The 60,948-nt window shown below is 49.8% G+C and overlaps 3 protein-coding genes across 3 annotated transcripts; 1 reads left to right on the top strand and 2 right to left on the bottom strand.

The window, feature by feature from the left end:
• The first annotated feature begins 17,517 nt into the window (after nt 1-17,517).
• NAGS (N-acetylglutamate synthase) lies at nt 17,518-22,733 on the top strand. The gene is made up of 7 exons (XM_080825935.1): nt 17,518-18,070; nt 18,649-18,923; nt 19,039-19,252; nt 19,505-19,685; nt 20,041-20,212; nt 20,311-20,493; nt 21,113-22,733. Exons 1-7 carry the CDS (start codon nt 17,645-17,647, stop codon nt 21,264-21,266), a joined length of 1,605 nt encoding a protein of 534 aa, XP_080682061.1. The 5' UTR covers nt 17,518-17,644; the 3' UTR covers nt 21,267-22,733.
• TMEM101 (transmembrane protein 101) lies at nt 22,709-26,087 on the bottom strand. The gene is made up of 4 exons (XM_080825936.1): nt 25,934-26,087; nt 25,451-25,631; nt 24,517-24,663; nt 22,709-23,729 (listed from the first exon to the last, which is right to left on the bottom strand). Exons 1-4 carry the CDS (start codon nt 26,068-26,070, stop codon nt 23,421-23,423), a joined length of 774 nt encoding a protein of 257 aa, XP_080682062.1. The 5' UTR covers nt 26,071-26,087; the 3' UTR covers nt 22,709-23,420.
• Nucleotides 26,088-37,948: 11,861 nt separating this feature from the next.
• On the bottom strand, nt 37,949-60,037 carry LSM12 (LSM12 homolog). Its single transcript, XM_080827490.1, has 5 exons — nt 59,837-60,037; nt 57,876-58,009; nt 41,923-42,032; nt 40,408-40,534; nt 37,949-39,627 (listed from the first exon to the last, which is right to left on the bottom strand). The coding sequence occupies exons 1-5, from the start codon at nt 59,958-59,960 to the stop codon at nt 39,535-39,537; spliced, it is 588 nt and encodes a 195-aa protein (XP_080683616.1). The 5' UTR covers nt 59,961-60,037; the 3' UTR covers nt 37,949-39,534.
• Nucleotides 60,038-60,948: the final 911 nt, after the last annotated feature.

Here is a 60,948-nt window from a genome sequence, read left to right on the forward strand (position 1 = left end):
CACACGCTGGCGGCTGGCGGGTGACCGCCACCGTCGCACGCCGCCCCACCCTCCCGGGGGTCCTGCGCCGGCTGCCAGCCCGAGGCGAGCGGCAGGTGTTTGCACAGCTAAGTGGCGTCTGTGTACAAAGCCTGCGAGCGGCCGCGCCGCGCTTATCTCACGCAAACACATTATCTCCCGCAACGCCAGCCGCGTGCAGTGCCGGAACCCCTCGCCCCGCCGCTCTCATCCGGCCGGCGCTGATAAGAACCGGAGGCAGCGGAGAGCACCGCCACTTCCCGGCACCCTGCCCGCCTCCGATCGCCCCGCGGATCCGGAGATATGATGGGGTCGCTGTTAGGAGGGCCCCAACCGGGGGAGGCCGGAGACTCCCCAGCACACTGCGCCAAGTGCTACCTGCCCCCGCCCCCGCCCATCGCCCCTGGTCCCTCCTCTCCAGGGCCCGGCCTCAACCACCAGCCCTGGCTGCCCCGAGCTCATCTGTCTGCCCCGGCCTCCTTCCCCTGGTGGCGGCGACACAGCCAGGGACCCACGTCTTGACCTCGATTCCCAATGGGTGGGAGCAGGAGACTGGTCAGGAATTCCTAAACACTACCACTACTGGTACTACTCGTATCTGATTCGACCGAGGCTTAACTGGGGTGCAGGGCTGCCCGAGAATCATCTGATTCCATTTTCGCCCCAATTTTCCAACCACTGGGTGAGAGAGGCACCGTGGCTATCCCATTTCGGGGAGGTGGAAACTGCTTATTTAGGTGGAAACCTCAGCATATGGATTTGAACCTGGCGCCCTTCTGAACCCAGAGCCTGTAGGGACCTCCTGCCGAGAAGCCAGCGGATTAGTCCAGCCTCCTCTTTCCAGAGGAGGACACTGAGGCACAGCGGAGGAAACAGCTGGCATCTGGCTGTCAGGCACAGGGTCGGAGCTGAGGTCACTGAAATCGATTACCGAAGTCTAGACCGGGACTTGGTCAGATCGTTAAATCTCGATTTTGCTCTTAATTAAATCCAGTCTGGTTGCATGAGGTCCCGTGATGCTGGGAGTGACTTTGTTCCTCCTTCAAACTTGTAGGAAAGTGGTGATAGGACTTTTATGATGAAAAAAGAAAAGGCCCTTCTAAGTACAAAAACAAATGAAATAAATATATTAAAAATTGTGTAAGTTGGACTACATCAAAACATAACACTTCTCTATATAATTTAAAATAAAAAAACTAAAGTAAAAGGCAGGACTCAAACTCAAGAAAACATGTTTATCACATATACGACCAAAGAAGCATTAAGGTCTGGAATATATGAGGAGTACCTACAAATCAATTAAAAAAAAAAAAAATGACCCAGACCCCCGTTTCAAAAACAGAGCAAGGATAATACACAAGTAACTAATCAATGTGAAAAATATGTATTCTATCTCACTATTAATCAAAGAAATACAAATTAAAAGAAAGAGATACTTTTTTTCCAATTAAAAAATTGGGGGACGAAGTTTTTTCTATTTTTTTTTTTTTCCAGCGCTAACACTCACAGCCGCCCAGACTGTGACCAGCCCCATGTTGAACACTAGAGATGAGACTGTAAGAGAATTTTCAGAAGGCTGGCTTAGAGTGAGGAGTGTCTACCTTTTTATTTTTTTTTAAGATTTTATTTACTTATTTGACACAGAGACAGAGATCACAAGCAGGCAGAAAGGCAGGCAGAGACAGAGGGGGAAGTAGGCTCCCCACCGAACAGAGATCCCGACGCAGGGCTCGATCCCAGGACTCTGGGATCATGACCTGAGCCGAAGGCAGAGGCTTTAACCCACTGAGCCACCCAGGCACCCCAGGTGTCTACCTTTTATCCAGGTTCCCATTTCTGTGCAGGTAACCAGTAGCTATATCCAGCGGTAAGTATGAGGATACTCAGCAAAGCAGCAATTAATGAAACACACACAAAAAGGCAAACAACACAAAATTCCCAAATATCCAACAATGGGTAAATCAGAGTACAAATGAAAGATGTACTATGTTAATGGAGCCATTGAAAATCACATTTTAGAAAATTGTTGAATGACATGGAAATATTGAGGACATACGCTTAATAGGTGAGGAAAGCTGAGTACATCAAAATAGCGCATACAGAACGGCTCCAAGTCTATGAAAATAGACATGTCTATGTCTCTACATGGAAGGAAATCCCTCGACGATATTCTGTACATAAAAATGTCAAGGATTGGGGCGCCTGGGTGGCTCAGTGGGTTAAGCCTCTGCCTTCAGCTCAGGTCTGATCTCAGGGTCCTGGGATCAAGCCCCGCATCAGGCTCTCTGCTCAGCGGGAGCCTTCTTCCCCCTCTCTCTGCCTGCCTCTCTGCCTACTTGTGATCTCTCTCTCTGTCAAATAAATAAATAAAATCTTAAAAAAAAAAATCCTCTGCCTTGGGCTCAGATCATGATCCTAGAGTCCCGGATTGAGCCCTGCAGTCCTCTCCCTGCTCAGCAGGGAGTCTCCTTCTGTCTTCCCTCCCCGCTCCCCACACTCCTGCTCTCTCGCTCACTCTTTCTCTCTCTTTCTCAAATAAATAAACAACATCTTTTTTAAAATGTCAGGGAGGAGTGCCTGGGTGGCTCAATGGGTTAAGCCTCTGCCTTCGGCTCCGGTCATGATCCCAGGGTCCTGGGATTGAGCCCCACATCAGGCTCCCCGCTCAGCAGGGAGCCTGCTTCTCCCTCTCTCTCTGCCTGCTTCTCTGCCTACTTGTGATCTCTCTCTCTGTGTGTGTGTCAAATAAATAAATAAACAAAATCTTTTTTAAAAATGTCAGAGATAGTCCATCTTGGGATGGAACTACAGGTGATTTTTTTCTTTATGTTTGTAAGTAATTGTTATAGTTTGCAATGGATATTACTTTTATAATCAGAAAAGTTTTAACTGGGAAATTAAAAACAAGAATAATTAAAATAGTTAAACACAAAATTTTGAATCCATAAAACACTGTTTCTCTTCATTTTCTCAGCACTCTAGCCCCAGCCAAGGAACCAGATTTTTGACATTTGCTCAGGGGTGGGAGAGCCCACTTTCTCCTCCTGGGATCCCCGGACTTCCTGAGCCCTGGCCCTTGGCTGGCCTGGCTGGAGCATGGGTATCTCACCTGCTGCCACCCCTTCTTTCCTGCCCACCCCCCTGCAGGCTGGGAGTTTGTCCTGTCCACCAGCTCCCTGTCCCCTCTCCCCCTCTCTTGTCAGAAGGCCCCAGGACTCCAACTTCCTGTCTTCCGCAGTCACTTCCCTGCCCTAGAGCCAAAGTCCTGCCGCCTCTCCCCACTTCCTCATCCTCCAGCCAGGAATGAGGCCCAAGGAAGGACCAGACCCCAGAAGGGCTGTGGTCCTAGCAGGGAAAAAAGGAGAAGCCAGGCTCAGTGCCTGGGAAAAGGGAGACCCAAGATTAGCCAGGAGTAGACAACAGGGTGGGTGGGCCCCTTGGCCCATTAAGAGAGGTGCATGTCCAGGTCTTTTTCTCCTGAAGACAAGACACATACCCAAGTGTATGTCCAAGAGGGGAGGCATTTAGGGTGTCTGCGGAGGAGGCTAGGTGGCCCCATTGCTCCCCATGGTTCCCCTCAAGACTGGGCTTCTTGCAGCCTAAAGGAAATGATCCTTTGAGGACTGTGGCCCCAGACAGGCTTAAACTGGAATCCCAGTTCTACAGCCCATTGATTTTGTCTTTCTGAGCCTCAGTTTCCCTCATCTGTGAATGGGACTAATACCATTCCCATAGCAAGGCCATAGCAAGGACTACAGAAACTGGAGAAAAACCACTGAGAAGGTGTCCGTTAAACCATACCTGGGGCTGGTATGCCTGCCCCGGGACTCAGAGCCATGGGCCGCTGTCGGGGGAGCCCGCACGTCCCTGCCCCTCCACCCAGTCACCCCTTCACATGTGGGTGGATTCTCGTGCCCAGCTGCCACCAACTATTTCTGGAATCCTGGCTCCACATGTGTCCATGCATGCCGGGCCCCCCGCTGAGCGTGTTACACTGATGCCCCAACGCAATCCTGTAAGGTCCGTGTTATTAGCTCCATTTTACTGATAAACTGAGGCTCAGAGAAGTTAAGCAACTTGCCCCAGGTCCCACAGCAGGTGAATGGACACCAGAACAAAAGCTCAGGCCAATGGGGCCCTGATCCGCACTCTTTCCTCTATCTCAGGCTGCCCTCGTGAAGCCGGACAGCGACACATGCCTCGGGCCTCTGTGTCCACTCCTCTGGTGTTCAGCACATACGTGGGTGACTCCGGCCCTGAAGCCACGGCTCTATCACCAGTATTCCCAGACTGGGCAGAGTCCTCCCCTCCTCTGCCCTTATTAATTTTACCAGGAGCCTCCTGAGAAAACCAGGCCTCCCTCTCCCCCACCCTTCTGCTCTCTGGCTTAATTACTTCTCCTCCTGGCTGTAATGAATGTCTCTGAGCCCCTGAGACAGGAAACTTCATCAGGAACCGCTGCCTTCATGACTCAGCCTTGCCTCCCCCAGCCCCGTCCCTCTGGACCCAGACAGAGGCCCAGTCTCTGCCTCATCTCCAGCCCAGCCCCAGCTTCAGCTAAGAGGGCATCCGTGGGTGGGAGACTCCTCGGCCCCTCAGCCCCCCTGCCCCCTATAGAATGCAGGAATGCAGACCCCAAAAAAACAGACCATAAGGGATCTGCCCCAGATTGGGAGGATCCCGATCCTCCCTGGTCCAACAATCTGCATGCGGGCATTGGACCAGACGGCTCAGAACGCAGCTCATCCTGGCTTCCTACATGCCCACACCCCCTGGGGGTCAGCACAAAGAGGCTATTCTTTCCTCTTATTCATTCACCCCATACTCCAGGAGCACCTGCTCCGGGCACAGGGAGCGAGATCTGCCTTCTAGGGATCTACGGTCCAGCAAGAACACACCCCGAAACAAGCAGATAAATAAAAAGCAGATAAATAAAATTACCCGTGACTCTTGAAGAACACGGGTTTGAACTACGTGGATTCACTGACACGCAGGTCTTTTCAGTAAATACAATACGGTGCTGTAAATATATTTTCTCTCTTTTATGATTTTCTTAATAACATGTTCTCTCTAGCTTACTTTATCGTAAGAACACAGCATACAGGACATCTAAGAGAAAATACATTTATTTTTATCGGCTGTTCGTGTTCTCTGTAAGGCTTCTGGTCAACAGTAGGGTATTGGGAGTTAAGCTGTGGGGAAGTCAAAAGTTCCACACAGATTTTTGACATCCCTAACCCCCACATTGTACAAGGGTCGACTGTATTTATAAGGAGGGGGAAAGCGGGAGCTGAGATAGAGTGATAGCTTGGGGAGTGGCGATGGCATATACACTTCCATCCTGTCCTATTCAATCTCTATGTTGGAAGTCCTTACAGCAGTCTGCCCTCCATCTTCATGCGTCAAGTTCAGCAGGGTCTTACCGGATCATCACCTCCCCTCACCCAGGGCTTCTGCCATATACCCACCCTACCCATCACCTCAAACAACCAGGGAGGAAAGAGGGTCCAGAGCCAGCACGCAGGAGGGAGAACAGCAGAATGAATACAGTATTCTTGGCAGCTGCCTGACATCCCCTTTCTGCCTCTCCGCCCTCCCACTGGGGTCCCTTGTCCTCCTCCTCCCCAACCCCGGGACCCCGCACCCATCCCCGAAGTCATTTCTTTTTTTTTTTTTTAAGATTTTATTTATTTATTTGACAGATCACAAGTAGGCAGAGAGGCAGGCAGAGAAGGCGGGGGAAGCAGGCTCCCTGCTGAGCAAAGAGCCTGATGCGGGGTTTGATTCCAGGACCCTGGGATCACGACCTGAACTGAAGGCAGAGGCTTTAACCCACTGAGCCACCCAGGCACTCCCCCGAAGTCATTTCTGGGTAGAATAAGGAGTTACATGTGAAAATACATTGAACTGGGGTGCCTGGGTGGCTCAGTGGGTTAAGCCTCTGCCTTCAGCTCAGGTCATGGTCTCAGGGTCCTGGGATCGATCCCCGATCCCCACATCAGGCTCCCTGCTCAGGGGGGAGCCTGCTTCCCCCTCTCTCTCTGCCTGCCTCTCTGCCTGCTTGTGATCTCAGTCTGTCAAATAAATAAATAAAATCTTTTAAAAAAATATATTGAACCATAGAAAATCAGAAAGGCGGCACAACCAGACCTGTCGAGGGAAGAGGCCTTTGTGAGTAGAAGGGACTGGACGAGAACACAGGAGAAAGGTCAACAGCTTTGCCCACAGAAGCGTTAAACGCAGGTGCGTGTCATAAAAGCAGAACTGAAATGACGCATGAACCCCTCTTTTTTGCCAGGCTCTCGCCTAATCTGTCCTAGATGGAGCCTGCCAGGAACCTTCCCTCCCTTCATCCCCTCCACTTTCCCCGGTGGGGGTTGGCTGTCACCCCTAAATGCTTCCTGGCCCCCCACTGCTCCAACTTCCAGCAGATGAGACTGTGTGTGAATGTCACTTTGGATCCTCGTGGTGCGTGGGCACCTTGACATCTTATTGTTTCTATAATCCCTGTGCCCAGCACACAGAAATAATTTACATGGGGTAAAAATCCATTAAGTTTTTTAGTGGCTATCTGCTCTATTTTCTTCTTCCCTAGGTTTTTTTTTTTAATTGCAGTAAAATATGCATAACATAAAACCCCCCAAATATACACGTAACATAAAATCTACCCTCCTAACTTTTTAAAAAAGATATTATTTATTTGACGGAGAGAAAGAGAGAGAGCAGGCAGGCAGAGAAAGAGGGGGAAGCAGGCTCCCAGGACTCTGAGATCATGACCTGAGCTGAAGGCAGAGGCTTAACCCACTGAGCCACCCAGGTGCCCCATACGCTCCTAACTTTTTGAGGAAATGTCATACTGTTTCCATAGCAGCTACACCATTTGGCATTGCTGCCAACAGCTCACAGGGATTCCAATTTCTCTGCCTCCTTGCCAGTCCTCATTACTTTCTGGCGTTTTTGACGGTGTGTGAGGTGGCATCTTACTGTTGTGGGGATTTGGTTTTGTTTTTTTTTTAATAATTTCTACACCCAATGTTGGGCTCGAACTCATGACCCCAAGATCAAGAGTCGCTCACTCCACCAACTGAGCCAGTGAGGTGCCCCCTACTGCCGTGTTTTAGCTTGCATTTCCCAATAACTAGTTTTAAATGAGTCAATAGACTAAAAAAAAAAAAAAAAATCCATACAACAGATATGACAAAAGATAATATCTTTTTTTTTAAGATAATATCTTTTATATGTAAAATGAACATACAGATCTCTACGTCTCTACATAAAACATTAGGATCCAAAAAGACAAAGGGACATGAAGAGACATCTTCCAAAAGAGGGAAGGTAACATAAGAACAAATGGCATCACTGGTCACCAAAAAAGACAAAACAGAACACCATGTTTTGCCTGGGAAGATTTCAAAACCTAAAAAAAATATAAATAAAATGATAACACTCACTGCTGGCAAGAGTGCTGGCAAACAGACATACTCGTCCATTCTCGGCTGATGAGTGGGCATTGGTACAGCCCTTTTGAAAAGCAACTTCCAAAGACTCGGGAGCATTTATGCACTTTAACCTAGGAGTTCAGTTTCTGGGTACTCACTGAAATAAAATCATTTCAGCAATATATGCATAAAATGTGTACCAAAGCTTATTTATAATAGTGAAAACTTGAAAGTAGCATAAATATCTGATACTAGCATATTCAGTAATAAATTTTAAAGTATCCCCATAGTGTAACATTATGCAGTCACCCAAAAGTTGATCATGAGGTTGATGAGATGAGAAGCTGTTTGGGACTTTAAGTGGGAAAAGCAGAATACAAAATGTAACCTGCCCTAACAGCTCAACCCAGAAAAAAAAAAAAAGGGGGTAGGAAGTATATATAAAAATATACAGCAGGGGGCGCCTGTCTGGTTCAGTCGGTGGAGCCCTCTCGGTCTTGATCTCTGGCTTGTGAGTTTCAGCTCCACCTTGGGTATGGAGATTATTTAAAAATAAAATCTTAAGGGGCACCTGGGTGGCTCAGTGCGTTAAAGCCTCTGCCTTTGGTTCAGGTCATGATCCCAGGGTCCTGGGATTGAGCCCCGGGAGCCTGCTTCCTCCTCTCTCTCTACCTGCCTCTCTGCCTACTTGTGACCTCTGCCTGTCAAATAAATAAACAAAATCTTTAAAAATAAATAAATAAATAAAATCCTAAAAATAAAATACAGCAGGCTCATAGAAGCTTTCTCTGGCGGATGAGCCTGTGGGTAATTATTTTCTGCCTTATGCTTTGTCTCCTCACATCATATACTCTCCCCAAACTGAAAATGGAATCACAACCTTCCATAAACTTCAATCAGATATTCCCTCTTCTGAATATTTGTCTTTAAAAAAAAAATCATTCAACAGTATGAAGGAACATGTTATGCGTGAAATGCTAATTATATTTATAATCATGTATACGTTGGATGCAAATTGAATGTTTAATAATAGAAATTAATTAAGTAGATGAGGGAATTTTACGCTTGTTGAAATTTTAGTCACTAAAAGGCACAGTTAGGAAGTGTGACAGGTTGGATTGTGTCCCCCCAAATTATATGCTGAAGTCCTAACCCCCAGTACCTCAGGATAGGACCTTATTTGGAAGGAGGATGTTGCGGTCTTAATTCATGAAGATGAGGTCATACTGGAGAAGGGTGACGCTTAATCCAATATGTCTGGTGTGTCCTTTTTTTTTTTTAAGATTTTATTTACTTATTTGACAGGCAGAGATTACAAGTAGGCAGAGAGGCAGGCAGAGAGAGAGAGAGGAGGAAGCAGGCTCCCTGCTGAGCAGAGAGCCCGATGTGGGGCTCGATCCCAGGACCCTGGGATCATGACCTGAGCCGAAGGCAGAGGCTTTAACCCACTGAGCCACCCAGGCGCCCCTGGTGTGTCCTTCTAAGAAGAGGAGACACGCACAGGGAGAAGGTAGCCATGTGACCCCGAAGACAGAGATTGGAGTGGGGCATCTTCAAGCCAAAGAAAGCCAAGGATTGCCAGCAAACACCAGAAGCTACAAGAGCCAAGGAAGGATTCTCCCCTACAGGTTTCGGGTGGCCCTGCTGATGTCTTCATCCTGGACTTCTAGCCTCCCCACCTGAGACCATATATTCCTGCTATTTTCAGCCACCCAGTCTGTGGTCCTTTGTTAGGGCAACCCTAGGAAGCAAATATAGGGACCTAATATGAAAAATGTTCCTGACATCCTAAGTGAAACTCAGGGAAATATTTACAGGCACACCATAACACAGCCATCCTTGTTTGTTTCATGTGTAAGAGCTTGGAAGGAAAGACCAAATGCAAAAGCAACTGTCTTAGTAGGCTAGGTAGGTTTTATTTATCTAGTTTTCAGTAATTTTCCTAAATTACTTTTATAATGAGGGGAAAAAAAGGTGTTCGGTGTTTTGAGGTTTGTGCTGTTGTTCTTTTATTAAGTACACCCTAAACGGAACCACCAGCTCCTCCTTCCACTCGCACTGTCAGACCCCTGGTCTCTGCCTGGGCTCCACCACCTCCCCCCACCAACCCTTAACTTCTAGGAGCCCAGCAGACACTGGGCCACTCCTCAAAATCTTACAGGGGCTCCCCGGTCTCCTTTAGCTGCACCCACGCCACTGGCCTCACTACGCTTGGCTTTGCCCTTCTCCGCCCCTGCCCTTGCCCTGGCACACTAACACTGGTGCCTTCCCCGGGGTTTCTCAGTCCGACCTGCAACGACCAGTGAATCGGTAATCGGGAGGGAAGCCAGCTTCCTCCCCACCGAGAAGACGAAAAGGAGGGTTCCCGCAGGCAGAGGGAAAGTCTTGCTCAAAGCCAGCCCGAGGCCACTCTCTGAGGCCGGGACTCGAAACCACGGCGTCCGACTCCAGATCAAGGCAAGGGCTGAGCCCTGTGTCCCCGGATCCACTCGTCCAGCACCCTGGCGGTCCACAGTGGGCGCTCCCTTCGTGTGTCCCGACGGAGGACGCCTGAGCCCCACCTTCCCAATTTTGCCCCCAATAAAACCTCCCACTCCCCTCAACGCCTTTGCCCCTGACTCCCCCTTTGGCTGCATCCTCACTCCCTCACCTCCCCACCCCGGGGCTGGTCGACTTGCAGGAAGGTTGGGGGTGTCGGGATGGGAGAGCGGCGTCCGAAGATGGGGTGGCTCTGGAAGAGCGTTGGCTGGGGTGGGGGTTAGCCAGAGCCCGGGGGGAGGGGCGGCAAGCCTGGGCCCAAAGGCACCAAGAGTCGGCCCCCAGACTCGCTGCCCGGGACCGGTTCTCACTCGGCTCCTGGAGCGGATCGCTGTAACTTCGCTGGGAGCTCACCGGGTCCTCGAATCGCCGGGCCGAGCCGACACCTCCCTCTCGTGGCAATAGTGTGTAATTACAATCTGCGGGGTTCCTTCTCCCCGGAGGACAGGTCGCGTAGGGCCGTGAGTTTCCTAAGTCCAGCAGGCGGGCTGTTCAACCTTAGGACAGTTTCCTAAGCCCTGATACTCCACAATTCTCTGCCTACACATCAACTTCGCCTTGGGACACGCACGTATTAGGATGGACCATATGAAACTTCCATTTCTTGGCTTCTAACTTATAAAAGCACAAAAACATACAAAAGATATACATGAGCTCCGCTCCACAACTCACCCTTCATACATGCCAGAACCCTCAAACACACACACACACACACACACACACACTCACCTCTGCACATTCCTCTTTCCTCTCTGGAACACACAGATGGGTAACCCCCTGGGAGCCCTCAGCCATGGGTCAGAGAAGTACCACCCAGCTCTATGCCCCCTAACCTTACCCATGAGTCCCACACAACACCCCGCGAAGCCATAAACACAACAGCCCCAAGTTCAGCTCCATGCCAGGGCCTTCACGTCTTCCTCCATCTCCTCCTTGACCTCAGACTCTTGAGGGACCTCCCCATATCGAATGCCACCTCTCTTGACTTCCTGAGAACAGCTCACATCTCTGCCCCAGTACTTTCCAGATGTTGACGCCCAAAGAATCCCCTGGGGGCCTCATTAAAATGCAGATGTTAATTCAGTAGACCTAGAGCAGGACCCCAGATTCCCCATTTCCAACCAGCCCCCAGGTGATGTGAAGAACCACATTTCGAATAAGGAGGCTCTGCTTCTTCAGCCACAAGTCCCCCGGAGTTCCCGGAGCTCCAGTGGGCTCATCCCAGGCCCCTCCCCAACTGTCTGCCACCTGGCTTTCCCACCCTACACCCTTCCCCCCCCACACACACACACACTGGAATGGGAAAGTCACCGATAAGTTAAATCATTGGCCTGTTCCCAGGCTTTGATGCATCTATGCTGCGGGCTGTCCCTTTCTCCTTGAACGGTCTCCACCTATGGATTCCAGGTGACTCCTGGTGGTCCCCTTCTACCTCTCCACTGTGCTCTCTGCTTTCTGCAGCTCCCCGCCTCCACACTGCCAGCAGCTGGTGGCCACAGCTAGGGCCTCTCCCATCCCTGATCTCTCTCCCGAGCTCCAGAACCCTTTTCGACCTGTCCATTAGGCTCTACTTGTGCCCTGGAAGTATCTTATCTCCACTTGTCTAACATCTGTCTCCTAGCATCTCTGTAATAATCATCACGCTGACTTCGTGTGCTTAGAACCTATCTGACCAAGAGCCTGCCATCATGATCTTCAAGACAGTAGCCTTTTCTGGGGCGCCTGGGTGGCTTAGTGGGTTAAGCCTCTGCCTTCGGCTCAGGTCATGATCTCAGGGTCCTGGGATCCAGCCCTGCATCATGCTCTCTGCTCAGCAGGGAGCCTGCTTCCCCCCATCTCTCTCTGCCTATTTGTGATCTCTCTCTCTGTGTCAAATAAATAAGTTAAATTAAATTAAAAAGACAGTAGCCTTTTCCTAAATACCCCCAGTCCCCAGAGATTGTAGACTGTAGAAAGACTCTAACCATCATAGGGTTATGGACGGATTCTTCCCTCTGTGTGTGTGTGTGTGTGTGTTTTCTTCTCTCACCTCCGAGAGAAGGTCTCTGGCCAATGCTAACAGGGCTCCAACATCTCCCTTACACGGAGGGGATAGCTTCCTCCTTTTTGCACACCCCCAGGGCAGGAGCCAGAAGAAGCAGATAGTAGGGAGCCCCCTGCTGGACAAGAGGCTCATGGCACACTTGGAACCAAAATTCTTCAATCCATAAATTATGTATTTGTGGAGTTATTTAATATTTCACATTTTTGTGCCTTGAAGGAAAAGTACTCATAGAAGAAGAAAGCTTGCTTTTATGGAGAGTTTACGTGTCAGGCTGCTAACTTGCACCTATGGGGATTCCCTGAATTTTCTCATTTGTCCAATCATACACAGTGGAGGATAGTGTAATGAATCCCCTGTGCCCACTGTCCAGCTTCAACACATACCACCTCCCGACTCAGAGTGAGCCTTACTGCCTCTGTTCCCCCACGCCGCCCTGTCCCCTCCAGGGTTTTGTTTTTTGTTTCTTTTTTTTACTTTTTTCCTCTCTTACCTTTTGATCCTCTGCCTTGTGTCTTTTTCCTCCCCACTCCAGGGTTATTTTGAAGCAAATGCCAGACATCTTATCATTTCATCTATAAATATTCAGGATGTACACTAAAACATAACACACAATCATAGCACACCTAAAAACTAATATATCAAATATCCTTTGTGATCAAATTTTTCCAATTGTCTCATTTCTTATGGCTTGTTTGATTCAGAATTCAAATAAGAATTAAAAGAGACTTTTAAAATACATCTTTTGGGGGGTGCTTGTATGAAGCGTCTGCCTTTGGCTCAGGTTATGATCAAAGGGTCTGGGATCGACTCCCACATCGCAGAGAGCTTCTTCCTCTTATCCCTCCCCCCTGCTCGTGATCTCTCGCTCTCTAAAATAAATAAATAAAACCTTTAAAAATAAATTTTAAAAATTTAAAAATACATCTTTTGGGGGGCGCACCTGGCTGGTTCAGTCAGTTAAGCTGCCAACTCTTTTTTTTTTTTTTTTTTGAGAGAGAGAAAGATCATGAGCAGTAGGGAGGGATAGAAGGAGAAGCAGAATCCCTGGTGAGCAGGGAGCCCAATGCTGGAGTCAATCCCAGGACCCTGGGATCATAACCTGAGCTAAAGGCAGATGCTTAGCCAACTGAGCCACCCAGGCACCCAAACCACCAACTCTTGATTTCGGCTCAGGTCATGATCAGGGTCGTGGGACTGAGCCCCGTAACAGGCTCCACACTCAGTGTGGAGTCTGCTTGAGATTCTCTCTCTCCCTCTCCCTCTCCCCCAGCTTGCACTCACTCTCTCTAAAATCAATAAGCCAATCAATCAATCAGTCCTTTCTGGGGGGAGCCCTGGCTGTCTCAGGCAGTAGAGCATATGACTCTTGATCTCAGGGTTGTATAGAAATTACTTAAAATAGAATCCATAAAAAAAAAAACCACACCTTTTCATCTACTCTGCCCTCCTCTCTCTTACTCTTTTCCTTGTAATTTACCTGTTGAGGAAACCAGGTTGTCTGTCCTACGGTTTCCCACAGTGTGGATTTGGCTGACTGCGTGCCCATGGAGAGCTTTCCGTCTTCACTACTACGCATGAGATTAAGTTTTATTCTCTTTCCCCCCTTTTTACAGGGGAGACAACAGGGGCCCAGAGAAGTTAAGTGCCTTGGCCAAACCCTGGCCACCAAGGAAGTGGCAGCACCAGGCCTGCTGATCTCCAGCCACGGAAACAGGACTGCATCCTCAGAGCGCCCCGTTCACGACCAGGCACATAATACGTGCTCACAAAACTGTGGTTGATCAAGGCCTCTGTTCTCTCCCACTGGGCTCTGCCTCCCCACGGACGGAGAGGGCCACCGTGGGGCTGTCAGGTAGTCCTTGGGCCAGTCCCACAGCACAGGGTCCACAGAGCCAGGCTTCCCTTTCCACAGGGTCCTACCTCTTTCCTTCTGTCTTCTCCTTCCTTCCTTCCTTCCTTCAATGTTTACTGGCCACTTCGTCCATGGCAGATCCCATCACGGTGTGTGAATGAGTATGGCTCTGTGCCTCTGTCTGTGGGTAGACGAGTGTGACCTCAGGGGGGGTGTCTGCCTCTAACTCCTCTGTATGCAGTGTGTGCGTGTGTGTGTGAGTGTGCGTGTGCCCGCACACACACAAAAGTCCGCATACATTCATGCCTCCAGATCTAGGTGTCCCCGTAGTTGTCACTGATAACAGCTGGGTGTATCTTTGTGTGTTCTCAGCCCCTGCCTGCGTGTACGTGTCTGTGTTCCTATGAGTGACACGGTGGCTGCGCATGTAAATTGGCATAATTCTGCATGTGAATGCGTGTCTGGGTGGACCCATGTCTCTCTGTTCACCTGTTGTGCCTGTACATGTGCATCTCGCTATGTGTACACCTGTGTGACAACGAGTGGTGTGGGTCTCCACCGTTCTGTGGATCTCCATACACTTGTGTGTCTAGACATCTGTGTTTCTGTGTGCAGCCCAGTGGATGGTGTGGGATGTTACATTTGCATACTGTGTGTGTGTGTGTATCTCCCCTCAAGTGCTGTGACTGGAATCATCAGCTGTCATCCCGGCCCCTCAACTGCCTGGATTCCTGTCACTTCCACGCCTGCCTTCCTGAGGGGCAGCCAAGGAGGGCTCTAGTAGGAGGGACGGCTTGCCCTTCAAACCAGCTCCCATGCTCAAGGCTGCAGCCCGTGCTGAGGGGAAGTGTCTGGAGGGGTTGGCAGGTTGTGTCTGTTCCCAGCATCTCCATGACCCAGGGCCTGGTGAGAAGACAGGAGCCTGATTCTGGGCACAATGACAACAAGCTTTGCTCTGAAAAGCAAAACGACGGCCTGCTTCAGGGGGAATGAGGAAAATTCACGCTGGAACCCAGACCCACAGGGATCCTGTCGGCCTTCAATTCAGAGGGGTGGGGTCAGGTGGGGGTGTTGACCTCATTACACCCACACTCATCTCCTCCACAAAGCAGGGCCAGTTCTCCAACCAGAGGCTGGCCTTCCCCCAGAGAGAGAGGCAGTGAGAACACAGTGCCCCCAGGGTCACTGGGCCTAGAGTTAATCATCTACTCAGTGTATCCCTGGGCCCATTGGCTGCCTGGGGACACAGCCCTCTGGGCTAAAGCCCAAGGCAGTGGGAAGCAGTTCCCCAGTCCCTGTCTGCCCCACCAGCCCACGGGAAAGGGGGCTGATGCTGTTGGCTGCTGAAATGGGTGGGCCCCTGGTCGGAGGGAGACATCCACCCTGCCTTCAGGGAGCTCCCGTCTGAAGGGAGAAGTCAGCCTTGCCCTCGTGGAGGCCCTGAGTTGGGAGGAGGGGTAAAGGGCCTGGAAGAGGCATACGTTTGGGAGAGGAGGGAAGAGAGGACAGAGCTGGGGCAGAGAGACCAGGAAAGGAGGAAACCTGAATGGGGCAGGGCCAGGGAGGGTGGGAGCGCTGATGAGGGGCTTGGAAAGTGATTAGTCCCCCCAGGAGCTAGGACCACCTCCTCTGGGGGATTCTGGGAAGTGTAGGGAAGTAGGGGGTGGGCAGGAGTAAATCGCAAAGAGACAGAAGACCCTAGAGGTGCCCCCACAGAGTAGGGGGTGCAGACCTTCCATGCTTCTCTCTCTAAGGGAACCCAGGATTTCTAAGTAGGAAAATGGAAAAGTCATTGGACAAGGTCACAAAGGTCAGCTCCCCCCTCCCCCTGCCAGGAGTCTCCTGCCCAGGATAGTGCCTGCGTGTGCTGTGTGTGCGCACGTGTGGGTGCAGGCATGAGGGTGTTGGTGGGGGATCCTGGGACAGGGTGGACGTGTTCCCCCAGCATCCTCTGAGATACTCAGGAGAGAAGCAGCTCAAGCCACCACTGGCCGTTCAGGCAGAGCCCCCAGAGTCCTGACGCCCAGCACAGGGAGCACAGAACTGCATAGAAGGAAGAAGAGAGCAGTAGTGAGAACTTAGGTTGCCTAGCATCTGGCAGAGACACTAACAGCAGTGTGACCTTGGCCAAGTCACTGCTCCTTCACACTTGCTTTCCTCCTCTACAAGGACAGCGTGTGGGACTCCAGCACCCGGTACAGTACAGGAGCGCAGGATGCGTACAACGGATAGTGTGGGGGGTGCTTCTGGCAGTAGGCGGATACAGTATCAAGTCACAGTGAATCACATCCTGTGAAAGTTTTCAGGTCCTTTTCAAATCTTGTTTAAGAGCACGCAGCTGGAGCAGAATTGCTTTGCTTCGAAGAACAGCCCCACTGTTGAGGAGAGGAACGACCTTGGCCCTCCCATTGTTCTGTGCCTTGATTTCCTCACCTGTAAAGTGGGCAGAATAATAATACCCATCCTGGCGTCATTGTGAGGATGAAATGAATTATTATATGTGAAATGCTTTGCACAGTGCCTGGCATTCCACATGTCAGCAGAAAGCCTCCCAGGCTGCAGGGCGCTTCTGACCCTGGGCACTTGCTGGCCTTCTGTGTTACCAAGAGAGCAGGCAACACTAGCCAGCTGGAATTGAATAACATTTCGTTCTGGCTTTATTCTTAAGGCTTTCTTCTGATGATAGCAAGGGATACTGGTTTTCTAGTTATAATCTTGACAGGGATAAATTTTAAATTTAAAAAGTTTCATATGGGGCGCCTGGGTGGCTCAGTGGGTTAAGGCCTCTGCCTTCGGCTCAGGTCATGATCCCGGGGTCCTGCATTGAGCCCAGCATTGGGCTCTCTACTCAGTGGGGAGCCTGCTTCCCACCCCACCCCACCCCCGCCTGCCTCTCTGCCTACTTGTGATCTCTGTCAAATAAATGAATAAAATCTTAAAAAAATAATAAAATAAAATAAAAAATTTCCTACTAATAAGGGGTGACTTCCCTTTCGGTTCCCTTTCCCATTGGATCTGAACGCTGTTCTTCGTGAAAAAGGGCTTATGTTTGGGAAAAGGAGGAAAAAGAACACCGAAGCTGGCCTCCCAGTGCTTACAGTCTCAAGCATATAGCTGACGGCCTGGTTTCAAACAAGGTAATGAAATAAAATAAAAATAAAAAGTAAAATAAAATAAATAAGGGGTGATTTAAGAATATGACAAAATTCTTCCAAGTGGTACCCACTGTCTGGAGCCTGGCAAACCCTGGTAACCTCATGACCCCAATCTTCTTTGACCTCAGATGATAGGACAGAGGCATCCCTGCCCTCAGCAGAGCTGGCACACCTGCACCCTCCTTCCACTCCTCCCCACCTCTCCTTACAGTCTCCCCTCTTGCCCTCCTCACACTCCCGTTTAATCATCCAGAACCCCGCAGACCGCCAAAGCCACCCTGGGTCTCCTAAGCCCTTCCTGGAACCGGCCTTGGCAGCAGATGAAAGACACCTCGCCACCCCTTATCGCTGCCGCGTGACCCGCGCTAGTGGGTTCCGTTTCTCTCCCCCCCCCAGGGGCGGGGGATACTGGTGGCTCCGCCCTCTGACCCATGGCCTGCCTGACCCTCCTCAAATGCACCCAGAGAAGACTCTGCGCCCCCAGTCCGCGCCCCGCCCCGGCTGGTCCAGCCCTGCCTTGCAGCAGGTTAAGAGCCCCCCAGAGCCGGGAGCTGTGGACAGAAGCGCACTCGTGGGGGGACCAGCCAGTCTGGTTGTCATGGCGACGGCGCGGTTGGCCTGGGCCCTACGGGCCACCTCTGTGGGAGGAAGGCTGCGCGGTCCCCGAGGCCCTGGGGGTGCCCGGAGACTGAGCGGCAGCGCACGACGGCGGGCGGCCAGCGGCGCCAGCCCGGGTCGCCGGCTCAGCACCGCCTGGGCGCCGGCCCAGCCCTCACGAGAAGGGCCCGAGGGCGCCGAGGACGACCTCCGCTCGCCTGCCGCGGAAGAACAGGAGTGGACGCCGCCCCCGGCGCCCCCGGCCCCTCCCGACCCCCCGGGGCCCCCGGCCGGCCGCTCGCTGGTGCAGAGGGACATCCAGGCCTTTCTGAACCAGTGCGGAGCCAGCCCCGGGGAGGCGCGCCACTGGCTCACGCAGTTCCAGACCTGCTACCACTCCGCAGACAAGCCCTTCGCAGTCATCGAGGTGAGCGGAGTCCGGCGCCGGCCGTGCCACAGCGAGGGGATGGATGGGGGCTGTCTGGCGACGTGTCGCCAGGCATGGCGGGACCCGCTGCGGACTCTGCACAGCGGAAGCGCGAAGGGGTGAGACGGTGCCCGGACGAGTGCCGGGGCCGGGTGAAGCTGCGCGCTGCTCCCATAGTCTCACGCCCAGCCCAAGCGAGGAGACTGGGGGACCCTAATCCCCCAAGTGTGATGCGCTGGAGAAGTCTCCCCACCACACACACACACCGTGGGCGCGGTTATGGGTTCAGATGGCAAGTGGGGAACTTGGACAGGAGCTGCCTGAGTTACCCCTCCCCCCCAAGAACTCATAGAGTCCAAGGTCGCGGGGAGGCACAGAGGGAGGAACACCAATGCGAGATAAGGGGATGGCAAGACCCAACGGGGCAAAGGGCGGAGCAGGTGGGCGCCGGTAGCCAGGAATGGGGCCTGACTGCTCCCTGGGCAGGGCAGGCGGCACCGACAGGGCTGGGGGGGGCGTGGTCAGGCTGCCGGCGTCAGGGCCAGTGTTGCCCCTTCTGAAAGCTCCCTCCCCCACAGGTGGACGAGGAGGTACTCAAGTGCAGTAGCGCCGTATCCAGCTTGGCCTTCGCCCTGGCATTCCTGCAGCGCATGGACATGAAGCCCCTGGTTGTCCTAGGGCTGCCCGCTCCCACGGCGCCCTCCGGCTGCCTTTCCTTCTGGGAGGCCAAGGCACAGCTGGCCCAGAACTGCAAGGTGCTGGTGGATGAGCTGCGGCACAACGCTGCCACTGCCGTGCCTTTTTTCGGCGGCGGCTCGGTGCTGGGCGCGGCTGAGCCCGCCCCTCATGCCAGGTTAGTGCGGACCCCGCGTGCGCCCGGCGTCCTTAGACCTCGCCCGGCCGCCCGCCCCGCCCCAGCCCCGCAGGCCTGGAGGGGGCCCTCTTGAGCACGGCATCTGGCCCCACAGCTACGGCGGCATCGTCTCCGTGGAGACCGACCTGCTACAGTGGTGCCTGGAGTCCGGCAGCATCCCCATACTGTGCCCCATCGGGGAGACGACGGCGCGCCGCTCCGTCCTCCTCGACTCGCTGGAGGTGACCGCGGCTTTGGCCAAGGCGCTACAGCCCACCAAAATCATCTTCCTCAATAACACAGGAGGCCTGCGCGACAGCAGTCAGAAGGTGTATCCCCTCCGTTTGGGCGCCGCTCGCGGGACCCCGGTCCGGGCTTTGTCCCTCTTGGGCTCCCTGCTCGCCTCCCCGACGGGCCCCAGAGTCAAGCCGGGTGGGTCGGGAATGGCTTAGTGCCCAGATCCGAACCCTCTCCAGCCGAGGACTCCGGGAGGGTTCGAGGGTAAAGGGGTCCGTGGGGGCTAGGGGCGCAGTCCGCGGCCGGCTGCGGGCCAGAGGCTCACCCCCTGGGCCTGGACACAGGTCCTGAGTAACGTGAACCTGCCGGCCGACCTGGACGTGGTGAGCAACGCCGAGTGGGTGAGCACCAAGGAACGGCAGCAGATGCGGCTCATCGTGGACGTGCTCAGCCGCCTGCCGCACCACTCCTCGGCCGTCATCACCGCCGCCGCCACGCTGCTCACCGAGCTCTTCAGCAACAAGGGTGCGGGCCGCGCCGGGGGGCGGGGCGGGGCGGGGGCGGAGACCCGGAGAGACAGGGTTTCGGGGGAGGCAGGCGGATCTAGGGGAAGTAGGTGGGACTCCGCACGATGGACCGAAGTTGAGGGACAAACTGCCAGGAGAGAGCTTCTCCCCGTATGAAAATCCTGCGCGTGTCTCTGCTGACCGCAGAGATCACTTCATTGTGGAGATCTTCCCAAGAGGGCCACTGTCCCACTGGCCCCTGTCGTATCCGGACACCCCCCTCCCCTCCGCCGACCAGGCAGAGCACAGGCAGGAGCGGATGGGCCCTGGCTCTCGGGCTAAACTAACCCCTCATGCTCCGCGCCACCCCCCAGGGTCCGGGACCCTGTTCAAGAACGCCGAGCGGATGCTGCGGGTGCGCAGCCTGGACAGCCTGGACCAGGGCCGCCTGGTGAACCTGGTCAACGCCAGCTTCGGCAAGAAGCTCCGGGACGACTACTTGGCCTCGCTGCGCCCGCGGCTGCACTCTGTCTACGTTTCTGAGGGGTGAGCCTGCGGGCCCCAGAGGACAGGGACCGAGGGACAGAGCTGGGCAGCTTGGGGCCTAAGAGAGGTCCCAGCCTACCTCTCCCCTGCTGCGCCAGGTACAACGCGGCCGCCATTCTGACCACGGAGCCCGTGCTGGGAGGCACCCCATATCTAGACAAGTTTGTGGTGAGCTCCAGCCGCCAGGGCCAAGGCTCGGGCCAGATGCTCTGGGAGTGCCTGCGGCGGGACCTGCAGACGCTTTTCTGGCGCTCCCGCGTCACCAACCCCATCAATCCCTGGTAGGTCCCGTCCCCCGCCCCCCCCCACCCCAGCTCTCCACAGCCACACCCCCAAGGCTGGGCTTCCCCCAAGGAAAAGGCTCCACTCGATGTGACCCCACATTCCCCAAGGAGCAGACCACACACGGAATCTGAGATTTCCCCAAAGGCAGAGCACACTTAAACACGCTCTGTCCCACTGCAGTGGATTCCTTGAAGACACTCCCTGACTCTCCCAGAGTCCTTAGAAGAGTCCTGATCCCTCAGTCTCTATTCCAGGCCTAATGGCCAAGCGCTAACCCCAGGCCCACTGGATCTCCAGCATAACGGTCTCTCCTTTCTCTTTCCTTCTGCAACTATCCCCTCACCCAGCTGTGTGGAGACCAAGAGGTGAACAAGAACCCCTCCCCTGGAGGCGCAAAGCAAAGGACATCCTCAGTCTAACCTCCCTAGCTTTGGGACTCTGGCAGGTCAACTAGCTTCTCCGGGCCTTAGCTGCTTCTCTGTGAAAGAGCATACCACACCACCAGGCTCTTGGCAGCTGCTATAAGGATGAAACCAGATAACAGCAGGGTGCCTAGCATGTATAGATGGCATGCCTAAAAGCTTGCCCTAAAAGCTGCCTCCTTCCCCCCACCAGGTACTTCAAACACAGTGATGGCAGCTTCTCCAACAAGCAGTGGATCTTCTTCTGGTTTGGCCTGGCCGATATCCGGGACTCTTACGAGCTGGTCAACCATGCCAAGGGGCTGCCGGACTCCTTCTGCAAGCCAGCTTCTGACCCAGGCAGCTGACCCTCACTGCCCGCCCTGCAGGCCCTGGGACAACCAGGGTGAACCAAAGTCATGCCTGCTGGAAGTGATCCCAGGCAGCCACCGGCTGGCTGGACCAGGCTTGATGGCTAAGTGATCTGCAGAGAAGGAAGCAGCTCCTACTCTACTCTGCCCAGAGGGGGGCGCCCAAGAGGGGACAAGCCCAGGAAGAAGGGTGTGTCCAAGACATCCCCCCACCCTCACCACTGGCTCCATAACTATAACCAGATGGCCTTCCATTTTCAGTCTAGAGATTTGGGAAGCTAGGATCCGGGGCTTGCCGGTTTGCCTTCCAGAGCTCTCCTCAGGGCTAACCTGAAAGGTGGGCCAGTCTCTGTGGCCTCCGTGCTGTTCTGAGGCTCCCTTATCCAAAATATCACCCCATTTGCTTGATATTCCACCACTTACTTTAATTCCTTTGGGTCTTACAACTTTTCAGGAGGCCTTGATTAAAACACAAATATTTGTCTGAGAGTCAGCTCACGCTTGAAAGGAAATGAGCAGTGACCTTCTGGGAGCAAGATCTTGAGGGCTGGAGAACCAGGGGGCTCCCGGAGGGAAGAGAGGAGCTAAATGAGATGGAGTGCCTCCAAGATGAATGCTGTCACCATCTCCCTCACCTGGGTGTCAGCAGCCCCCAGTGGGGCTCCCCTCCATCCCACAGACCAGACCAACAGCAGCCCCAGCTCTCTTTCCAAGCAAGGCCCAGACTTGGATGTTTTCCCCTAGGCCCCACTGGAGGCTGTCTCCATCTGCTGAGAACACCTCAGCCAGCAGGACTCCAAAGCCAGAGGTCTCATTCTGCATTTTTGACCCCCACGATGTGCCAGGCCCCCTTGCTGGTCGCCAGGCTACTTTCAATCAGGAGGTGCATGGACAAGTAGGGAGAGGACCATCGTGGCACAGCAGGGCCATGACAGAACCAAACCCCAGGAGCAGCTTCTGACTTCCCTCAGAAGAGGGGTGATGGAGTGCACAGCTGTGTGTGGGCATTAAGACAGGCCCGACCTGGAATCCAGCTGTGGCTGCATTTGCTCTGTGGCTTGAGGGAAGCTGCTCACCTTCTCTGAGCTTCCATTTCCCCCATCTGTAAGATGTAAAATCCTCAGAGTGGACACTTAACGCTAGCCCCCCTGCCCCTCACCAGCTGCCCTCACCAAAGATTTCTTCAAAAGAAACCAGGAGGATAAAAGGGGAGGCAAAGACAAGCTACGACACAGGGACCAAGGCGATGGATCAAAGGCAGAATACAGGGAGGATCTTGACGAGACGGCCAAAGGCCTGTGGGAACCCTCAGAACAGGGCAGAGATCACGGGGGAACCAAAGTGGGGCTTAACCAGATGCGGTCTCTCAAGAAACCCAAGATCAATCCCAGCCAATGGCAACATGCCCTGCGGGGAGAACAGAGAAGCAAAGCCAAATGTCTATATAAAATGTTTATTTTTGGAGGACTGTGTGGTCTGGTCTTTGGGAGGGCACTCACCCCAACCAGGCCAACCATAGAGCTGGAAACAGCAGGCAGGAGGCAGGAAGCTGGCCGCTGCCTGCCCTACCCCCGGCACACACCGGACAGGGGCCTGCTCTGCTTTCAAGGTGGGGCAATAGCAAGTGCTGTTTCTGCCCCCAGCACACCCTGAGAACTCACGTGACTTCGGAGGCACCTGGCCCCTGGCTCCTCCCAGCCCCGACCACGTGTCAACACACACACTATGTCTCAGTCTCCAGAAAGCACTGTAGAGCCTAGCTGCACTTGGCCAGGTTCAAAAAGGAATTTTTCACATTTGCTCACTTCTGGTTCATGGTCTTCCTTCCTCTGTCTTCCATTCTCAGCAGCCCCACCCAAGCCCTGCCTTACTCCCTTCTCTGAGACAGGACACCCAGGGAGCAGTTGGCCTCAGGTCTCCCACTACCAAACAGGAAAAAGCCCTGTAAGGCATCGTGAGCAGGGCTCCCACCCACCCAGGGCCGAGCCCAGGTACCAGGGAAGAGACCTGCCTCTTACCAACACATACACACACAGCAAAGAACCAAACCAACAGAGTGGAAAGCAGAAAGAAACGACTGGGCCAGCAAGTAGGAAGGCAGGGTGGCCCTCGGTGGCTTGCTGCGCCCATCTTGGCCTCTCCCCATGCCACTCAGCCATCCGTGGCCAGGATGACGGCAGCCCCAAAGATGCCCACGCTCTCTCCAAGGAGCTTCATCTGGTTCCAGAACTCAACGCGCCGTGTGTTGTGCCAGTAGGCGACATTGCCATCAATGAGCAGCATGACTGGGGGCAGCAGAATGGCCAGGATCTGCGCAGCCAGGGTCACGTAGTAGCCCGACAGGAAGGCCAGGGCCAGGACGCCGTACAGCACAAAGAAGAGCTGGATCATCAGCTCCCCTCCCGGGAGATGGTTCAGATAGGCCAGCCGGTCCTCCTTGCTGTGCTGCAGCGAGTAGGCCTAAAGACACACGATCCTCTAAGTCTCTCCTGCAGGCTAAGGAGCCTGTCTGGGGACAGCTGGCCCTGAGAAGCCACCTGCAAGTCAGCCTCTGCCAGGGGGGCCCCTGACTCCTGGCTCAGACCTGGGGCTCTCTAAAAGGAGGGCCTGTATCTCCCCCCGACACAGGCTAGGGAGCTCCTGAGGTTAGGGCCTGTCTCTCCTCACCTTTGGGGCTCAGGAGGGCAGAAGCATGTCTCCGCTGCCAGACTGGGGCTCTCACCTCTGAGTACAGAGCTCTGCACTTGGTATATGGTGCCCAGGAACCAAGATGAAGCCAAGTAACCTGGAGCCTGTCCAGGTCCCCAGCCACACTGGCTCCCCCTAGGTCGTCCACTAGGGAGTACCATAACTCACTACCCCAGGAAACTCCAACCAACTCTAAGCAACAGAGCCCCATCTGGAGTCTGAACCCCACCAAACCTCTCCTTTGCCCCCTCTCCCAGTCCTCTGCGGGCTGAAGCCACGAGAGGACCAGTCCACCTTGTTCTCCTGACTCTCAGGCTTGGGACTGGACAGTCAATTCAACCTCTTCTCTCCCTGGTGGCAATAAGCTGGAAGAAGGGACCCTCAGCCAGGTCTCAGGCACTTGAACGGTCCCTGAGCCCAATAGCTGGCTGGGGCAGTATCCAGGAGGCAGACCATCAGGAACTATATATGCAGGACCTTATTCTGCCCACCTCCCTGGGTTCTGCCTCACTCCCAGGCAAGCACTTCCAGCCAACCTACCAGCAACCCCCCAACCTACCACGCAGATGAGGTAGATGCCCAGGAACACCTGGCCGGTGGACTGGAGGGAGCGGCTGCGGGGCTTCCGGCGGTACAGCTCCCCAGCGCCGCTGGCCAACACAAGAAAGCCGCCGATGATAGCAACTGTGCGCGAGTACATCCGGACCTGGACCGAGGTGAGGGGACCCCAGTCAGGAACTGCCACCACCTTTCTCCTGGCTGTCTAGAGCACAGAACTGCCCATCTCTATACATCCCCTTCCATCCGATGAACCCTCTTACCGTTTCCAAGTGTGGTGGGCAGGTGCAGCAGAAATAGAACTCTTTTTATCAGAAGTGGAAACTGAGGCCCAGGGGATTACTAAAATTGTCCAAGGTCCTACAGAAAGTGTCCAGATACCAAGAGTTGCCCCCTCTACATCTCCAGGTGTACAGACTCGAATCCCAATGTTCTTTCTGCTATAGAGTATAGTCTATCCCATAAAAAAATCAGGGATCCCACTGTCCGGTAGTTGTTCACACATCCGCCACCCCCCTGGACTGACAGTCCCTGCCTTTGTCCAGGATTATCTACACACCTGCAGCACCTGGTATAGGTTCTGGCACTTCAGATTTACATGCCGTCCTAAATTAATTAAATTTCATGAAATCAGATGGCTGGAACCAGTACTCTCCAAGGGAGTACTGGAGTACTCTCCAACTTTGGGAAAGTCTGTTTCTCATCTCTGCACCTCAGTTTTCGCGCCCTGAAAGGCAGCCTTGTGTGGTCTCTGAGGGCCTTTCATCCTTGCCGTCTGTAACAATCTCCACAAGCCTAGGGGTTCTGCCTTCCCAGGCTTCACACTATGCACCTGGCTAGCACCATGCATTACTCAGCTGCCCCGGGGTCACTGGGCACTGGCCTCGGGCTCCCCAGCCCCCTAGCGAAGTCCCACCTTGGGCCGAGGTGCTCACCTTCAGCCAGTCCCCGTAGTGGACGTAGCCCCCGATGTAGGCGGCGTAGGTGCTAATGGCCAGCTGGAGGGCGGCCCCCAGCGCGAACCAGCGCCGCTTCACTCCAAAGGACATGAAGCTGGCGCACAGCACGGCCGCCCCCAAGTCGAAGTACAAGTAGGGCACTGGGATGTCGGGCTTCCTGCGAGCAGGAGAGGGGAAGAAGCAACGAGGACAGAATAAAGCGGGAGAAGAGCCTTACGACCCCCTGAGTTCCCACAAGCTCCCCTGCGCCCCTGAACCGGAGGCCCTTCTCACGGCCAGGACCCCTGCACTACGCTCGATGCCCACCTTGCCCCAGACCAGGGCCCCTAACAAGCCCGAGATCCCAATTCTTCCCCAGCCCAAGGGTCCCAACTTCTTCCCCACCCCACTGCACCCCCGTTCTTGGGACGGGCCGTACCGCCACCCCACCGCACTCGGCGGCCGCGTGGGCCCGCTCACCGGCGCGCCTCGGCCCTCTCAGCGTACAGCATGAGCTGGCTGAAGCACCCCCAGAATGGGCAGCGTGTGAGCAACACCGAACCCAGCTGCATGATCAGCTGCAGCATCCACCGTCGCGAACCCATCTTCGACGCCATCTTGGGGAAGGGCAGTCCGCTGCGGCGTCACCCCCGACGGGGAGGCCGGCGCCAGGATGCGACACGCAACTTCCGGATCTCGCGAGGCGGCGGGGGCGGGGGTGAGGACTGCATTTTCCCTTCCGACGGGAAATAGTGCTCTCGCTCTCTAGTTCCGGACAGAAGGATGTGTTCCAGCTGCGGAGTTCAGCCTTTCTCCCTGCTCTGGGGCTTAAGGACCCCTCCTCGTGGCTGCAAAATTGAAAACTAGACTAGAGGAAGGAACAGTGGGTTCAGGATATCAGCGCCGTGGGCGAACTGATGTTTGCTGCTAAACCTGGGCTCCAATCCTAACTCCAACCCTAACGGACTTGGGGCATATCGCCTGCACTTTCTAAGACCCATCTGTAAAATGGGGAGGACATCCACTTCTCAGCGTAGCTTAGTGCTTTCAGTGTGGCAGTGTTGGTACCAGCTCATAGTAGGGGATAGGTAGATGGTGTAAACATACACAAAATCTCTCTTCTTCTATTTAATTTCAGAGTAAGGTATTCCCTTGGCTAAGTCACTCGTAGAGAAGTTTGATCTGTCTTCCCTCTATCCCCTGAGAGAAAAAGCAAGATCCGATATGGACACAGGGGACATCTCAAATCAGTCTATTCTCTCCAGCTCCAATGCTCCCGCTAACTACCATCTTTTATTGGTTTAACAGCAGCAGGCTTCCAACTGGCCTCCCCAGCTTCTCCTTTGGCCTCCTTGTTAATTCTTAGCCCCCTATTTTATGTTTTCCTAACATCAGATACCCTTCCTTTGAATCCCTCAGCACAATGGCAATTATATATTTTAGATTCTTTGTTAACGACCAGATTAACCCTAGATTGTGAGCTTCATGGGGGCAAGGACAGTCTCAGATTCCTGTTTACTATGTCCTCGCAGCCTAGTAGATGAGATGCGTTCGGGAAATACATGTTAAATAGATAAATGAACAAAAGATGTGGCCAGTAGGTCTCATTCATGGTAGGTAGTCAGTAAGTAATTCGTTCGGTAAGTGGGCGAAAGTTCTGGGCACTCCAGGATTGCCACCACAAAGCCACCCCCACCTATCTTCCTGCACCCCCTACCACCCTGCCACACACAAATTCATCTTCCAGTATTGAAGTTAAGACACTACAAGCACTCCCACCAGGCGTTTAATTCGGGTCTGTTTGCTTCCAGTTCCCTGAGGTGGGGAGAGGAGCCTCATGTGAATTAAAAATTCCCACTCAGCCAGTAAAGCTACATACAACACCTCTCACATCTTATTTTTTAGTCACTGGGATAAAGTCTGGGCATAAGAGAAACAAGAGGGAGAGACAGATATATCCATGTAACATCTAGGAAATGGGATTACTGTGTACCTATATGCTGGGGTGGGGGTGGGAAAGAGGAATGTCCAGACGAAGGGAATGAGAAAAAACTTGGATTAGAGGCCATTTTGTTTACCTACCCCCACGCGCCAGTGACAACCACGTGAGGTAAGTTTTCCACAAGTACATAGTGCAGAATCAAATTTTCCCTTGGTTTTATTTTTCCATCTCCTCACCCATTCCCAACTCAAATGTGACAAGAATGCAGAGCCCTCAGGAGGAAGCTAAGGTGTTGAGGACTGGAACTGGGACAGTGTACGCCCGTAAAATAATTGTAGGAGCCTGGCTGGGTTGTCCCCACAGGAACAATACCGCTACCCCATCCCACCACCCTCATGACTTTATCAACAGCAGTGGCCAGGGACATGTGTAGGGAGGGGCAGGAGATGGATTCATGAAGCTTCCCTGGGTACCCCTCCCACCTTAATTCCCTCTGGTCTCCAGTCTCTGCCTTCTACTGCCCTAGTCCCCAGAAGGTTGTGGAGAAGTACTAAGAGCCAAATCCCTTTCTAGGGTTGGGAAGGATGCTGGCATTGTGCTAAGGCAGAGACTAGGTGAGTGGGAAGGTCAGATGCCCTGCGAGAGGAACACAGCCATTTGTTCCCCACCGCCCCCCGCCCCCCGCACCACCATTCTTCCCACTCCTGTCCAGGACGACAATTCACCTGGAAAGACTTCTGAAGAACAGGCTTTTTTGTCATCTACATCTCTACCTGCCGTCCACCTCTCTATCTGGTCTCTCTCCTCCTGCTGCCTCCACTTCCCTCTGCAGCAGCCCCTCCCTCTCCAGAGGGCTCTCCCACTCCCCAGCTCCTCTGGAGCCCCGCCTGGGCTTGTGCACTGCCACGCCCAGAGCCACAGTGACCAGCATGGTGCCCAGGGTATCCAGCACAATAGCTGTCTCAGGCAGGCAGGGAAGGGCCTCCGCACTGCTCAGCAACACCCCCAACTGGTGAGGGCCAGGACAAGTCAGGTTATCCAGGTTGACTGACCACCCACAAGTGCCACAGGTGGTTCAGGCTTTCCAAAGCCTGAAGGTCACAGGGACACAGTAGGTCACAAGGACCTACTGCACGTCACAGTCTTGCACCCAGGGGTTACTGGCCAGCAGCAGCCACATGCTCACCATCTAGGTGTATGCAGGCACCTTGAAACTAAAGTGTGGCAATCAGTTGTCTACTAGAGAGAGGCTGCTCGGCACCAACAAGGCTGCTGAGACCTCAGCCTCCAGCACACTGATCTCATTCCTAGCCACAGGGGACCTCCGGGCCTGGCATGATGGCCAGGCCACACATAGCCGTTTCCAGCCAGCAAGAGCTAGTGTAGACAGAAGAAGCAACCAAGCCTGGCTCCGCCCAGCTCGGTCAGCCAGTTGGGACTCAGCTCGAACTGCTCCAGGTTCCCCAGGCCCCACAGGCTGCAGGGGTCCAGGATGATAAACAGGTTGTGAGAGAGAGCCAGGAGGAGCAGAGAGCCTGGGGTGGTGAAGACGTCCAGGGGCAGGCGGGCCAGCTGGTTGTGGCTGAGGTGCAACCACTCCGGGAGACCTAGGCCCCCCAGGGCTCCACAGCCAGATCCCACAGCAACACCCAAAGTCCCCACTCAGATTATCGTGGCTCAGCTCCAAGAGTCGCTCTGCCAGAGAGCCTGAGAGGGAGGCTGAGTCGGGGGAGAACCCCCCAGACCCCACACTTCCTGTGGTTGGACAGGTGCATGGTGCTGGGCTCACTGCCACCAGATTCCCGAGTAAGGCCAGGGCCACTGTGTGGAAGGAGTAGCCACACATCCCCCATCCTTGCCCCATGAGGGGCTGGGAGGATGATAGCCTCAGGCCTGCATCAGGCTCATGGATACACAGTGGTGCCTCACTCCTCCAGCCAGGACTCTGGGGAGTGTGGGTGTGCTAGGGAGAGGAAAAACAGATACTATTCAGGGGTCTCACCGTTTGCCATGTCCCCCAACATGGTCTTAGGGACACCTCCCTCCATCTCCCATAATTTAGCCTGCTACCAAGGCTCTGGCAAGTGCCATCGCAGCCTGAGACCCCAGCATTCTGATCCCCTACCCCAGCCACCTCTCATTCCCTTATGCCTACTAGGATGAAAAGCAATCAGGGCAGATGGCCTCTTTAAACCCCAGCACCCCTTCTTTCCTCTCACTCCATACCCACCCCCACTTATTTCCTACAGCCCAGGAGCACCTCTGCCTTTTCCTGGCCCTAAACACTCCCTGCGTCACTCAACCAGCCAACACTTGCAGAGTCCCTATTCTGCAAGAGGACACAGCCTTGACTAGATCCTGGCTTAATCTGGCCACTGAGGTCAGAAGTTCAACGCACTCCCTTGTGTATTCCTGGCACCACCTGCCAAGTGCAGCCCCAGCCCAGGAATAGCAGTGAAAAGAATCTCAGCTCTAGTTACCTGCCCTCCTGGCCTCCCGCCAGAACTCCAGCCCCAAGCAGCAGAGATCCAATCTTAGGGAAGCCACAGCGCTGAGGGTGGGGATGGGGGGGGGGCAGGTTAAGGACATCTCCAAGGTCTTGTGGCCTTATAACCAGGGGAGCAGGATCCTGCCCTGCCTAAGAACACCACTCCTCACTCCCCACACCATGGCCCTCTCCTTTTGAGCCCCACACCCTGGTCTATCGCTAGTCAGGATAGTAGCCCGAGGCCCCTAGGAGGCCTCAACTCACCACATCTCACATCCGCAAGTCAAAAAGGGGCCAGACATCTTCTCTTTCATTCTATACTGCCTGCCTAAGAAATCTGCCATCATCTATAATTCATATATATATATACTTACACACACACACACATATATGTGTGTGTGTGTGTATATACATATACATATACATATACATACATATATATATATATGTATATATATATATATTTGCCCATCTATAATCCATCTTCTCTGGACACAAAGGAAAGAAATACTCTCTCTTCTTCTCACTGGGCCAAAGGTCAAAATACTCTGTTCTGGCCTTTGAAGAATGTCCAGCATTGCTTTCTGAAACAGACTGGTCTGGGGGCAGGGTGTCTGTACCCATCACTTCTGCCTTGCCCTAGGAGGCCAACCAAACAAGTTTCTTTCTGGGTTCCCCAGTGTGCTCACCAGCCCCACGCAGCAGGTCTTAAGAGAATCCTAATGGCCATATGGAAGACATGGTTACCAAGGGCCAGGCATCTCATTAAAGGCTTGATTTAATCCTCAACTGAGACACTCATTTTACAGAGGAAACTAACACTCGGCAAAGATACACAGGATGCCAAGTCACACTGCTGATCAGCGGCTGCGGTGAGAGCTGACATAACCTAGACCTGTCTGAATCCGGCCATGCGCCTAACCACCAAACCACAGTGACTAAGACTGGGCCACTGTCTCACTCGCCAAACACCCCTCAAAAAGTTAAGGTCTATGGGTGAATAACACAGATTATCACCAGAATGGGAAAAGCAGCTGAGCCACAATCAACCTAGAATATGACTCTGAGCCTTTGGTTGACCAGATTTGAGTCCCTTTGAATTAGTTCAAGGGATCTGGTTCAAGGAAATTATAGTGAAAATTTTGAAAAATCACTGTCAATAATCTTTAAGGAGTACCTGGCAAGCTGTCGCTGGAGTGTGTGACTCATGATTGTGGGGTTGTTGAGTTCCAGCCCCACCTTGGGTGTTGAGATTACTTAAAAAAATAGAATCTTATTTAAAAATTATAATAATCTTTTTTTAAAAAGATTTTATTTATTTCACAAACAGAGATCACAAGTAGGCAGAGAGGCAGGCAGAGAGAGAGAGGGGGAAGCAGGCTCCCTGCTGAGCAGAGAGCCCCACGCGGGGCTCAATCCCAGGACCCTGGGATCACGACCTGAGCCGAAGGCAGAGGCTTTAACCCACTGAGCCACCCAGGCGCCCCCAAAATTATAATAATCTTTAATGGATGCCTCGGTGGCTCAGTGGGTTAAGCGTCTGCCTTCAGCTCAGGTCATGATCCCAGGGTCCTGGGATCGAGTCCCGCATAGGGCTCCTTGCTCAGCAGGGAGTCTGCTTCTCCCTCTCCCGCTGCCCCCTGCTCATGACCTAGCTCTCTCTCAAGTAATAAATAAGTAAGATGTTTTAAAAATTTTTTCAAAATTAAAAATTATAATATCTGAGAAAATATTACAAACTGAAGGTTACCAGACACTTGAGCTCACTCATCAAAAGTTCCAACTTTCATTAAGTCAGACAAGTGTAACAACAGTTAACAAAATTCAGAAAGGTTCACTGAGCATGCTGTGCGAGCAGTTACCTAGGACACATTGACTACCAGGTGCCCGCATGAGGGCACCAAAAGTAAGTTATACTCAAACAACTTCAATTCCTTTTTTGATAGGCTAACTAGATGACTACCACAGACAAACATCTGGATCTTATTAAAGTCTCTCATCACATTCCTTGCGATAATGAAAACACAGAAGACAGTTTATACAAATTGGAATTAATACAACACTGGGATGGATAACTGCTATATTACAGAATCAAGATTTTTTAAAAGCTTTTAACAGGCTGGAATAGTTGTCTGAAAAAAGCCATTTTACTGGAGAAGACAAGATGACTCCCAGTCACCTCTGTGTGCCCCTCGCTGGGGGGCTTCGAGGACAGGAAACATCCTGAAGAGCAGGGCCTGGCTTGCTGGACACCTGAGCTCTAGCCACGGCTCTAGAAATGAGCTGCCACTTACAGGACAGAAGGGCACAGTACCACCTGTTTCACAAAGCAGTGAGCTCCCCATCGAAGAAAGAGGTCAAGTAGAGACAGACAGTCTATTGAGGATGCTGGAGAGAGGATATTTAAACTGGAAGATGGGGCCGCCTGGGTGGCTCAGTTGGAATCACCCCTGGGTGATTCCGGGGTCCTGGGATTGGAGCCCTGGGTTGGGCCCCCTGCTCAGCAGGGAGTCTGCTTCCCCCACTGCCCCTCCCCCTCCCATGCTCTCTCTGTCTCACTCACTCTCTCTCTCAAATAGATAAAATCTTTTTTTTTTTTTTAAGATTTTATTTATTTGACAGAAAGCAAGAGAGAGCACAAGCAGTGGGAGTGGCAGGCAAGAGGGAGGGAGAAGCAGGCTCCCCACTGAGCAGAGAGCCTGATGTGGGACTTGATCCCAGGACCCTGGGATCATGACCTGAGCCGAAGGCAGACACTCAACTGAGCAACCCAGGTGCCCCTCAAACAGATAAAATCTTAAAAAAAAAAAAAAAATTATAGGGGCACCTGCGTGGCTCAGTCATTAAGTGTCTACCTTCAGCTCAGGTCATGATCCCGGGGTCCTGGGATTGAGCCCCACATAGGACTCATTGCTCAGCAGGAAGCCTGCTTCTCCCTCTCCCACTCTCCCTGCTTGTGTTCCCTCTCTCGCTGTCTCTCCCTCTCTGTCAAATAAATAAATAAAATCTTTTTTAAAAAAATTATAAACTGGAAGGCTGGACTATTCCCTATGAGCTGCAAAATCCCTGGCATTTCTAAGTCAGGGTATCTGTGCTGAGCTTCTTATACTGCCTGGGCCATCCCTGGCCCCAGAAGCATCCTCCTTCTGCACACTGTTTACATACTGACTTCTGGCTTCTCCTTCCCATAGCCAGGACACAAGGATGACAGCAGGACACTTTCAGAAAGAGTAATCTGAACAAAAGCCAAAGAGTATCTGAGGACAGCCTCCATCTACAGGGGTGAAGGGTCCATTACTGGATCGCCCCCTTGCACATATCCGCAGCCAAGCTGCCCCTCCCCCCACACTGCCCACCTGATGAACACCCGTGGTTGTGCCCAGCTCTCCACCTTCTGTGTCTGCACCTCAGCCACTTGACGGGACTACCACAAGGTCACACAATAGGCATCTGGTTACACCCTAAATGCATGAGTTTGGACCTCAGCAACCATGCCGTTTCTCCAGTGTTTACTGAGCCAGGGGACATGTCCTCCTTCACCCTCACCTCCCCATCAAATCTACAAACACCAGCAACTGTACAGTCTTCTCCCTCCTTCCTCTTTATAGTGGAAGAAGGGCCTCCTCCCATCAGAGGCCAAAACGTCTGTGGCCCTGGGTCTTGTCTACGACCTTCTGGAGTTCACGATGAGGTAATGACTCTGAAACACCCCAACTGCAGCCCAGTCCCTGCTGAATGCCAGGCTTGTCACCCACCTGCCCGGCTGCCATCTGCTCTTCAGGGTTTCACGGATAAGACAAATATGGCAGAACAAGACTCTTGATTTTTCCACAAACCTCTTCCTCTCTCATTGTTTGCCATCCACCCGGTAGCCCATCACCTCAGCCTCAAACCTTCATCAGCAAGCCCCGTTCCTGTGTCACCACCATGTCGTGCCTGGATGACTGGAATGCAGCGATGTGATTCCACCTTTGCCCCTTGACAGACTAAAGCCCTCGACAGCTTCCAACCCTCGAACAGCTCCCCACTGTGCCAAGAACAGATTCCAGTCCCTACGATGGCAACGAAGCCCTGCCTGATCCGGCTCTTGCTCATGGGGCTTCAGCCACCTGTCTTCTAGTAGTTCCTAAACACCCAAGTTCCTATCACCCTCACTTAGCACCTGCTGCTGCCCCTATCCAAGCACTCTTGGCTGGCACCTCGTTCAGATTTCGGCTTACATGACATCTCAAGGGACCATCCCAGAATGTTGTCTTCAGAGCAGTACCTGTACCTCCCCACAGTGACCATGAGCAGCTACCTGAAACTAGGACAGAGACCAGAACAAACGGGTCCGGATCCGAAAAGAAGCCACCACTTATGAGTCCCTCCACTAAAATTAACTGCAGAGTCAGCATCAGAAGGGTTGATGGGACAGGTTATTTGAGAAGTCACTAGAAATCTGCCTCACCCTCACCTCACTTAACCAGTCAGGAAGTGAGTTAGTTCCCCGTTAGACTTTTCAACAAAATTGAAAATGACAGGAACATGGGATGGGGAGGCCACAGCCTGCCCAGGGTTGATCCCAGCCGGCGAAGTATGCGCTCAAGAAACCTGAGGGAGAGCCCCGCTGCTCCCATGTTGCCCTTCATCTCCCGTGTCCTTTACTGATCCCTTGTCCTCTTTTCAAGCTTGACCTCAAGCTTTCCTCAAATCCCACTCCATCCTGGATGGCTTTACATCTCGACTCAGACAACTCATCTAGTTATTAAACTGGTAACTTTCAAACTTCTACCTTTAATTATATTCAACAGCCGGCTGCTAGGGAATAAAACAAAAATGAGTAAGTCGTCATCCTTGCCTTGGAGCCTCAAAATTCCCCATCAGACCACGCAAGGAAAACCCAAACAAATAACTTATAATGCAAATCATACATGCCACATGACGTGAGTGATTCAAAAAAATTCTAGGAATCGCTTTCCACCTTAATTGTCGAGGATGGCTTCACAGGCGGCTCTGAAGCAAGGCATGGTAGGATAAGACAGACAAGATAAACTAAGACAGGCTGGGAGTAATCGGAGAGATCATCTATTCCTGTCTCTCTTCTATCGTAACAAGTCTAAGATGCTAAGATGCCGGCAAGTTTCATCCGACATGAAGTACACTGCATTGTCAGAAGTGCAAGGGGTAGGGATAAAGAAATGTTTTAGAATCTAGAAGTTATGCAAGATGTTAGCAATCAGGAGTGGGAGTGGGAAAACGTTTGCCTTATTTTCTAGCTTTCTCTAATGAGCCACGTAAGGCTTTTAAAATAAAAAAGAACAAACTTGTTTTGAAACTTTATCAACAGTAGTCTATGACCAGTGGATGGCAGCCAAACAGCATCCTTTTCTCCCCTGTAAGCTCCCCGGTGCTCTCATGTCGAATCCCTTAAGTTTAGGCTTTAAGTACATGCTGATGATTCTTTTTGTTTGTTTGTTTAAGATTTTATTTATTTATTTGACAGACGGAGATCACAAGTAGGCAGAGAGGCAGGCAGAGAGAGGAAGCAGGCTCCCTGCTGAGCAGAGAGCCCGATTCGGAGCTCGATCCCAGGATCCTGGGATCATGACCTGAGCCGAAGGCAGAGGCTTTAACCCACTGAGCCACCCAGGCGCCCCCATGCTGATGATTCTTAAAGGAGAAGTCTCTGACATGAGCAGCCTCCTCTAGCAGTGATGAGAAAGCAAACCCAACATTTAAACAATGACCATCCTCCAATCCCAATTCCCAGACCTGCCCCTGCCTCTCTCCCCACCGCTGCTCTCACCCTGCACGTTGCAGGTCCTAGCCTCGTACGTTCTCACCACCGTGTCCCTCACGTCAAGAAGACAGGCGGTTCTATCCCTGTGTAGGACTAAAAGATCTCTGTATCTTCCTTTACTCACTAGTAGGTCTTGTGGAAGAACAGATTGCAACACACACACATTCTTAACTTCAAAAATGTCAAGGAACCTTTATCCTTCATCATGAGCTCCAGGCTGGAGCCCCTGACCTAAGACCACAGTGCCTGAGCAATTTTCAAAGCAGCAAGAAACTGCTCAGACTCTTCACAGCACAGACTCCGCATCGGCTCCCTGTGCGCATGCTACTTATACCCTCCTGACTGCAGCTTTGCCACAGCAGTAAACCCAAAGGCATGCGGCCACGGGGAGGGAAGTCATCAGGCGCTGGGGTAGAGAGGTCTGTGTATCCTGCAGAGCTACCTGCACACGGGTCATCAGAGACGTGAGCCCTCCGCACCATACTCTTCAACAGTTCAGTGCTCTTCCAATCTAGCGGGCCATTTCTGCCACTTTGCCCCGTCTGTGTCCCCACCTGGCAAACAAGTGAGCAGGGGACATGCCATCAGTTTGGAAAGTCACGGAGCGGCAGTAAGAGCCCACATGTGGATGTAAGCCTGAGGTTTTGTTCCGCTCTGTCAGCACACGTAGCAGTGGTTCTCAGGACAAGTCACTTAGCCCTGTGTAACCCACTTTCCTTCTGTAAAAGGAGTGGTTTTCATATTATAATCAAAGGAATTCCCTTGGACTGCAGGGCAGAGGTAGAGGTGAGATTGGTTAGACAGAAGGCAGGACTGAGACAACCCCCACCCTTGCCCAACTGCTTTACCTTATCAACCTCATTTAAAATGCCATGTAAGGGGCGCCTGGGAGGCTCAGTTGGTTAAGCCACTACCTTCGGCTCAGGTCATGATCCTGGAGTCCTGGTATCAAGTCCCACATCGGGCTTCCCCTGCTCTGCAAGGAACCTGCTTCTCCCTCTCCCTCTGCCTGCCACTCCCCCTGCTTGTGCTCTCTGTGAAATAAATAAAATCTTTAAAAATAAATAAATAGATCAATAAAATGCCACATAAAGGGGCGCCTGGGTGGCTTAACCGTTAAGCGTCTGCCTTCAGATCAGATCATAATTCCAGTGTTCTGGGATTGATCCCCACATTGGGCTCCCTGCTCAGCAGGAAGCCTGCTTCTCCCTCTCCCACTCCCCCTGCCTATGTTCCCTCTCTTGCTGTGTCTCTGTCAAATAAATAAATAAAATCTTAAGAAAATACAAAATAAAAATAAATAAAATGCCATATAAAGCCAGGCTTCCAAAACAAAGCGAGAGCCTCTGACAATCATCTAATCCAATCTCATCCCCAAACTCAACCATCCCAGGACCCAGCTAACATTTACAGAGCACCTTCCGGTAGCAAGCATTTTAAAGATCTTTAGCCTTCCACACCAACAGTAGGGGACAGGTATGAGTTCCATGTTGACAGTGGGGAAGCAAAGGCTCAGACTGGTGAAATGATTTACCCACAGCCTCAAAGTGAGGAAAGGGAGGGTGGGGATTCCAGCCCAACTAGTTATGCCTCCCAAGTCCTTGTTCCTTCTTCTTTATCTCACTGCCTTTCACACTGTCTTAGCTCCACATCTTGAAGTGCTTCAGGCTCCCCATCATTTCATAAACTATAAAACTAAAGAGTCAAAAAAGTACTCCCTACCAGAAATAGTTGGTACCTACAGTCTTCCATTCACACCTAAAGACTAATGTGGAGGAAGTGATGGCGTAGATACATGACACAGACCGTCCTCCCAGGCTTCTATTTTCCATTCATCACATTCCCTCCTTTAATGGCACGTCTTACAGTATCTAGAGCTTATAAGGCCTCCCTTCTGCCTCCCTCTTTCACCTCTTCCAGAAGCTTACGCTTCCATGCAAACTAAATTGAAGGCCTGGTACTTTAAATCTAGCTCTGGCCAATGGCAGATGAAAGTACCCTTCTCAGTCTTCTCGTTTTTCTTCCAAACAGCCCGTAACAAATGGCCTCATGTATGTGTCCACCTCTTTGTGTCCCTACCCGACTCACACACACCTCCCAACCCTGGATCCCCTTCTTAAATTATACACTTTGCACCGTATCTCTGGGTGAGCTCCAGGGGTTGGAAGGAGACAGGGTAAAGAGTAGGAAGCAGAGAATCTAAAGAGAAAGATTACCAAACAACCCCCCCTTACACCCCCACCCTCTGGGGTCTCTAAAGCACGTACAAACCTGAGACATGAGTGATGGTTAAAAAAATTTGGGTTTTATTGTTTTTGCTAAACAATACTAAAAAAAAAATTTCATTTTGAAGGCAGGGCTTGAATTATTTAATTTTGATCCATTTATTTAATTAAAAAAAAAAAAGGAAGGGGAAAGAGATCATGGCCAAAAAGATAGTAGTTAACCCCCACCCCACCCCCAAAGCTCTAGCCAGTCACATGAGCATCACCCACTTCCCACTAGGTGCCTGATATTCAGCTGGTGGCACACTCGGCCCCACTGGACTGCCCTGAAGGCACAGGGGCACTGCGTGCCAGTTTTCGCGCTCAGCAGGTTAGTCAAACCAGACAAACTGGTGGGCTAAAGTCCAGAAGTTCTCTCCAGGTTTTCTGCCCATCGGCTGAGCACATACAAACTATCATAAGCTTGTAAAATTTAAGGGGGGTGGGGAAGGGCATAAAAGCAGGAGGTTGGTGGGAGAAGAGAAACTACAGGTCACCCAAGCTTTCTCCTGGGCTAGTGGCTCTGGATACAGACTTCGAGAGACCGGGAGAGGTGGGCTCCAGGTTTCTTATGGAAGAAAATCATCCTTCGAGGAGGAGCTGAGACGTGCCATGCAAAAGTTTTCTTCCTGCAGAGGGCACAGGAGACAGGGCAGCAGACTCTCCCATCTAGGAGACGGGAGAGTGGTGAGGAAGTTCTTCTAGTACCATGAAGTAAGACAAAAGGCAGAGGGAGAATCCTGAGGTTCTGGCCCAATGTGAGACTGGTATACACACACGGTTAAAGACTAAAAAGCCATCAGGAACCCTCACAGCCGAATCCCACCTGCAAACACTGGCTCTAGAAAGTGCTGCAGAAGATTCTTGCTGTGAACCAAGTCAAGTTAGTTGCCTGGCTATAGGTGGTGGGGAGGGTAACACGTTTTTATTTTCGAAGGGATGAGGTGGGAAGAGCGGCCATGATCTAGTAAAAAGAGACCTGCAAGAAGCAGAAAATATTTAGAGAACATTTTAATATATATTTTCATATATATATTTAAAGTTAAGAAAAATAAAACTAATTCAAGCCATGCCCTGTGCAAAAAAAGGAAAAAAAAAAAAGAAAGAAAAAAAAAAAGACAAATTTAAAGTGAGACCTCTGTCTGCTGCTCTAGTCTCAACTTAAGTATCACAGTCAGCTTGTTACTTTTATTTTGGAAGAGAAGATGTAAAAGTTTCTTTCGATCACTCAGAAGGCAAGTGTAGCCACTTATAAAAACAGAATGGCAGGGACAGACTAGGAAAGTCAGAGGTGAAAGGGCAGAGCAGGAAAGGAATTTTCAAAAATAAAATTAACAAGGTGACTGTTCCAGAAGGGGGCTGTGAAAAGGACATGGTGGACCGAAGTCTGTTAGTCAAGTAATGATTCAACTTTTAAATTATTCTCTTGTTCTTTTTTGTTGGGTGTTTTGTTTGTTCAAGTCTAAGATTTGGAAATGCCGACCCTTTGTTAACAAGAGCCAACAGGAAATAAAGGATCCCTTCCCTCCCCCGGCCTGCCTCCGCCGAAGCCACCACCATCGCCTCGTCGGCTGGATGCTGGAAGAGTCCTCCGTGTGTGCGGACTCAGGATGACAGGGCAGCCTCCTTCTGTGGTTGCTGGGCTTGTGAACGCTGCAGTATCTTTTGGCTTTCCACGTCTCTAAAATGTTTTTCAACCTGAAAGAGACCAGTTCAGCCTAGGTCAGAACAGGAGATGGGCACCAAGGCCTCCCAAACAGTTCATGCCAGGCCTCCACAGCCTGTCCTGGCTGTCCAGCTCAGACACCATTCAGGCCCCTCCACCCTCGCTATCTGCGGGCCTTCGAGGCCAGAGAGAGGCGGCGGCCTCTTTGTTTCAGCCACATGTGCTGCACCTTCAGCTCAGACTGTCTAAAAGAAAGTGAACCGATAAGCTCAAACGCAGTACGAGAAGAGATTATTTTGACCCCAACTCCCTCTCCCCTCTTCATGTAAGTGCAGAAAAGCTGACAAGGAATTAACAGTATTAGACTTTTTACACCCACAATGTTGGTCTCTCAATGCTCAGAGTTTTTACAAATGCTGCAACTCAATCGAGACAGTCACATCACATATGCAGGGTCACAGATGCCAAAAGCAACTGATTGATACCAACCAGCCCATCCTGAGAAGAACCCAGCCTGGGATGAGAGGAACTGCTCAGGCACAGTCCCATGGAATGGTCTGGCTAATTCTGAAAAGCCACACTGCCGAGGACATGGGGCTGAGCGCTCACTTTATTGCACTGCCCGGTGGGTTCCATCCCCACATGAGTGGCCCGGCCAGAGCAGCGGAGCACTGCAGGGCCAGGCAGGGCTGCTCTCGGGCTGGCATGTCGGAGCAGGCAGAAGACTGCAGCACAAGGGCCTGCCCTGAGGCTGGAGGGGTGAAGGCCAAGGAATCATCCTCTCTCTAAAGGTTCACGGCTCCTTTACTTACTATTTTGCGTACATGGCTCAGTGCACTCCCCTCTTTGCCTTTACAGTTTTCCACTTGATATGGGGGTGTAATAACAACTTCTTCCATGACTACGATGTTTTTTTCTTGCCATTTACAGTCTTTAATGCTGGAAGGAGAAGAAAGCAGGTGAAAGTTGCCTCTTGGAGGCATCCCACACCTCCTGCCTGATGAATAAGTAACTCGAGAAAACTGACCCCAACTTCTCAGCTCATAGCTCAGACAGTAACCAGATGCCAGCAGCCCATAGGGTGCAGTAGCCAAGAAACAGCCCCTGGGCATCACTGGCTAGGAAAAGCAATGACATGATGCACATTCATTCCAAGGAGAGCCCAGAAGAATTACTCGGAAGCACTGGGGACCTAGAAAACCAGAGAAACCTTGGTGGCAGCCTCAGAAGTCCAATCCAAATTGAATTCAAATGAACAGTGAGGCTCAGGCCACTAGATTCAACTAAAGTAGCAGCCTAGGGCAGGGGCTGGCAACCTTTTTCTATAGAGTCAGACAGTAAGTATTTGAGGCTGTGAGCGCCATCCAATTTCTGTCACAACCACTGAATTCTGCTGCTGTGCCTACTACAAAAGCAGCCACAGATGATACATAAAGAAATGAGTTGATCTGCCTGGAGTTTGCCAACCTTTGACCTAGGGGGAAATAGCACCTTTAGAAAGACAGGAAAAGAAATTCCCCCAACTTGCTATGATCTGCACGCTGTCCCCTACCTCCCGAAATGGAAACCGCTCCTCAAACCAGCCCCTCTCAATTATCAGACAGCTGGGCACTTGCCAGACTGGGAAAACCCATTCCAGTTCACACTTGGGGAAACGCAGGGCAGCTGATATTCCTCAGAGTTCCCTCACATACCTGTAAATGTTCAGACACTCATACCACGGCCTCAGACAGCTCTGATGCCAGCTGCCATCTGTGCACCAGACCCAGGTGGTTAAATAGGGTAACAGAAGGCAGCAGGGGGGAGGGGGAGTGTCAAATGTTTCAGTTTTTCAGCAGCTAGGGAAGCTAGTGGAGAGTCAAATGACTTCTGCTGTGACAAAATGTCTTTTAGGAGGTGGTAATAAGGCGGCCTTCTGCTTTCCCTAACTCCCTATATACACCCCGATGTACAATTAATTAGAAAGAGACAGACACATAACTCTCCCTTAGTAAAACTGCATCAGCTTCTGGAGAAAGTTAGATCAAAATAATAAAGAGAAAGAAGCCACGAGTTCTAAATTATTGAATACCAGTTCTGAAAGGGATCTTCAGGAAAATCCACTCCCAAACCAAGTTTTGCACATGAAGGCACCGAAGGCCAGGGAAGACAACCTGCCCGCGATTCCACCATTCTCCTGTACGGGAAAACCCACATTCCTGGACACCGAGGTGCTGCCGACACACTACCCAGCACCTCTGCTGACCTTCAGGAACACGACTACCACACAGCGCGGCCAGGCAGCATCGCCCCCGGGGACAAGGGACCCCTATGCTCCCCCGACTCACGTCTTGTGTATGGTCTGGAAGAGCTGCTGGCCCTCTAGGGAAACACCAGCGCTGATTGCATAGGCCTGGCTCAGCTTCTCCTCCTTCTCTGTCCGTGCTTTGCTGGCAAGCTAGGGTGGGGGAGAGGAAAGAGACTCAGAAAAGCATTCACCTTCATTCTTCCCAACAGTCAGGACCTGTTGAGGAAAGGAGGCTAGGAAAGACTGGTTTGGTAGCTTCAGTTTTCTCAGAGTCCAAAAGTGAAACAAACACAGCCCAAGATGGCCTGAGTAGTTACCGCTACAGTGGCAAACATTCCTTCCATCCACTTACTGAGTGCCCACCAGGTACCCATGCGCTGTGCTAGGCTAGAGATACAGCACGGAGGCGGGGACTGGACAGAGACCACGAACAAAAACAGAGTAACTTCAGACCGTGCTAAAAGGAGCTAGGCAGAAAATAAAGCACAGCAATGTTACACAGTGGGACTGGGAAGTGATAGTCGGAAAAAAAGGTAACGCACACATATCTATGAAAGGAGAAAATTAAGAATTTTTATCAGCCACTGCTAGAGTCTCAGGTTCAGAAATTAATGTCTGTGACACCTTCAGAGACCAGAATTTTAGGTTCTAAAGATGACCTTTCTGGTACCACTATCTGTGCTCACATGGGGAGCCAAAACTCAAGTAAACCTAACCCGTGGATACTGCCGACCTTCAACGTAAGCTACCGATATCCTACTCTTTAGAATATGGAATGGTCTGCATTCTACCTTGTTTATTCCTTATCTGCCCTCTAGTGGAATGCTCACAAACTGATCAAAAGAAATTCTAACAAACTCTAGTACAGTAGTTCCCCGCCCCTCCCCGTCTCTTATCCAGGGTCAACGTTGGTCTGGAAACAGCTGACGCTCTTCCTGGACATATCATCAGGTCAGGTCAACGGTAACCTAATGCTACATCACAGTGCCTACATCATTCACCTCATTTCATCACATCACGGAGGCATCTTATCACCTCCCATCAGCACAAGAAGGGTGAGTAAAAACAATACAATGAGGTATTTTGAGACAGAGAGAGAGACCATATTCACGTAACTGTTATTACAGCATACTGTTATACTTTTTCTTTTATTAATAGTTATTGTTGTTAGTCTTTACTGTGACTAATTATAACTTTATCATAGTTATGTGTGTACAGGAAGGGAAAAAAAACTAATTCATATAGGGCTCGGTACTATTCATGGTTTCAGGCATCCTCCAGGGTCTTGGACTACAAACCCTGCAGATAAGGGGAGACTACTGTAGTCTACTAAAATCTAGTAAATCCCTCCCAACAGGGGTGGGTTGCCCTGTCAACTCCTACTGTCCCTCTAATATACTTCTAGTCCCCACCCTACTATACTGGTTGCTAGAGACTCCAGAAGTACAAATTCGTTTCAGTGTAAAGCAAAACAAATGTGCTGGACAAGATGGTTAAAACGAAAGGCAGAAAATACATCTGAAAGTCAAACAAATGATTTGGAGATTTTTCAGGCCCATGAACATGAGCACCTTAGTATACCAATGCTGCAGCTAGTACACAAAAGACATACGCACAGACACACACATGAGAACACACAGTTTGTCCCCAAACACCAGCTCCTTAAAATAGAGAGTCATACCTCACACACATCCCCAAAGTACCTGGATATTTGGAATTCCTAAACATTTCTATTCCATTTTAACAGTGACCCCTCAAACCATAGACCAAATACAGTTTTAGAGGCAAAGTGTCTAATTGTTAGCAAAATGAAGCACTTTATTAAGGTGTGGGTTTGACTATGAAGAAGAGAAAAGGAGACCTTTGGGTTATGGGGAGCCCTGCCTCTGAGTTTCAAAAATCATCTGAGGGGTGAGGGGTGTGAACACAGAAGAGAGAGGTCATGCATGCTGGCATTTCAGGGTCCCCAGGGAAAAGAGGAAAGAAAGGCCAGAACTCTGCAGTGATCTGAAGCCTGAGCTCCCTTTTCACATAGTCCCTGCCATTCTGGCCCTACCAGGCTAGAACTCCACAGAGAAAGAAATGCACAGGGCTGACAGTATTCCCCGGAGCCTCAGCAATCCCAACTGCAGCAAGAAAGCTCTCAGTCTCTAGAGAAAAAAAACCGCTGATGGTGTATTTTAAGCAGCAAAAAGCAAAAACTTAGTCACCCAGAAAACCCTGATAACAAGGAGTTTCCTTGAGTCTCATTTCCCAAACAACCCTGTAGAAAATCTGAAGTCTCCAAGGAAAGAAGGGAAAACCAGGGGGCAACAGCGCTCCCCTGGATTAACCACGCTCTTGCAGGGCTCCTGAGGAGCGCAAGTGACCGGGCAGCTATTTACCTTACCCTGTGAACAGGCAGGAAGGTCTCACTTGCAGGTCTTTTTAAAAATGTTTATCCTTGGGGCGCCTGGGTGGCTCAGTCGGTTAAACATCTGCCTTCAAGCTCAGGTCAGGATCTCAGGATCCTGGGATCAAGTCCTACATCAGGCTCCCTGTTCTGCAGGGAGTCTGCTTCTCCCTCTCCCTCTGCTGCTCACCCTATTCGTGTTCACTCTCTCCCTCACTCTGTCAAAATAAATAAATAAAATATTTAAAAATGTTTATCCCTGCATGCCTGGGTGGCTCAGTGGTTAAGCGGCTGCCTTCGGCTCAGGTCATGATCTCAGGGTCCTGGGATCAAGCCTCACATCAGGCTCTCTGTTCAGTAGGGAGCCCGCTTCCCCCCAGCCCCCAAAGTAGGCCTCTCTGCCTACTTGTGATCTCTCTCTCTGTCAAATAAATAAATAAAATCTTTTAAAAAAACGTGGGTGCCTGGGTGGCTCAGTTGGTTAAGCAACTGCCTTTGGCTCAGGTCATGATCCTGGAGTCCCAGGATCTGAGTCTCGCCCTCCCTGCTTAGCGGGAAGTCTGCTTCTCCCTCTGACCCTTCCCCCTCTCTCCCTCTCTCTCAAATAAATAAAATCTTTAAAAAAAATAAAGTTTATCCCTGAAAACCAAAATCATCTCCTTGTGTTGGATCAGACAAAAGCTGCTTCTATAAAGCTTGTGTTGACTAGACAAGAGAGGATACCCCCAGCAAAATATCCTTGTCACCTACATAGCAGATTAAAAACTAACCTCACCCATTCAGTAAGAGAGGAAATGGCTCAGGGAAACCAGGCACCTATGCTGAATGTTTAAGAACAGAACTGACAAATTTAAGCTAGAAGAAGGAAAAAGGCTGGGAAAGGAGTCACTTTTGAATTCTTGCCAGAGGCAGAATAAAATGTATATAAATCTCAGCCAGAAGTGATTCCTTTGGACAGCCTGAGTAACAGCAACAGTTAGAAAACAAGGATTTCAAAATACGCTTCTAGCCCCCCAAAATACCAGGTGTATAATCTCCTCTAAAGGCTCTGAAAGCAAAGGAGAATAGACTAGATGATTCTCTATTTCAACTCATAGTGCAAACAGGTCCCAAATGCTAAATGATAAAGTGCCTTAGAGGGGCACCTGTATGGCTCAGCTGGTTAAGTGTCCAACTCGTTTCAGCTCTTGGTTTCAGCTTAGGTTGTGATCTCAGGATCGTGAGATCAGTCCCTGCAGCAGGCTCCGCGCTCAGTGCAAAGTCAGGTTGTCCCTCTCCCTGTCCTACATCACCCTCTCTTGCTCTCCAATAAATAAAATCTTTACCCAAAAAAAAGAGCCTTAGAAAAGTCAACAGAGGGGCGCCTGGGTGGCTCAGTGAGTTAAGTCTCTGCCTTCGGCTCAGGTCATGGTCTCAGTGTCCTGGGATTGAGCCCCGAGTTGGGCTCTCTGCTCAGCAGAAAGCCTGCTTCCCCCTCTCTCTGCCTGCCTCTCTGCCTCTCTCTCTCTAATAAATAAATAAATCTTTAAAAAAAAGAAAGAGAAGTCAATAGAAATCAGAGTAAACTGACTATATTTCAATTTGCCCCAATATCCTCAATTACTCTACTTGTACCTGCAATTGTGCTCTGGGGGATTTGGATGCAATGCAAACTTTGAAACCTCCAGCTGTCTGTTTATGAATTGTATTTTCATGGCAATCTGAAAAATGTTTTTATCTGATTCAGCTACATAGATCTGCTTTCACCCGGAACTTATACAAAGGGGTAAATTTCTCCCTCAGAGGAGCCTAACAAACAGAAACAAGGATGGTTACCCTCACAAAATGAATCCAGAAGTCTTCTCTCAAAACTGGGGGTGAAAAAAAAAAAAAAACTGGGGGTGAGATTACTTGCTCTTTTTAGGCCTGTTCCTGAAAACTCATGAAAACCATAGATAAGCCTCCTTTTGTAAAGCAAATGACTATCACTCTACCCTCAAGTTAGCAGTTACTTAGGTTTGAATCCCCCCACAGCATTCATGCATATGTATAAATGGTCCAGTTACTCCAAGATAGTAAGTTTACAGTTACTGTCAAACCACTAGAGGGAACCAACAAAAGCTGCCCTCAGTAGAAGTGTAGTGTGTACCTTTTAAACTTGGGAAGATTGGGGCGCCTGGGTGGCTCAGTGGGTTAAGCCTCTGCCTTTGGCTCAGGTCATGATCTCAGGGTCCTGGGATCGAGCCTTGCATCGGGCTCCATGCTCATCAGGGAGCCTGTTTCCCCCCACCCCCCGCCTGTCTTTCTGCCTACTTGTGCTCTCTCTCTGTCAAATAAATAAATAAAATCTTAATAAATAAATAAACTTGGGAATATAACCAGGATTGCAATTTTTTAAAATTCAACGACTACCACCATAATGCATCTATTTTCAGTGAAACATGCTAGCTGCTGGCCTCTCTTCCAATCAAAACTGAAGTACTAACTGTTGAGAATCTCCAAGAACATTAAAGGCAGCACTTTACAAACTGAGTTCAGGCAAAGTGAGAAGCACAAACCTACAGGTACTTGCTACTCATGTGCATGTGGCTTAACTGAAATGACTGCACAAGACTACCTGTGCTTACCTGCCTCTCCTTTTATTTTGTATGAAACCCAGTGAAAACAGCTATTCCTGGTCTACTAACCAGTGCTTCCTCCCATGGCCACTCTGGATATAGCAACTTGATGTGGGCAACGGAGAAAAGTACGTGAACTTGATACCAAAGCACATCAATATTAAAAGGCATCTAATCATGCGTGCTGTGGGGTAACCCTTGAATGAGTGAATTAATGCACACACCTCTCCTCCTACACTCAGTGACATGGAGAAAAGGAAGCAGTCACAACGACAAAATCCAAGCGATACGTACTTCATCTTGTTACTGAGTCACCAGCTGGGCCAGCTTAGCCCCACACGCCCAGACCAGGGAAGCACAGGCGCTGTAGGGAACCCAGACGGGTTCCTACCGCAAGTATTTAACAGGCTGCGACAGCTGAGACAACAAGGGAAGCAGAGTCCAAAGAGGAACACACTGGATGTGACCTACTGACTCCAATGATCCACTCTGAGTTTGTCTCATGTGTGCACGCAGGCCATCCAGCCAGCTGCCCTCATACGGAGGCGAGGAAGCACTGCAGCTGCCGCCCGGGACCTGCCGGCACTGGCCATGACGCCTGTGGGAGGCGGACGGATGACAGACCACGGCGGCTGAGAACCGCGGCAGCCAAGAACCACCAGCATCCTAGGGCCCGCGCTTGCCTCTGCTGTCTCCATCCTGGGATGCGCCCTCAGAAAGCCCTCCTTCCTAGCTAGCAAAAAGCAGGCTCTCAAAAATATTTGTTCCAGCCTCCAATCAGTTATCCCCAAGTCTTCCTGTTCCCTAGCTGAAAGCTCCTGTCTGACAGTTCCAGTAAAATACTGTTCTTTACAACTTTGGATAGTTGGGAACTCCAAAAATAGAGTACCCCACTTGTCTTTGTATCTTAGACTATATAATAATGTATCAAAACACTGAATCAAACAGGAACTGTAGAGCCTAAGAGGCTTGATAGTTAATATTAACATTCTAAGAGCCACGCTGCTGAGTGAAAGCCTACTCCACTCTAGGCACCAAGCTACACACCTCACGTGTATTAAAACATTTAATCTGTACAACGGGGCGCTGAGTGGCTCAGTCGGTTAAGCATCTGCCTTCGGCTCAGGTCATGATCTCAGGGTCCTGGGGTCGAGTCCCATGTTGGGCTCCCTGTGGGGAGTCTGCTTGTCTCTCTCCCCCTGCCCCTTCCCCCTACCCGACTTGTGCTCACTCTCTAACAAATAAAATCTTAAAAAAAAAAAAATCTGTACAAGCCTATAGAATAGGGACTAAAATTCCTCCTACTTAATAGATGGAGAAACTTGCCCAAGTTTACCAAGCCACAAGTGGGAATCTGAATTTCAAGCCAGTCTGACTCCAGAGCTTACATTCTTAATCCTGTGCTACAAACAGCTTCACCTAAGTAAGTCTAAATTATTGTTGAAAATATAAATTTGAATGCAAAAGAAAAAATTTTCAGAAAGGAAAAACATTTTTTTTTTCCAGAAAGGAAAAAATTTTAAAACTCAGCTGCCACCTTCTCTTTTTGTCAACGCATTCTGGCATTTCCACCAATGTCCCCAGTTCAGAACACAGCTGTCTGCCTTCTAGAGAAGGACTGCTCTTATCTGAAAAGGGCCCCAGTCTCACCCTGAACATCAAGAACATTATTTTTTTTGTTTTGTTTTAAAGATTTTATTTATTGGAGAGACAGAGATCACTAGTAGGCGGAGAGCCAGCCAGGGGGGTGGGGAGGGAAGCAGGCTCCCCGCCGCGCAGAGAGCCCTATGCGATGCGTGGCTTGATCCCAGGACCCTGGGATCATGACCTGAGCCGAAGGCAGAGGCTTTAACCTACTGAGACACCTAGGCGCCCCTTTATTTCTTTTGTTAAAGGTAAATCACAGGACTGTTTTTCAGAAAACACATCTTGTGTGAGAAAGAATTTCAGGCCAATAATTGTAAGTATTCCCTGGACCCTCATTTTCTTTCTTTTCTTTTTTTTTTAATATTTATCTAGGGGCGCCTGGGTCGGGGGAGTGGGGTTGAATATTCTCTCCGTCTGCCCCTCCCCTGGCTCATGCTACCACTTTGAAATAAATAAATTTTTTTTTAAGATTTTATTTATTTATTTGACAGAGAGAGAGAGATCACAAGTAGGCAGAGAGGCAGGCAGAGAGAGAGGGGGAAGCAGGCTCCCTGCTGAGCAGAGAGCCCGATGTGGGGCTCGATCCCAGGACCCTGAGATCATGACCTGAGCCGAAGGCAGAGGCTTTAACCCACTGAGCCACCCAGGTGCCCCCAATAAATAAATCTTTAAAAAAAGAAAGAAAGCGGAGTGCCTGGGTAGCTCAGGGGGTTGAGCCTCTGCCTTCGGCTCAGGTCATGATCTCAGGGTCCTGGGATCAAGCCACGCATTGGGCTCTCTGCTCAGCAGGGAGCCAACTTCACCTGCTCTCTGCCTGCCTCTCTGCCTACCTGTGATCTCTATGTCAAATAAATAAATAAAATCTTTAAAAATAAAGTTACATTGAGTGCTTTGAGCTAAGATGAAAAACACCCTGCAAACCCAGAAGGCCAAAGGGACATGATACTTGTTAAACCATCATATTGCTACTGTATAGTATCAACCAACCTCAAGTCACAGCCAGTTCACAAAGGCTAAGGTTTCTCTCTCACCTGGCTTAAAACAAAAACTAGTTTTAAGTCAGTGGTTTGTTAGCTATTTGTAATTATGTCACCAAACACAATTCATAACTCTAGCAGAAAACTAAATTTCCAGGACACTAAATTAATAATTTCCTACTCCAGAGACCCTGAAAGCAGTACTGCTGTGGAACCTCCAAGTGGCCCTTCCAGAGAGAAAACTGGCTGAGAAAGAAGCTAAAATCTGACCTCAACAATCTGAGAGTATCCACTCAAATTAGCCAGCTCACACGTGGCTGAGAGGATTAAGGGAGACAGCCCAGGTGAAAGCCGTAAGGGAGCTGTAAAGCACTGTATAAATATTAGCTGTTAACACTGTTATTATAATATCATTATTGTTAGCACAGAGGTGGCTTGTCGGTCATTTCAGAAAAATCCATACAATCCAACCTTCTTTTAGCCAATGAGCTCAGTGCTCTCTCCTTTCTGGTTTCTGTAAGAGCCGCCAGACAAGTTATAAGTCCTAAACAGAACATCTTCTAAAATATAACTAGAATAGTAAGTTGGAAATGTCTTTAACTTTATGTGCCCAAATGGGGGCACTACCTATGGAATAAAGAGCTGGGGCGCCTCAATCATTAAGCGTCTGCCTTCAGCTCAGGTCATGATCCCAGGATCCTGGGATAGAGCCCCACCTCGAGCTCCCTGCTTAGCAGGAAATCTGCTTCTCTCTCCCACTCCCCCTGCTTGTGTTTCCTCTCCCCCTGTTGTCTCTGTCAAATAAATAAAATCTTTAAAAATAAAAATAAGTAAATAAAGAGTTGATTTTGGGGTGCGTGGGTGGCTCAGGCGGTTGAGCGTCCAACTCTTGATTTTGGCTCAGGTCAGGATCTCATGGTGGAGAGTGAGCCTGTGTCAGGCTCCTCCATGGCAATGAAGCCTACTTAAGATTCTCTCTCCCTCCCTCTGTCCCTCCCCCACTCCTACCTTCCCTCCCCTCCTAGGGAGCACGTGTGCTGCTCTCTTTCTAAAAATAAAAAATTAAAAAAAAAAAAACAGTTGATTTTATTCAGTGGTACTGAAATTAGCCATGCCCTGTTGTTTCCTGGGCTCTGAAAAGAGAGAAAACAAAGTAAATAGAAGAGCCACACCCCCTTACTACCTCAAAGAGAGATACTGGCTCAAACTCTTGCCTACCACACACTAGCTGTGGGAACCTGAGCACGACGCACAACCTCTCCAGAGCCTCAGTCCCTTCATCTGGGGCTCACCCTGAAGGGTTATTGTTGGAATTCAGTGAGCATGTACAGCACCTAACCCCAATCCCGGCACGTAACAAGTCCATTCCCTCCCTCTGAGAACTAATAACCTCCAAGTTAGCTTCCCAACAGAAGAGCAAAAGCTTCTAAACTGTAGATGGACAAACTGAGCACCTTCCAAATTAGCTTGATTCCATTTAAGTTCCTTCCTTTTATTATTTATTCTTCAAGACCCTACTCCACTATTACAACAGAAAAGCCTTCCCTAAAATGTTTACCACTCTACACCAAGGGTTGGCAAACTAGAGCCTGTGGGCCAAATTCAGCCAACCACCTGTTTTAGTTATGCCATATTGGAAAGACCACACCCATCTGTTTCTGTATCATCTATGGCTGCTTTTGCTACAAAGACAAAGTTGAGTAGCTGTGACAGAGAATGGATATCCCACAAACCTAAAATATTTACTATCTGGCCCTTCACAGAGAAAGTTTGCTGGCCCCTTCTCTATGCACCCACAACACCTTGCTCACACCTCTCGTAACAGGGACCCTGCCGTACTGTCAGCACCAGCTAAATGCTGCTCTCCCTCGCCACCACCAACAAACATGGGATTCTTGAGGGCAAAGGCGGTCTTAATCATCTTAACATTCCCAGTGCCTGGAAGGGAAGGGGAGTGAGAGGAAAGGAGGATAAAAGGAAAAGAAACCTCAACTATCAGAATTTCACAGAACAGTTCCCAGTTTCAATAAGTGACCAACACACAGTCACACAATTCAGTAGAAGCCCAGCTGTTAGAAGAACCCAGCTCTTCAAACTCCCCACATTCTACCACACACACAGTTGGCTTTTGACACAGTGTGCAGATCCTTTCATTTTCCACTTCAGGTACAATTTGCTGGACTCTCCAGCGTAGTTTCTGATATTTACCTAAGTTAGTCTCAAAATTCCAGGGCTAGAACTTGACTGCATCACCCTTTTCTCCACAAGCCTGTTCTGTAGCTGTAAGACCGGACAAACAGTTAGGATGCCCCTTAACAGCAGAAGCGATACCCCCACTGACCCAGCAGTAAAGCCCTCAGTTTAAACCACCTCCGTGTCAGAGTGCAGAGGTGGCTTCAGTAACACACAGATGGCGCACCACTGCCAGTAACTCGGGCACAGCAACTGTCTCCACACCCCACGATGTCAAGAAAGCCCCCTTTGGAACTAAACCCTTAACCTAATGAAGGCTCACAGGATTGGCTGGCTGCCATGCACTATAGCTAACTGAGCCACGAGCCCCAGCCCAGAGCACTGCATCCCCCACTATGGCTCTGTCAGTTGGACGCTAAAGTTTGAATGCCACTGAATGTGACATGCTTCAGAAGGCTAGTGATTGTTTAGGCAGGCTCCCTGCTGACTGTGGACCCCAATGCAGGGTTTGAACTCAAGACACTGAGATCAAGACCTAAGCCAAGGGGCACCTGGGTGGCTCAGTTGCTTAAGCATCTGCCTTTGGCCCAGGTCATTAACCCGGGGTCCTGGGATCGAGCCCTTTGTCAGGCTTCCCACTCAGCGGGAGTCGGCCTGAGATTCTCTCTCCCTCTCCTTCTGCTCCCCCCACCATGTGCTCTCCCTCTTTCTAAAATAAATAAATAAAACTAAACTAAACTAAACTAAAATAAATGGCAGTCAATCATTCTACCTTGCTAACTTCATCTGATACCACTCGCTACTTAACATGTCCCGTCACACAGCAGTAATGGGCTCCTCCTTTTCTCCTCCAACCTAAACCATGACACTTTCGTAAGGAAACAGCTGTGTCTGCTCACAGCCACGTGCAAAACACTGGTGGACTCTAACCTGGTACTGGGGCCTTGACATTACACTCTAATCAAGTGAGCCAATAAGTTATATACAGCTACTAAAAGCTAGAAAATTTTTATCTGACAAAAAGGCTTGCTTTCTCTAGAAACATAATTGTTTTCCTTCCCACATCTACACATAATATGAACTCCTACCAATATACACATAACCTAAACACAGTGTGGCCAGGCCATCTGATTCTACTTGGTGCTAACTCCGTATCTCCACACATTAGGGTCACGATATGGTCAAGGGCCCACCTGACAAGACAGATCCACGAACAAAGGCCGTAAGGCAGCAGCTATTAACCACTCCAGGAGTGTACTCGTACTTAACCCTCAAATCACTGGAAAGTCTATGGCTATGCTAAACCGTAGCTTTTTTTTTTTTTTTAAATTTTAGTTATTTATTTGACAGAGAGACAGAGCAAGAGAAGGAACACAAGAAGGGGGAGTGGGAGAGGGAGAAGCAGGCTTCCTGACAAGCAGGGAGCCCGATGCAGGGCTCGACCTGGGATCATGACCTGAACTGAAGGCAGATGCTTAACAACTGAGCCACCCAGGTGCCCCTAACCTAAACCTTAGCTTTGAAATTTGGGAGAACTCAAAACAAAGAGTAAGTCAGCTCTTCCCTGAATATGACAACCTACCTAAACGTAAACAGTTTGTTTTTTTTTAAAGTGAACTCTGTGACTCTTTTGTTTTCTCAGCCGTTCCAGAACTACCCCCCACCACCACACCCAATCTCCAAATACCCTTTTTTATCCAAAGGCACCCAACTCCTTCTTCATTACCAGGGGCTAATGACAAGCTTTTTGAATCTCTTCTTCCTGGGTGCATCTGGTAACTCACTGCTTGTTAGCAAGATCTAAATGGGTAATAAATGGATAAAAGAGGCTGACAAATTAGTCAGTGGTTTGGTAAGGGAGGTGGATGCCTTATCTGCGGATTTCAATTTCTATGCTTTGTCAGTTTTCCTGCCTCCCCCCACAAGTCACAAATATCTCTTCAAGAAAGTATTCTCCGACTCAGCAAAGTGAGAAGACGACTTACATCTCATTCAATGCACTAGATGCATTTATCTTAATAAATACATACACTTGCCTTGGTTATGTCCATGAGTTCTTTCCTAAGGTTGAAAGCACAGCCTCCTAGGTTCTGTGACTACTCACTCTAAACTCCAGTACCCAGCCAAGTGTTAACTTAACTACACCACCTGGTAACACTGCTCTCAAAGTTCAAGTTAATTCTGGTCACCAAGAAGAGATCTCTTAAAAATATTTAACTCTATTACATATTAATGGCATTCAATACAATTTTGATTTTCCCCAATCTTGGGTTGGCAAGTTCAGATAACTGAACAAATGTCGATCCAAAGCCAGGAAAGACTGACAGAGTAATAGCATTCATGTTCTTGGCTGCCTTCCCTCAGTCACAATGCCCCCATCCTCCCATCTTGCCCCTATGCCTATTCAAGGAACATCAGTTGGCTACAAATAGCTAAGCAGAAGAACAGAACTAATGTCTGCCAATTCTAGTCAATTGATCCAATCCCCGCAGCAACTCTGTGAGATAGGCACTAACATTATCCCATTTTTACAGTGAGGAATCTCATGCTTAGTAAGGTTAAGAGGCAGAGAAGTATGTTTAAAGACTTACCTGCTTGGTTCTTGCTTTTTCTACTAGACCACAATGCTCCTGACCACACACTCAGGTTTCTCTACACGTAGAAACATTACTAACATGGGACTTGGCAGTCAAAACATCAGACCTGAGTTCAAATTCCAGCTCTGTTACTTAGTAGCTAGATGATCTTGAGCTAGTGACTCATTCTCTCTGAGCCTCAGTTTACTCTCTTATGAGATGCTGATGGTACCCACACCATAAGAACTGTTAGAATTAAATGAAATGTCTACCAGTTGCTAGCTTAGAGTGGCACATAAAAACATTAGTTTCCACGCTACCAGCCATGTAACCTAGAACAAGTCACTTAAACTAATAAGCCTGTCTTCTCATCTGTTAAATGAAAAGAATACACTCTAAAGAACACACGGTGTGACTGTGAGAATGGAATGAGAGGTGTCCAAGTTCTTTGCAAGTTGTAAAGCATGAGACAAATATAAAATGTGGTCCCCAGCAGAGCTTACCACAACGCCTTGCACAAAATAGATTTCAGGAAATGTTTTATAATGCTACACAAGAGCAACCTTGTTAATGTTGACATGTCCCAAATCGTCTCCTGAGAACACTACTAACCTAAGGGTAATCTCCATCCCCAGGGAGCAAGAAGCAGAGTCAGTTCAAAGGAACTTGTTCAGAAACACCATACTTCATCCTGCTACGTGGACACTACAGTTCTTCTTGTCCTAAAGCAACATTTAAACCTTCCCCATGACAGAATAAACTAATAAGCCACAGGGTGAGTAACCTGAACCTCACTTATGACTGGCTTTGACGTGCTTTTGTACTTTTATTGAAATGCTCTTAGAATCAGGAAATTCAGAACACTTTAACAGGGTACCATGGTACTATTTGGTACAGGTACCAAATGATACCTGTAACTTCCACCTTCAGCAACCCCACTGTCTCTCACATCCCACATCTGTGGACAGACACAGGACTTGTTAGCCACCAGTGAACTGTCAATGGAAAGCAAAACAGACTCATCTCTAAAAACTGCTAGTTCGTACCTTCTCTAGTTGGGCTGGAATTAAGTATTTTCTTTAAAAGTCCTTCTCTTCCATTTCCTGCTGGGTCAGAGTAAACAAATATCCAATTTATATCAACAGGATTGATTAAACAGAGCACTTACTAGATCAGCAACATGAGCCTACATGTGATAGTAACTTCCTACTGGAAGTGGAGCACATAAGTGGTGCTCCCTAAGACTGTGAGAGCAACAGCTTTCTTCCAGGGATCTCTGAACACTTTAGTTCCCTCCTAACATGCTTAAACAACTCTCCATCTTAAAAAAACCCCAAGTCCATGTTATTCAATGGGATGAACTTCTCAGGTCAATCAAGCAATACGTAAACAGCTGCCCAGATTTAAGTTTTCAGTAACAGTACAGCAGGCTCTTCTAAGTCTAATCGAATCCAGGGAATCACAAAGCCTCCTCAGACGATAGTTTCAAGGGAAAGCCAATATAGCTGACTCCTCAACACGTCTGCAAAGGGAAGAGTGAATAAATGAAGTCCAAAGATAGCCCTCCAACCTAATTTTAGTTTTTAGTTTCTGACTCCTCTTCCCAGCAAACCTTTTTCAAGACCTGGCAAGCAGGCCACAAAATAAGAAAAGTAAGAACTTCTGGTCTTCCCTAACCTATTGATTCCTGTCGCTTTCTTGAAAGAGTGGGTAAATATACAACAATACTAATAATCTAAAACTGACCAGCAGAAAGCAAAACTCTAAAGACAAACTCGATAACCGAGAACTCTTTATATTTGAGGTCAAGCATAAGAAAATTACCTCTTAACAGCTCCCACTTAACAGTCCCCCCCATAATACTCCAAGCCCTCTCAGCTAAATGGGGGCACATACTGGTCCCAAGAACAGAAACTTAGTCCTCTACATTTGAGAAAATCATCCCCCTTTCAGATAATCTTTCCTCTACTACTCACTAAACATCCAGTTATTTAGTAACAAACTTCTCATACCCTATAGACACCAAAAGTAACTATTTTCTCCTCAATATACTAGGAATAAACAACTTCACTTGAATCTTTCAAATCTCTTCAGTCAAAAAAAAAGACAACCACTCAAGGAGCTCATACATTCTAGTAGGAGGTACCTAAGGCAGGGTTTAACAAAATCTATAGATTTCTAAGAATGGGACATTCTATATGCAATAGCCTTTAACATGAAACTCAAGATCCTTCCAAATCTGTCTTCAGCCATAACTAAAAAACAAGTGGCATTTCTCCGGAATCTGAAAAAAAGGGAGCTCCAGATCGCAGGTAACTATATTCCGCCAGCCTCAGTTACCCTCTATTGTTTCAGCTGCCTGAGTGTTTCCTTGCTTTGCTGAATTGTAGCCAACATACCACATTCCCGAGAGAGAAGAGAATATACGTTATTACAAGACTCCTCCAGAGGGAAAAACTTCCACCACACTATCTCAAGAGACTTAAGGAAAGGCAGCTGCTACTAAAATCGAAGGTCTAATATTCACTCAAAAATATTAAGCACTTATTCTGTGCAAGGCTCTGTATATTCAGCCATAAACAAAACAGGGATGGTTCCCAACCCCCGAACAAAGTTTGGTGAGATAGAAAAGCAAAGAAACAATACACAATTATACTTATAAAAAGGCTACAAATAGGGTAATATTAAATTCCAATTTGCCCAGGACACACTGGTCTATACTTGCCTGAGTGTACCAGCGTAAAACAAAAGCACTAATGCTTTACTCTCAAAAACGTCCCCCCCCCCCAAAAAAAAATGTCCCAAGTTGGACTATAAATGCTGCCACCTTAACTCTAAACGATAAAATACTGTAAGAGAGAATAATGGGGGCAAATTACTTTAGCCTGGGTGATCAGGGAAGACTTCTTGGAAGAGGTGCTGAAGGATGCGGCTCCAAATTCTGGAAGAGTGTTCCAAGTACAGGACAGCAATGACTACAGGGCATGGGGTTGTATTATTACTAATGTTATTATTATACATGAACTTTCACTCATAGAACTGGAGAGTCAAAGTGATTTGGGGGTTCCCACATTATCAACATATCCATCCAAGATTAAAATATCCTAAGCCTCTAATTCTGTCAGTCCTCAAAATACAAACATAAAGACAAAAATGAAGCTCTAAGGCAGTAGTTTTCAAATTTCTGTAGGTCATGAATCAGAGATCTGCAAAATACTCCGTATGTTCACCAAAATCACATATATTCATGTGTGCACACAGACAATTTCAGGAGGTTCACAGGCCACACCCCTACCCAACCCCACCAACACCCAAAGTTCACACATGGACTCCAGGTTTAAAAAAAAAAAAAAAAAAAGTCCTCTTTCACAAAGAACAAAAGCAAACTCTCAACTTTCTCTATTTGGGCATTAAAAGGTTTCTTAAGTCTTCTGAAGATACCCAGGAATAAAGAGAACACCTAAACTGACAGGTTTTTCAAAAGGGTATCAGAACAATTTTAAGTCAATGAAAAAATGAAAAACAATGGACAATGTACGTATGACCAAAAGTCAATGAATCTCAAATCTCCCCACCATTCTGGAGAGCCAGAACTGCCCTCAAGTCCTTACCTTACTAACATTGAGTGAAGCTAGGGGAGGAGGGGTTTCTGTTCGGTCATTAATTATTTCCACTTCTGAAACATACTGTAAGTTTATGAGCAAGATGTCTGCATGGTTGGGCTTTCCACTGGAAGAGGGACATTCTGGTGAGAAAATAAAGTTAAGGAAAACAGGGGCAAACAGAGCACTGACACATCCCAAAAGGGGCATGGAAAACACAATTCACACAAGGCTGGTGTAATAGGTGTGCCACGAGCAAGAGGGGGGAGCCTCACAAGAATCACAGCTCTCCTCAGGGAATCTCTGCCGGCCACCTTCTGCCCACTCAAAACCCAGAACCCAAAGATCTCAAGCTTTTCAAAGCCAAATACCATCCAAAACTGGAAACCTCAGAAAAGGTTTCTGTCACCTCTCTGGTTGTAGGGAGGCATAATGCTGTGTTAATGCCATGTATATATAGTTTGTCTAGGACCTAAGGAACCACACAGGAGAGGCAGTACTTTCTGTTCTTGGTATAATACTCCTTTCATCTATATACTGCTCTTTTCACTTTTTTAGATTTCAGATTTCCCATTCTGCAGAGGAGAAAACTACAGCACTGGAAAGGAGGCTCACTCAAAGTGAACCCAGCTAGATAAATCATTCATTTATATATATATTCATTCATTCATTCACTCACTCACCCGTCCTCCAACTATTTATCAAAAGCGTATTATATGCCAATTAAAAGTAAAGGAATTCCTCATGCCAAAACCCTTCCAACTAAACCACTATCGTAAAAGGTCTGTTTGGTCCAGATCTGAGTTTTTATATTTAATTAAAAAAAAAAGGCATGGCTCTTGCTGTAGTTTCAGAGGATGTCCTCCTAGGCTAGAAATCTACAGCTAAGTGGTTAAATAATTTAAAATACTTGCCACTCAAATGCAGCACTCGGTAGGAAACTTCCTTTTGAAAGATGCCATAAAGGATTACTCCTCCAAAAAAAAAAGAAAAAAAAAATCCAAATAAACCCACCTGTGGCTCAGAAAGGGGAAGGGGTGGCATATTTAGTACAATCAGGAGGTATTATAATTCCAAGGTTGAGTTTCCTGGAGTAATTCAGAAATCATTTCCACCCCAAAGAAGCAGGCCTTCTTTTCCATTCTGTTTAACACCGCCACTTCCAAAACGGGAGGCAACTACTATGGAAAAGTCAGGACTCCATGTGCTGGGCTGAGCAGGAGAAGATAACTTACTCTTTCACCTGTAACCCACACAACCCTACAAGAGCCCCTAAAAAACGTGGTCTTCTGTCTGGACCAGGTTTCCTATGCAAACATTCTCAAAACAACAATTTTCGAATGACTGAGAAAGCTAATTCAATACTCCCCGCCCCCAATAGCACCATGCACACTCACCAGCAAAACAAGCCCCTATCCCCATTTCGGATACAAACTCTGTCCTGCACTTACTCTCCCCCAAAGCAAGCAAGGCCCATTTGGTCACCACCCCACCGCCCTTCCTTGGACCGAATCCCACCAGAAGACACCCCTTCTTAAACTCTATACCCTTGAGCTACTAGCAGTTCCTTAATCTGTACACCCCCTCCCCACATGATTCTACCCGCCCCCCTTCCATCCGGGCTCCAATCCACCAGCCCCCTCCCACGACCACCCTCTCTCCAGATCACCGTGTCTTCTCTCATAGCGTTCCCCCGAAAAGGCATCCTCGTGTCAAGCCTCCCTCCACCCACTGACCCTCGGTCGGGGCCCAGCTCCCACAAGGGGTGGGAGACAGGGTCCCCAAGGCGGACCGAGGGACACGCGAAGAGGGGGAGGGGAGCTCAGGCCCGTGCGCATGCGCCCCGGGCGCCGCGGTAGCCGGTCGCCCCTAGGCCCGGAGAGGGCCCCAGCCGCCGCCGTCGTCCCCCACCCCCCCACCACCGCACATACACGCCGGCCCGGCCTCGGGCTCCGCGCAGCGAAGGATACTTAAAGCCAGCATTTTGGACTGGTAGTCGAAGGCTACCACCTCGCCCTGCAGCCGCTGCTCCTGGCACGTCCGGCACGACACCTGGCTCCCAACGCTGAAGTACTCGCCCGGAGGAGCCGCCATCTTGGGAGAGCAGCCGCGGCCGGCGGCGGCGGCGGCAGCAGCGGGCGAAAGCCGGGCCCCCAGTGAGCGCCGCGACGCGACGCGACGCACGAGGCGCACTGACGTCACACGCTAGGGCGTGGCCTCGCGCTGGGTGGGGCGGGAGCCTAGGAAAAGGGAAGAAGAGAAAATAAAGGGGAATCTAAGTAAGTGTGTTTGTGCAACTGGGGGCCCACTTGGTAAAGTCTTTGCAGAGTCCATTTAGGAAGTTAAAGATAAATGACCTACGTGGACTGAAAAAGGGAAGGAGGAAGGAGCTGCTGTCTACGTATGTGCGCACCTTGACGCAAGAGTTTAATGAATGAACTCTATATTTTATATATGAGGAATGTGAGGCCCAGAGGACTTAAGGAAACTTGCCCAAAATGATTATACCCAGTTACAACGTGGTAGTGGAAAGAACATTGCTTATAGAATTAGCTAAACTGGGATCGGAATCCCAGGTCTGCCACTTGCTAAGTTCTATGAACTTGAGCAAATTACTAAACCTGATCCTGAATCTTTATTTCTTCCCTATTATTACTTACTGAAAACCCAACAATCTTTTGGGCTAAGAATCAACACCTTCATTTTACAGAGGAAGAAACCAAAGTCTTAGACTGAACTTGGCTGGGGTCACACAGTCAAAGGATTTGGTCTACCTGACAAATGCTATTTACAAAGACGGTGCTATTTACTGCTCTGCTGTATTAAATAATACCGTCTAGAGTATTTTTTAGTGAGATGTGTACAAATGAATGGTATGTAGTAGGTCTTTAATAAATTGTTGTTCCTCCATGATCACCCATCACCCTTGGAACTTGAGATGTTTCCCCATCTCCCATCTTGCCCTCTCTAGAAAGCCAGGCAAAGGGCAGGAATGAGAAGCGGTAGTGACAAAGGTGGCCTTGGGGCAGGAGTTTTGGCCCTCCCCCATTAGTGTCCATCTGATATATGTAAGTTTAAACAT

Source organism: Martes martes, assembly GCF_963455335.1.
Source record: "Martes martes genome assembly, chromosome: 16".
In the NCBI taxonomy this organism is placed as follows: Eukaryota; Metazoa; Chordata; class Mammalia; order Carnivora; family Mustelidae; genus Martes; species Martes martes.

Bases quoted from the DNA above. Each gene is read 5' to 3' on its own strand.
- NAGS (XM_080825935.1), top strand. From the start codon at position 17,645: ATGGCGACGGCGCGGTTGGCCTGGGCCCTACGGGCCACCTCTGTGGGA. The intron at 18,071-18,648 runs GTGAGCGGAGTC...CCTCCCCCACAG, and splicing joins AGCCCTTCGCAGTCATCGAG to GTGGACGAGGAGGTACTCAA. The intron at 19,253-19,504 runs GTGTATCCCCTC...GCCTGGACACAG, and splicing joins TGCGCGACAGCAGTCAGAAG to GTCCTGAGTAACGTGAACCT.
- TMEM101 (XM_080825936.1), bottom strand. From the start codon at position 26,070: ATGGCGTCGAAGATGGGTTCGCGACGGTGGATGCTGCAGCTGATCATG. The intron at 24,664-25,450 runs GTGAGCACCTCG...ACCTCGGTCCAG, and splicing joins ACTACGGGGACTGGCTGAAG to GTCCGGATGTACTCGCGCAC. The intron at 23,730-24,516 runs GTAGGTTGGGGG...GTGTGTCTTTAG, and splicing joins GCATCTACCTCATCTGCGTG to GCCTACTCGCTGCAGCACAG.
- LSM12 (XM_080827490.1), bottom strand. From the start codon at position 59,960: ATGGCGGCTCCTCCGGGCGAGTACTTCAGCGTTGGGAGCCAGGTGTCG. The intron at 58,010-59,836 runs GTATCCTTCGCT...TTTTCTCACCAG, and splicing joins GTCCAAAATGCTGGCTTTAA to AATGTCCCTCTTCCAGTGGA. The intron at 39,628-40,407 runs GTAAGTAAAGGA...GGTCTCTTTCAG, and splicing joins TGAGCCATGTACGCAAAATA to GTTGAAAAACATTTTAGAGA.